This window comes from Nicotiana sylvestris, chromosome 11, assembly GCF_000393655.2.
Source record: "Nicotiana sylvestris chromosome 11, ASM39365v2, whole genome shotgun sequence".
Lineage (NCBI taxonomy): Eukaryota > Viridiplantae > Streptophyta > Magnoliopsida > Solanales > Solanaceae > Nicotiana > Nicotiana sylvestris.
Window position 1 is genome coordinate 53,737,013 of NC_091067.1, and position 72,089 is coordinate 53,809,101.

The 72,089-nt window shown below is 38.3% G+C and overlaps 2 protein-coding genes across 2 annotated transcripts in view; both read left to right on the top strand.

Annotated features, from left to right (window-relative positions):
- Positions 1-5,718, top strand: part of LOC104245598 (polyprotein of EF-Ts, chloroplastic) — an 8,582-nt gene extending 2,864 nt beyond the window's left edge. The window contains exons 3-5 of the mRNA XM_009801216.2: positions 371-553; positions 3,610-4,315; positions 4,767-5,718. Of these exons, the coding sequence (XP_009799518.1) occupies positions 371-553; positions 3,610-4,315; positions 4,767-5,412 (1,535 nt within the window). The 3' untranslated portion in view covers positions 5,413-5,718. The remainder of the gene's footprint in view (positions 1-370; positions 554-3,609; positions 4,316-4,766) is intronic.
- Positions 5,719-42,999: 37,281 nt separating this feature from the next.
- LOC138881046 (uncharacterized) lies at positions 43,000-43,395 on the top strand. Its single transcript, XM_070161246.1, has one exon. The coding sequence runs from the start codon at positions 43,000-43,002 to the stop codon at positions 43,393-43,395; it is 396 nt and encodes a 131-aa protein (XP_070017347.1).
- The last annotated feature ends 28,694 nt before the right edge of the window (positions 43,396-72,089 follow it).

A 72,089-nucleotide genomic window follows, 5' to 3' on the forward strand; every position in this document is an offset into this window, starting at 1 on the left:
TAAGGTGTTGATGCATGATATACGTACACTTTACATATTATCTGCTTTACATATTATCTGTGGAAAAGATGGATGGTAAGCAAAGGCACTTCTAGTATAGTTCATGTTGAAAGTTTGGTATATTATTCTTCTGTTGCTTCATCCTATTGCATCTTTGTCAGTCCTTATAGTCTCCAGTTTTATGTATAGAGTTCTTTCTTTTGACCAACACATGTTCTTTTAGGTTTGATTGACATATTGAGAGAGAATCATCTTCTTGCTTTGGGCAAATCTTGAAATTTACTTAAGGACATAATGTTGTGTTATGTGAGAAAGATAAATTAATGAGGTGTCACCAAGAAACTAGCTGACAATCCAATTTTGCATACAGTAAGTCAGGAAGGTGCTGAAGTTGTGGAGAGTAAAGTTGAAAATACTCCTTCCATAGAGGACCAATCAACTGATACAGCTGCTCAGAAGGAAGAGGTGGCTACCGCTGCTGAGCAAGATAGAAATGTTGCGAACTCAAGTGAGCAAAATGGGACTGCTTCATCAAATGAAGCCGCAGCAAAAGGTTTTGCCTTCATTTTCCCTTTCTTTTCTGGAATATAGCTGCCATTAACATGTTAAAGCGGAAATAAGAATCTCTAGAGTAAAATTTGTGGATCTAGTTGCCAAACATTTGTTTAGTAGGTATGATGTGAAAATTTCAGCACCGAGTGCTGTAATAATTGTGCAACAAAGATTTAGAAGCTTGTTGCATCCGGAAGGGGTGGACGTGTACCTACTACTTGGAGAAAGACGTTGCATTAGAGGATAGTCATTTTTTACACATGTACACCTGACTGCATGCTAAATATGTGTCTTAAAATGTGAGCCAGAAAAACTCGCGTTCTGGTTATAAAGTGCAGCTACATTTAGTTGTTTCATTGTTCGTTAATTGAAGTGGTAAACATCATTTTTTTGCGAGCAAGATAGAAATGTTGCGAACTCAAGTGAGCAAAATGGGACTGCTTTATCAAATGAAGCCGCAGCAAAAGGTTTTGCCTTTATTTTCCCTTTCTTTTCTGGAATATAGCTGTCATTAACATGTTAAAGCGGAAATAAGAATCTCTAGAGTAAAATTTGTGGATCTAGTTGCCAAACATTTGTTTTAGTAGATATGATGTGCAAATTTCAACACTGAGTGCTGTAATGATTGTGCGACAAAGATTTAGAAGCTTTGCACATCTGCAAGGGGTGGCCGTTTACCTACTACTTGAAGAAAGACGTTGCATTAGAGGATATATTTTTTACACATGTACACCTACTGCATGCTCCAGCTACGTTTAGTTGTTTCTTTGATCATTAATTGAAGTGGTAAACATCAATTTTTTTCCATGGCATTCAGAGTTTGTGATGAAGGAGACTCCAAATTGAAGAGAACTTCTTCTCTCTACCTACGTTGTACTTATAAATCTCAAATCTATTGTAAGCATATATCTTTATTTGATCCCAAATAATTCGCCCCCAGGAATGGTAAAATTTGCTCGTTCTACTGCCTTCATCATTCGATTTGGGAGTATGAAAACATTAACGATGAGATTTGTGCTACAAACACAGTTCCTTGCTCATTGAATCTTTAGTCACAGTAGATTCTTTCTTCTTTTTCTTTTTTTGATAAGGTGAAGATTTTATTAATAACAGTATCAAGCTGATACTGTAAAAATACAATGATACTGCTGGCTTAAAAACATTAAAATCCTAAGCGGTCTAGCATGTCCAGCATATCATGAAAATTCATAACAACATCACCATCTTTCCAGTAGTACAAATAATGTAAACAACTGTATTTCACATATTGCAGCTGCTCCTTCTTGCCTTCAAAACACCTATTATTTCTTTCTTTCCATATCGTCCAAGCTATGCTAAGAGGAATATCTCTCCAAAACTTCTTTAAGGATGCTTCTGGACATGCAGGTTCCCAACACTCTAATATATTCCTGAATTTCTTAGGACTTGCCCAAAGGATGCCAAAGTTAGCCGTGAACATGGACCACACCTGCCAAGTAAATTCACAATGCAAAAAAGATGGTCCACGGATTCACAAGCTTTCTCACACAAGTCACACAAGTACCACCTGCTGCACATTATCCAACCCCTTCTCATCAAATTTTCTTGAGTCAGACATGCTTCATGTGCTACTAGCCAACCAAAACATGCTACTTTTGTTGGGACTGTAGTCTTCCAAACCATCTTCCAAGGCCACTTTTGTGCTTGCACCAGCTGGGTAGCATTTAGTATTTTGTAGAGTGAACTAACGGTAAAAAAACCTTTTTTACTAGCTTTCCAGAGTAGGCTGTCTTCTTTTTCTGGCGATAACACCACTGATTGCATCTTCTGAATAAATATATCAACCTCATGCATTTCTCTGTCGAAGAAATTCCTTCTGAACTGGAAGTCCCAACCTGTATCAGTAAATATATCAGCTAAGAGGATTTTTGGATTATTGGCCAATCTGTACAGGTTGGGAAATTGAATTTTCAGCAGACCAGAACCATCCCAATTATCTTCCCAAAGTCTGATTTTTTTCCCGTTGCCCACCCTCAAGCCAACATACATGTTAAATTTCTCCCATAGGTTACAAATCTGTCTCCAAACAGCTACCCCATACGGAGTTTTTACTTTTTTAGGTGCAAAGAAGCCCTCTTTTCCATATATCACCTCCACCACTGCTTTCCAGGGAGCTTTTATCCCATCGTTTAACCTCCATAGCCATTTCTTCTTTTTCTTTTTTCCTTATGGAATAAAAAAAGAATCTAGTATCACTAAAGATAACAGATTGCAGGCTTCACCCTTACAAGAGATCTAATCCATTATATAGCTTATCCAAACAACTACTACTTCCACTACTTCTACGTGCAATCCCAAGCTAGTCGGGTCAGAGGGAGGAGAGAGAGAGAGAGAGTGCTGTGTGTGTGTGTGTCTGTATACGTATAGGAGAAAAGAGGATTTAATTCAGTGGTTATACTCTTGAAACATTGTAAATTGTAATTCATTTACTGGGAACATTTATGAATAAAGGAACTAAGTGATAAAAATTGCTGCTAGAGATAAATCTTGAAGAGAATTTGAGTACTAATATCCAGAAAGTTCAGGTTGACTCTTTCCTTATTGTGTCACAAAAGGTCAAACTTGTGGAAAGTCTCGACTTATGAATATAAATTTTGACAATGAGGATGGGTGGTGTCTATATTTAATGTTACTAGTTGTTGAAATCTGAGTGGATCACTAGTTTGCCTTTGTAGGTGAAATCTGTGGTTTTCTAAAATTTAACCTATTCATTTCATCCCGACTCTACCCCTTTCAGTCCGTTTAAAATCTGTTAATGGGATTAGTTATGTTCAGATACTCTATTACGGTTGTAGGGCCATCCAACATCCTCTGCTTTCTTTGTCTCTTGACCTTCTTTTTGTTGGTCTAATTGACTTATTCCGCGAAGCTGTCTCTTTGTAATGTGAATTTGGATAAACTGAAATAAAGTAAAATTGTCATCCATCATAATTATTACATGGTACTGTTATAGCAAAATACTACTTCCAAATGCACGTCTGCTCCACTAAATTCTGCCCCTCTGTGGTATTGTGGCAGCTATTTCACCTGCTCTTGTGAAACAATTGCGTGAAGAGACAGGAGCTGGAATGATGGACTGCAAGAATGCTCTTTCAGAAACTGGAGGTGACATTGTTAAAGCGCAGGAGTATCTCAGGAAAAAGGGGTTGGCAAGTGCTGATAAGAAATCAAGTAGAGCTACAGCTGAAGGTAGAATTGGCTCATACATCCATGACAGCAGAATCGGTGTCCTGATAGAGGTCAACTGCGAGACAGATTTTGTATCGCGTGGTGACATTTTCAAGGAATTAGTTGATGACTTAGCCATGCAAGTGGCTGCATACCCCCAAGTGCAGTATCTTGTTCCAGAAGATGTTCCAGAGGAGATCATCAACAAGGAAAGAGAAATCGAGATGCAGAAGGAAGACCTTTTGTCAAAACCTGAGCAGATCAGATCCAAGATTGTTGATGGGCGGATAAATAAGAGGCTTGAAGAACTGGCCTTACTGGAGCAACCTTACATCAAGAATGATAAGTTGGTGGTAAAGGACTGGGTCAAGCAGACAATTGCAACGATTGGTGAAAACATCAAAGTGAAGAGATTTGTGAGATACAACCTGGGAGAAGGTCTTGAAAAGAAGAGCCAAGACTTCGCAGCAGAGGTGGCTGCTCAAACAGCAGCTAAACCTGTCGCCTCACCAGGAAAAGAGCAACCTGCTGTTGAAGCCAAGGAGACTACTGTTGAGTAAGTTTCTAATTTCTTGAGAATTACTTCTTACCAATTTATTACGTTTCTTCAAACTCTGAGCAACCAGAAATGTGTATGATTTCTTGACAACTCAGATTATAATTTCCCTTTCAGTTGGCTAATTGTTGTTACTCAACTTTTCATTATTATATGATAATTTCAGTTTTCTGCTATGTTTTTAGACTCAAAAAGTGCTTATGCTATGTTTTTAGACTCAAAAAGTGCTTATGCAGTCTTCTAAACCTAAGCACACATTTTACTTAATCTATTTCAAATAAAATCTGGTTCCAGCAGCATTATGGGAGAGGTAATCTGAAATAAATTATCAGAGTTTGTTTTTCTCATCTCACTCCACGTTGATATTTTATCCTAAACTGTTTTGAACCCCCAAAAACCGTATATTTTTTCTCTCTCATGATTAGTTTCTGTTTAATGGATGTTAATGCAGGCACCCAAAAGCAGCAGTTTCAGCCGCTTTGGTTAAACAGCTGCGAGAAGAAACTGGAGCTGGGATGATGGATTGCAAGAAAGCTCTCTCCGAAACTGGAGGGGATCTTGAAAAGGCACAAGAATACCTCCGAAAAAAGGGTCTTTCAACTGCTGATAAAAAGTCCAGCCGACTTGCTGCCGAGGGGAGGATTGGTTCATACATTCATGACTCCCGAATTGGTGTGCTAATAGAAGTTAATTGTGAAACCGACTTTGTGGGGAGAAGTGAAACCTTTAAGGAATTGGTCGATGATTTGGCAATGCAAGTTGCAGCCTGCCCTCAGGTGCAGTTTGTATCAATTGATGAGATTCCAGAAAGCGTTGCCAACAGGGAAAAGGAGTTGGAAATGCAGAGAGAAGATCTTAAGAACAAGCCTGAAAATATAAGGGAGAAGATTGTTGAGGGCAGGGTCTCGAAGAGGCTTGGAGAGCTTGTTCTTTTGGAGCAGCCTTTCATAAAAGATGACAGTGTTTTGGTGAAGGATTTGGTAAAGCAAACTGTTGCCGCCCTTGGAGAGAACATAAAAGTTAGGAGGTTTGTCCGATTTACTCTAGGCGAGGAAGCCAAGGAAGAAGGAATAATTGAAGAGACAGCTGCTGTATGAAGTTAACGCTAACTTGGGATACTGGATATAAGCAAGCAGAAGATGCATAGGAAGACTTTCCACTTCTGGAGATGGAGCAAGTTTACATCAGTTGAGCTATTTTTGTATCCGAGTATAATGTAGTCATACTTGATGTGCTGTGAGGCGATTAGTTTCATTTTTTTCCTCCTTTTTCCTTTTTCTTTTATATTTACTGGTTATGTAACTGTTATATTATCATCAGAAACTAGGACTTTCGGAAGCCATTTTGAAGCAAGATGTCAAAGGAGAACCATTAGAGGCAATTTTAGTGAGTTAATTTTTTCAGCATTAATCTGTCACGTTTGCCTGCTTGATGTGTGCAGCTGAAAGCCAGTTTTTCCATTCATATGCCGCTCTAATTTATACAAATAGTATACTTTTGTGCTGATATTTGGATTTTGTGCCTGCTTTTGACATTTGTGCAAATATGGTCCAAGTTTAATGAAAATATTGGGACTAATATACTCTCAGGTTACACCAACTGCATGAACGAGAACTTTTGCAAGCCGCCACTCAGCCACTTCAACATGACGATGATGAAGCCTTTGACTAGAAGGGATAAGCTTTGAGCGGATCAGTTTCACTGTTGCACCTCTCTATATTCCTAGTTCTTAAATTTTGTATATTCTGTATTAGGCTTTTAGTCTTTGACGTTTGAGGATTTGTTTGTTGCTTCCTAGTGTTATAGATGGAGTACTAGTTATGCTTGCCACGAGGCTGTAGTTTCATAGGCAGTCATGCCAAACGGTAGGATAATGCACAAACTCTATCTGATTGTCATGATTTCAAAGTTTTACTTATGATGCTTTCTTTTTTTGAAGATTTCAAAGCTACAAAATGAAAAATACATTTCAAAATTATGGCATGCAAGTCATGATAAATCGATAGGACTTCATGCTATATCCAACATAGCTATCTTGTTGGATAACTCAAAAATAACTCTACGGTATGTCACACCCCAATCCTCGGGAGGCGTGGTCGGCACCCGGTGCTATACTCGACCTGAGCGTACCACTCTATAACTGCAAACTCTGGAGGGGTAACCCTCAACTTAGGCTGACGAGACCTACTTGCAAGCTGACAATACCAATCAAGGCCGACGATGCCATATTCTGAATCATCTGAAACTAGCATCTATCTCATCCGAGGGGTAGACATATGCAAAATCTCATATACATGACTGTGCAGGCCGACGAAGCTGCCATGAACGTCTACTACTAGTAATACCAAACTGAACATGCACACAGGGCTGGAAAGGCCACAATAGTGATATACAAAATATACATGACTCGTCTACATGCCTCTAGAGATAACTAAACTATATCATGGTCGGGATATGGCCTAGACCTACCCATCAAATCTGTATAAATAAAATGGACTCCAAAGTCTAGACCTGGTAACTCCGGGGGAGTGGAGCTTACCAATCAAGCGATGTTCGGCTGTCTACTAGGAAGGTCTATCCGGCTGTCTATCAGGACCTGCAGGCATGAAATGCACTGCCCCCAGCAAAAAGGACGTCAGTACAAAATAATGTATCGAGTATGTAAGGCAATAGAATAACTGAAAGCTAAAACTGAACTGATAATATAATAACTGAAAGTAACTAGGAGTCAAAGATGATATGAAGATATGCTTACCTACTAATACATTGCCCGACCCTATAAGGCTCAGTACTAGGCTGTAGTAAGCTCTCTCATAGGCGCTCGGCCATACTAGGCTCGGTATCTCGGCCATTCTGGGCTCTCTCATGAGCTCTCGACCACAGTAGGCTCGGTATATAACTTATCATCTGATCAAAGGTTAGCCAACAGGGGCCTGCTGCCACGACCAAAAATCCAGCTAGTCTGATGGAACCTAACCCAAGCCACTAGGTAAGCCAAATGATAGACAACACAACTCAAATAGGATAACAGGAATCAATAAATAAAATAACTGAGCTTTCTATTCAAAATCCCAAGGATTGGTAGTACAAGTCATGAGCTTCTAGGACTAAGAATTTACAAAGCTGGTACGAAATAAATACGTCATCTGTTCGAAATATATATAAACAGATTTATAATACTAAAGATATCAAGAGTAAGAGACAGCTATAATCGGGACGTAGGTACAACTTCAATGGAGTTCCCACCATACTGTAACGACCCGCCTGTCATTTTGAGATTAATAGCATTGATCCCCTATTTACTGCTTTTCCCGTATCTTTTTAAGCTTATGTGACTTGCCGGGAGGTTTTGTTTATGGTTTCGGAGTTATTTGGGACACTTAGTCCCTAAAATGGAAGCTTAAGTTCTAGGATTTTGACTGTAGTTGGAACTGTGTGAAGACGATTCCAGAATAGAGTTTCGTCGGTTCCGTTAGCTCCGTTAGGTTATTTTGAAGTTAGGAGCGTGTCCGAATTGCGAATTGGAGGTCTGTAGCTGAATTAGACCTGAAATGGAGAAAGTTGAATTTTGGGAAGTTTGACAGGAAGTGGACTTTTTGATATCGGGGTTGGATTCCAATTTTGAAAGTTGGAATAGGTCCATAATGTCAATTATGGCTTGTGTGCAAAATTTAGGATCAATTGGACGTGATTTGATAGGTTCGGCATCGGTTGTAGAAGTTTGAAGTTTCAAAGTTCATTAAGTTTGGATTGGAGTGTGATTCGTATTTTTGTTGTTGTTTGATGTGATTTGAGGGCTCGACTAAGTTCGTAAGTTTTGGGACTTGTCGGTATATTTGGTTAAGGTCCCGGGGGCCTCGGGTGGTTAACAGACTAGTTTTGGACTTGATGGAATTGCAGAAAAATCTGGTGTCAAGTTGCTGGTTTCCTTCTTCGCGCTCACGAGGGAAGTTCCACGTTCGCGAAAGGGGAGCTTGTGGCAGGAGAGGATTGTTGCTTCGCTTTTGCGGAGTCGGAGCAACATTCGCGAAGGTCTGTTCAGTGGTGCATCACGAACGCGTGAAGAGTTTCGTGTTCGCGTAGAGGAAGTAGAGCAGCTGGGACCCCAAGGCATTTGTTCTAAACATTCGCGTAGTAGGCGTCGCGTTCGCGAAGAGGTGGGTCAGTCATGCATCGCATTCGCGTGAGGTCCTCACGTTCACGTAGAAGTTTTTTGGTTAGTAGCTATTTGTGCTAAGCGAACACGAGTGTGAGGCCACATTCGCGAAGAAGGAATTACATGGACAGCAGTTTATATTTCAAAAACGAGGGTTTTGCCATTTTTATCAAAACTTGAGATAGAGAGCTCGGATTTGGATCAAATTTTGAAGGATTTTCAGAGGCATCGATTGGGTAATGATTCTTCACTTGTTTTTGGTTATATCCTATTAATCTATCATTAATTTCATCTTCTAATTTAAGATTTGGGTTCAGAAATTTGGAAAAAAGTGAAAGAAGTTCTTCAACCAAACTTTTGGGTTTTGATTGAGATTTTGGTATCGGATTTGAGTAATTTTGGTTCGAGTGAACTCGTGGTTGAATGGATTTCGTATTTTGTGATTTGTACTCGATTCCGAGACATGGGTCCGAGTCGACTTTTGGGGCGATTTTTGAAATTATTGTTAAAGTCTTGATTTCATTAATTAGATTAGCTTATTATAGTTGTATTTATAGTATGTAATTATTTTTGGCTAGATTTAGGCCATTCGAAGTTGGAAAATCGAGGAAAATGTGTTCTTGTTGATTGATTGAGCTTGGCTCGAGGTAAGCGGCTTACCTAACCTTGTGTGGGGGAAATCCCCTTAGGAATTGGTACTGTTGTGACACTTCTATGATATTTGAGTGCGTGTACGCGAGGTAACGAGTGCGTACACGAGCTAATTGTTGCGAAACCCGATTTTACATTGAGTAGTAACCTGTTCTGTCTTTAATGAGTTATCCCCGCATGTGTAGTTATCCTGTTAGCTTAATATCGCATGTCTATGTGCCTTAAATGCCTATTTGTAATTTGTGCAGCATGCTTAGTTCATTTTACTATTTTTCCTTGACTCGTATTTAGTCTTAAATTGTAGGATTTCTTGCTATTAATTGTTGTTGCTACTGATTTTGAGTTGTGTATTTACTTTTGGAACTACGATGTGGTACCTCAAGATATCCCCCTGCATATTTACTTTTGGGACTACGAGGTGGCACCTCGGGAGATTCCCTTGTATATTTACTTTTGCGACTACGAGGCGGTATCTCGGGAGTGCCCCTGTTGTTTACCTCTATGTGTTGTGTTGTTAATTCTCTGTGAATTCTTTTTTTTTGTTAAATTCTCAGTCTTTCATCATGTTGTTATATCTTCTGTCTTATTGTTATATCCCAGTAGTGACCGGACCTGACCTCGTCACTACTCTACCAAGGTTAGGCTCGGTACTTACTGGGTACCGTTGTGGTGTACTCATGCTACTCTTCTGCACATGTTTTGTGTGCAGATCTAGGTACCTCCTACCAGCCTCGCTATTAGTTGTGTACTTGCTTCTGCTCTAGAGACTTCAAGGTATATCTGTCAGCATCCGCAGAGCTCGGAGTCCCCTCTATCCCTTTTATGTTATCCCTCCTTTATTTCTTCTAGTCACTGATGTATAGAAACAGTTAGACAAATTCTTAGAGCTTGTGACTTATGATTATCAGGTTTTGGGAATATTGTTTATACTCGAATGCTGGTTTATTTGTACAGGTCAAGCAGCATTTTATCGGTTTTATTGTTATGAATTGAAGTTAGTTGTTAAATTCTGCTTTTATTTCCGTTATTTTGCAAATTGTTAGGCTTACCTAGTCCTAGAGACTAGGTGCCGTCACGACATCTTACGGAGAGAGATTTCGGTCGTGACACTTATACAACAACATCAGCTTCAAAATATGCACACAAAGTGCAGAAGTATTGTATGAGTACAACCGGCCCCATGTAGTCAATAAGTAACAAACCTAACCTATGAGCTCGGAAGAAGGTTAGTGTCTAACACCAATAGCCAATATTAACTCATAATAATATAATGGAGGCAGTAAAAGTAATTGCTCAAAAGATATTATGCTCAACTCGTTCACAATTATGAAAAAGTAGAGATGCTTTCCAGGTATAACAGTCAAGTCCAAATATTACAACTAAAAATAAACTAAACATGAGTTTATCAATAGAACCGTATTTCCAATTCACAACGCCATATAAGAATTTCTGTTTACCAATTAGCATGAGAAAAGTACGTCTCTATGCCTATATGTCAATATATATGTCAAGTTATCAATTACCATATACCGTCTAGCATGAAGAATATACATCTCTATGCCTACATGTCAAATCATGAATGTCACAGAACTGTCTATCATGAAGAAGATGCATTCTATGCTTACCTGCCAAGTATGCATGTCAAATGGATGATTTCACTATGATTTTCCCACGTACTATCACCCTTAACATACTCAAGGTGTCTGTCTCAATTGCCGACTTCATTATACACACATACAATCACTCAGCATTGTATGGGTGCCTAGCTCATAGGCCCTCACCAAAGCACGTATAAATATCATTGTGCCTGCGCTCACTGCTGGTATGTCAGACTCCAAAGGGGTGGATCCTGCACAAGCGCTAATATAAAGCCAATAAAGCCTACTGTGGCGTGCAGCCCGATCCACAATAATAAATAATAGTAAAGCTAATATGGCCTGCTGCGACGTGTAGCCCGATCCACAATAATCACTCATAACACGGCTCTTAGGCCCACTTCAGTCATCAATCTCTCAAGTCTTAAGGGCTCACAAATCTTGTACCACTCAACCCTAATAATGATAACATGTGATGTAACAATGAATGATGAACAGAGACTGAGATGTGATATGCAAATGATGAACCATGACTGAGTATATGTAATTGCAGTTAAAGCAGATAACTCAAAACAAAAGAAATAACCTCATTAGGTCTCAACTGAATAAGCACATAACCTAAACATGATTTTTAACATGAATCACAGCTCAATTACTTTAGCAAGTAAAGATTTTACGGATAAAACAAGATAATATGAACACAAGTTCGATCATAGTCTAATAATCAACTTGAATCATGTTTACCTTGGTGCACGCCCACAGGCTCGTCACCTAGCATGTGCGTCACCCCAATACATCTCTTATAACATAGTGCCCTGGGTTAAATATCCTCAAATCCAAGTTTAGTTAAGTTACTTACCTCGAACAAGCCAAATCCAATACCAAGCAAGCCAAAAAACACTCTAGAAACGCAATTACACACAAATCAACCTCAAACGGCTCGAAACTAGTCAAAAGCAACCCAAAAATAGCAAATAACACTTAAAGAAACAATACCAAATGATAAACGTCGAATCTTTACTCATTATTCAAAGTCAACCAAAAAGTCAAACACGAGCTCGCACCTCGAAACCCGACAAAATTCACAAAATCCGACAACCCATTCAATTACGAATCCAACCATATAAATTTCAGTCAAATCCAACTCCTAATCGATATTCAAAACTCAAAAATTTACTTTAGGAAAGATTAGACAAAAACCACAAATTTCTCTATTGAAATCTTCAATTAAATGCCAACAGAATATGGAATCATGGATTATAATCAAAACCGAGTAGAAAATATTTACATCAATCCATATGGTGAAAATTACCTCCAGAATTGCACAAATTCGAGCTCTATAGCTTAAAATATGATAAAATGTGCGAAACCTTTGAATTAGAGTACTTATAATTACTGAACAACAATACCCATCGCAATCAAAGGATTTCATTCGCGATCGCGAAGAACAAACGCTACTGCCACCCAAAATCTCTACGCGTTCGTGATATTGGTCACGCGAACTTAATGACCACAGACACCAAGGCTTCTCGAACACGATAAGACTTAAGCGAATGACATTAACAATCCACCAGCCCCCAACTCTCCTTTGCGACTCTATGTGAACGCGGTATTACAATGCGACCACGATGATCAATCCTAACAAAGCTTTGCAAATGTGACCACAAGTCCGCAAACATGATGAAGAAATTACCCAGCTCCAAATTTTTGATCGCGAGCCTAGCTCCGCGATCACGATGCTTTGCAGAAACACAAAAAATCAGCAATACAAAAACAATCCGAAATAATCCGAATCACATCCGAAACTAACCCAAGCCCCTTGGGACACCGTACGAATATACCAACAAATTCCAAAACATAACACGTACCTACTCGAGTCCTTAAATCACACATAACAGTATCAAAATTATAAATTGCACCTCAAATCAAATGTTATGAACTTTCAACTTCTAAAACTCGTGTCGAACCATATCAAATCAACTCAGAATGACCTCAAATTTTGCATACAATTTCCAAATGACATAACGAAGCTATTTCAATTCCCAGAACTATAATGTGGACCGGATAACATCAAGGTCAACGCCCGGTTAAACTTATGAACATTCCAAATCTTGAAATTTCCAACTTTCGCCAAATAGTGCCGAAACCTTCTAGAAAAATCCAAACGCAAATCCAGGCATACGTCCAAGTCCAAAGTCACCATCCAAACCTAACAGAACCATCATAACTCCGATCCGAGGTCAAATACACAAAAGTCAAACTTGGTCAACTCTTCCAACTTAAAGCTTCCTAGTTGAGAATCATCCTTCCAAATTAATCCCGAATCACCTGAAAACCAAACTCGATGATTCAGACAAGTCATAATACATCATATGAAGCTACTCAAGACTTCAAACAGCTGAATGGAAAAGTAAATTCTTAAAAATGATCGGTTGGGCCGTTATATTCTCTCCCACTTAAACATACATTCGTCCTCAAATGTGTGAAAAGCCGCACCAAAGCCATCAAATCTATGTGTAAACACACCTTGTGTTATGCCCTGCAATATTATGTCGATATTACGTCCTACAGTATTATATTACGGCGATATTACCCTCTGTAGTAATATATTACGATGGTGTTACGTCTTGCAGTAATACATTATGATGATGTTACGCTTCGCAGTATTAAGTTACGACTGGATTGCACCCAGCAGTATTACATTACGATGATGTTACACTTCGCAGTAATAAGTTACGACAATGTTGCGCCCTGCAATATTTTACGTTGAATTTGTCGTAAGGTAATTGACATCAGTCCAAGGAAAAGATTATTTGGAGATTATAATGATTGTAAGTGATGAATAAATTTGTGAAGGTGAGAGGGGAAGCAAGTCGAAGAAAATAAATTTCGTTGAAATTTGGTATTTTGGGATAAAATACGGCTCGAGCTAAAATACTCGATATTTATGGACTAGTACCATACAAGGTACCACATGACCATAATAGTAAGGTGTATAAAGTATGTGAAAAGTGAGTAATATTTTAAGTGAGTGGGAATAATTCTTTATTGCATGGGTAATCGGTTAATTATTGGGTAATGGGAGATTACCTAGTTAATTAAGGAATTATTGGATAATTAATTAAACACTTTTGGATAAGTATTAAAATCAAAGGTGACAACAAATTAAACCCAAATTGATGTCTCATTAGTTATTAGGATATGTGCCATTAAGGGGTCTTTGGTCAACCTATCAAGATAACACATGGAAAGTTCACTTTGCCATTAAACACGTACAAGGAATTAAAGTTAGTCATCTTTACAAATTAGGTTCAATTGATATCAAATTCAGTTTGGAGGAGATTTTGGAAGCTCACATGAGACTTCATGTTACAATAAGAAACAAATATCTTAGATTAGAAAAGAAATTCATACCAAATTACACTGCGTAATAACAACGGGATTTTTCTATTCTAAGAAAAAATGGTGCAATCCTTCTCAAGAATATTATACAGATTTGTCCCTACTCCAGGTATGTTAAGGCTATCCCTTCTTTCTTTTGGCATGATCCATACAATATGAACGAAACGTGCAAATTCACAAACTCCATAAGTGACACTACTCATAGAAGTAATAGAAATATCTATGTTCTTTAATTCCCATGTGTCATAATATTTTATCATCTGTTCATGGGTCTCAGAAAAATACGAAAGTTGAAAAGATGTTACTTTAGGATATTGCTCAAGAGGCAAAATGGTCTTATGACATTCCGAATGATTTTACTGATGTACTTTTCATGCATTGCATTCATGTGCATTGACCCATGACCAGATGGCGTTATATACGCGTATATATGTAAATATATGTATATTGGATATGGGAAAAGGTTATGGCATTATATACGCACCACCACCTGATCAGCTGGTATATGATGATGATGTTGCCCACAGTGACTGAAATATGATTCAAACGGCGTTATATACACATATATATGTATGTACTCAAACGGCCTTATATACGCGTATATATATATATATATATATATATATATATATATATGGGATATGGGAAAGGTTATGACGTTATATACGCACCACCACCTGATCAGCTGGTATACGATGATGATTTTGCCCACAATGGCCGGTATGATACAATGGAATGCCCTCAGAGGCTGATGATATTATGAAACATGTACCTATGCACGACATGACATTCATACGCACATGCATGACGCTAAAAGTAATTTATGATTTGCAAAGTTATTCAGACTTGCAGTTTGAGTCATGTACTCTATACTTCTTCCATGTCTCTGATGTACTTACTTATGTGCCTTACATACTCGGTACATTATTCGTACTGATATCTCTTTTGCCTGGGGACGCTGCGTTTCATGCCCGCAGGTCCCGATAGACAGGTCGAGAGCCCTCCAAGTAGGCTATCAGCTCAGCGGAAGATGTTGGTGCGCTCTATTTGCTTCAGAGTTTCTTGTTTGGTTAGTATGATTTAGACGTGTATTGTTTGGTATGGCGGGACTCTGTCCTGACCTTTATGACATTTATGTATTCTTAGAGGCTTGTAGACATATGTCCTGTACGTGAAAGATTGTACGGCCTTGTCGGCCTATGTTTTGGAATTTATAAAGGATCATGTTGGCCTATTAGGCATATATGTCACATGTATATGATGATGTATTAAGAAGATACGTTAAGTTGGTACTCGGTTGAGTAAGGTACCGGGTGCCCATCCCGGCCTATCAGTTTGGGTCGTTACACCTTGCACATACCCGGGGGTGATACCACATCATCTCAATCCATATAAGCCCGACAACACAACATAAATGAAGATCCTTACTTCAACGTTAGTCAGTAAACCTTAGAACCCAATTTTCAACATCCGAAATTTATTACATAACCTGAATCACGCATCTAAACACTGTATAAGTCTGAAAAAGCTATATCAAGCCATAACTATAATCCAAGGTGTAATCATATGATATACCACATAACTCCCATACTCGCAGCATAATTTTCAATCACAGTAGCTGCTCAAAAACAAATCCGGTACTGGTAATAAACTTCATGTCAAATAAAACCTCGTTCAAAACCTCTGTACACTGCTGATGATGAAAGAAACACGTAGAAACTCATAACCACTCATCAGACCAACAAGTGATGGAGCTCTCTCTCGTCTAACAAGAACTAAAGCCAAATTCTAAGCCAACTTCCAATATTATTCTTCCAAACATACCATAATCAAATCCGATAGAACCCACTATAGGTCCAATGACCTCATCTCATCAAACACAACTTTCTGAAAGTTCCTAATAGACCTGTGCCTAACCAATTATCCCACCAGAAACTTGATGTGCCAAAATGAAGCCTCCACAGAATGTGAGGTTCAACTTCCTTTATGTTGATCATAATCTTTTTCCAGGTCTGATAGTTTCTAGAGTTCCCTGGATGTGACCTCTTACAGTACTTATCCCTCAAAAACACACTCCACAGGGATTGTTTAGTTCTAAAGGACCACCATTGTTTGAATTTCATAGACTTGCACATATCAGCTATTGTTCTAAAGCCAGTACATCCTTCCTAAAGAGGATAGGACATTTTTTTCCTATGAAGCCCAATGATATTTGTTTATATCTTTGTCCATACCCCAGAAGAAGTTAGCTGCCATTCTTTCAATTTGTTTCTTGACAACTTTAGGAGGAGACACAGTTGAGAGGAGATAAATGGGTAGAGATTGCAACATATGTTTGATTAGGGAAGCTTTTCCTCCATAGGATAACATTTTACCATGCCACCCTCTGATTCTACTAACAACCATGAAAATTAAGTCATTGAAGTGCATGATTCTCTTCTTGCCAATGTAGAGGGTACATCCAAGGTAAGTGATTGGGGATTCCCTTATGGTAAAACCTGTAATCTGTTGAATTTTGTTGATATTATACTGGAACACACATGATGGGGTCATGAAATGGCTCTTGGCCTTGTTAATTTTCTGCCCTGAGGTGTTTTCATAATCCTCCAAGATCTTATTATTTTCAATAATGACACCCTGCTCCCTGATGTGAAGATGATCACATCATCAGCAAAGCTCAGGTGGCTGACTTGTGGACCCCTCTTCTCCATATAGAACCCATTGAAAAATTGGTCATGAGTGAGTTTGTTGAGCATATGTGAAAGTAGGTTTGCCCCAATGATGAAGAGAGATGGAGACAGCGAGTCTTAAACGACTCGAAACTAGCCAAAAATAACTCAAAATAGTAAATAATGCCTGAAGAAATAATACCAAATGATAAAAGTCGAATCTTTAGTCGTTTATTCAAAGTCAACCAAAAAGTCAAATCCGGGCTCGCACCTCAAAACCCGAAAACACTCACAAAATCCAACAACCATTCAATTATGAGTCCAACCATAAAAATTTCACTCAAATCCGACTCCGAATTGATGTTCAAAACTCAAAAATTTACTTTGGGAAAGATTAGACAAAACTCCCAATTTCTCTTTTGAAATCATCAGTCAAATGCCAATCGAAGATGGAATCACAGAATATAATCAAATTCAAGTAAACACTTACCTCAATTTATGTGGTGAAAATCGCCCAAATCCGAACTCCATAGCACAAAATATGATAAAATGTGCGAAACCTTCGAAATAGAGTACTTATAATCACTTAACAACAATACCCATCGCTATCGCATGATTTCCTTCGCGATAGAGAAGAACAAATGCTACTACAACCGAAAAACTCTAAGAGAACGTGATGATCGCAGACACCAAGGAATCACGAACGCAATAAGACTTACGCGAACGCCATTAAGGATCCACTAGCCCCCCAGCTCTCCTTTGTGTATATATGCGAATGCGGTAATATAATGCGATCGCGATGATCAATCCTCTCAAAGCTATGCGAACGCGATGAAAAAATTACCTAGCTCTAGATTTCCACTACGAGATCGCAAGCCTAGATCTGCAATTGTGATGCTTTGCAGACACACCAGAAATCAACAATACAAAAACCATCCAAAAGGATCTGAACCATGTCCGAAACTCACCCGAGCCTCTTGGGACCCCGTCTGAACATACCAAAAAAATTCCAAAACATAACACGTACCTAATCAAGGCCTCAAATCATATATAACAACATCAAAATCATGAATTGCACCTCAAATAAAACTTTATGAACTTTCAAATTCCAAAATTGGTGTCATACCATATCAAATCAACGTAGAATGACCTCAAATTCTGCACACCAGTTACAAATCACATAACGAAGCTATTGCAATTCCTAGAACCACAATCTGGACCCGATGACATCAAGGTCAACTCCTGGTCAATCTTATGAACATTTCAAACCTTGAAGTTTTCAACTTTCGCCAAATAGTGCCGAAAACTTGTAGAAAAATCCAAATGCAAATCTGGTCATACGTCCAAGTCCAAAGTCGCCATTCGGACCTAATAGAATAATCATAACTCCGATCCTAGGTCAAATACATAAAAGTCAATCTTGCTCAACTCTTCTAACTTAAATCTTCCTAGTTGAGAATTATTCTTCCAAATCAATCCCCAATCACCTAAAACCCAGAATCGACGATTCACACAAGTCATAATACATCATATGAATCTAATCAAGACCTCAAATAGCTGAACGGAAATGTAAATTCTGAAAACGACCAGTTAGGTCGTTACATTCTCTCCCAATTATCCTCAAACATGCCAAAAGTTGCTCTAAAGCCATCAAATCGCTGCGTAAACTCAGCTTGCACATATACGAGGGTGATCCCATTGCACCCCAATCCATATAAGCCTGACAACACAACATAACTGAAGATCCTTACTTTAACCTTAGCCCGTAAAACTTACAACCCAATTTCCAACATCCGAAATTCATTACATAACTCAAATTTCGCATCTACATACTATATAAGTCTAAATAAGATGTACCAAGCTATAACCATAACACAAGGTGTAATCATATGATATACCACATAACTCGCATATTCGCAACAATAATTTCCAACCACAGCAGCTGCTAAAAATAAACACTGTACCGATAATAAACCTCATATCAAATAAAACCTCGTTCAAAACCTTCGTACACTGATAATGATGAAAGAAACACGCAGAAAGTCATAACCACTCATCATATCAACAAGTCATGGAGCTCTCTCTTGTCCGACAAGAACCAACACCAATTTCTAAGCCGACTTTCAGTATTATTCTTCAAAACACACTGTAATCAAATTCGATAGCACCCATTATAGGTCCAATGACCTCATCTCATCAAACACAACTTTCTGAAAGTTGCCAATGGACCTGTGCCTAACCAATTATCCCACCAAAACTAGATGTGCCAGAATGAAGCTTCCACCAAATGTGAGGTTCAATTTCCTTTCTATTGATCATCATCTTTTTCCATGTTTGAAATTGTCCAGAGTTCCATTTCTTGGATACTAGATGTGACCTCTTATAGTACTTAGCCCTAAAAAACTCACTCCATAGGGATTGTTTAGTTCTAAAGGACGACCATTGCTTGGATTCCATAGACTTGCACACATTAGCTATTGTTCTAAAGCCATTACTTCCTACCTCAAGAGGATGGGACGTTATTTCCCATGAAACCCAATGATATTTGTTTCTATCTTTGTCCATACCCCAAAAGAAGTTAGCTACCAGTTTTTCAATTTGTTTCATGATAGCTTTAGGAGGAGACACAACTGAGAGGACATGAATGGGTTGAGATTGCAACACATGTTTGATTAGGGTAGCCTTTCCTCCATAGAATAACATTCTACCATGCCATCCTTTAATTATGCTAACAACATTGGAATTAAGTCATTAAAGTGTATGATTCTCTTCCTGCCAATGTAGAGTGGACATCCAAGGTAAGTGATTGGAGATTTCCTTCTGGTAAAACTTGTAATCTATTGAATTCTGTTGACATTATACTGGAGCACACACGATGGGTCATGAAGTGGCTCTTTGCCTAGTTGATTTTCTACCCTGAGGTGTTTTCATAATCCTCCATGATCTACATTATTCTCAATAATGACACCTTGCTCCCTGATACAAAGATGATCACATCATCAGCAAAGCTTAGGTGGTTGACTTGTGGAACCCTCTTCTCCATATAAAACCCATTGAAAAAGTGGTCATGAGTGAGATTGTTGAGCATATGGGAAAGTAGTTCTGCCCTAATGATGAAGAGAGATAGAGATAGTGGGTCTCCCTACTTTAGGCCCTTAATAGACTTGAAAAAACCATGCATGGAACCATTAATAACCACAAAATACCAGTTGTTTGACATGATTCTCCGGATCATGTATATGATTAGTTCATGAAAACCCATTCTCCTAAGCATAATGCAAGTAAATACGCAAGAAACTCTACCATAAGCTTTTGCCATATATAGCTTAATGACCACATTACCTCCAACATTTGGCTTCTTAATTCCTTGGACAATCTCTTGAGCAAGCATAATGTTCTCTAAAATGCTTCTCCATTTGACAAATCCAGATTGATTTGTTGAGATGATGTGTGTCAATATGGGTGCAATTCCGATATCAATCAGTTTAGATATGATTTTGTTGATGAAGTTTCTTAGGCTTATGGGCCTAAATTCTGTCAAAGAGTTAGGAAATTCCACCTTGGGTAATTGAACTAGGCATGCATTGGTCGTATATCTGGGAATCTCACTTCCTCCAAAAAAATGCAAGAATCACCTTTAGCAAGTCATATTTGATCACTTCCCAACATGATTGAAAGAATTTACCATTCATCCCATCTGGGCTAGCAGCACTGGTTGGAATCATGGAAAAAACAACTTTTTAAGTTCTTCCATGCTAGGATCTTTGGAGAGTTTAGCATTGTCTTCATTGTTGATCATGGTTGGAATACAATTGAGAAGGTCCTCTCTAATATGGCCTCCAAGTTCAGTAAATAGTTTTTCAAATTAGTCACAAAAAGCTTCCCCAATACCTTCTTCAAAATAGTCACCTTCTTTGAACCATTTTAGTTGTGCCTTCTGTTTTAGTACCCCCTCTTCAAGTTTCAAGTGGTTAATGTACTGAGATTGAAGTTCATGAAGAGTCATCCTATCAGTTGGATCATTGGTAGTAGCCTATTTTTCTTCTGCAAATTTAACCTTCTGTTCAGATTCTTTTGGTTTCTGAAAAATATCTCCATATTGCTGTCTAGACCATTTAATTAAAGCACTATATAAGGCTTTAAGTTTTTGGTGAAAGACCTACATTAGACTTCCTATAACCTGCATGCTCCATACCTCTTGAACCAGTGGCATGAAGCTTTCATTCTTCACCCAACAATTGATAAACCTGAAGTATTTCTTGGCATTATCTTATCTCACATGCATTTTCATTAGGAGAGGGGAATGGTTAGAACTTGCTAAAGCCAAATGTATAATAGTAGTAGTAGGGAAGGAGGTTAGCCAGTGGTTATTAACAAGTCCCCTGTCCAGTCTCTTCCACACTGTAGCACCAGGTCCTCTTCCATTAGACCATATGTATCTTTGTCCATAAAAACCCAAATTAGTTAGATAACATTCTTAAATCATGCTGATGAAATCAATACTCTTCTTCATCCCGTGTGGTATTCCTCCAATCTTCTCCCCCATAGAAGTAATGACATCAAAATCTCCTATCACACACCAAGGCACAGTGCATGGAGCAGATTTTAATTTCAAGGTCTACCATAAAGGAATTCTCAGAGCATGTTTGCATGTTGCATATATCACAAAGATTTTAAAGGTGTCTCTAGCTTCAACATGCTTCAGCTCAATTGTCATCTACTGTTCATCTTGGTCCAAAAGAGTACCAGTGAATTCTTGATCCCAGAAGATTCAGATTTTGTTGTTACTATTGGAAACAACCTGGTGCATTGATAGTTGTATTCTGAAGGAATGGTTGAATTGTTTGGATTTTGAAGGAATGGTTCTAAGATAGCAATGATGGATAATTTGTGGATTTGTTTTAGTGTTTCAAGTCTCTCAATGACCCTATACGTTCTGATACCTCTGATATTCCAAGTTATTGTACTGATCATTTAAAGGTGATAGGGGATTTGGATTTTTATGGGACATAACTGCTGGAGGCAGCTCTACTTCTGGTCAGTATGGGTGATGTTCTCATGCTTAGTGATCTAGTTTGGGAGGATAAGACATTGTCTTGTTCAATTTTTCCATACACAGCTATAACCAGGAACTTACAATGTTGCTCTTCATCTGTCCCTTTATCCTCATCATCAGAGTATCTGTCCATTTCATCTTCAAATTGTGAGGGTTTACACTCATGCTCTTCCTTGTAAGATGTTTCTTTTGGAATGGTGTTGTTAGAGGGAGCATCGTGTGAACCTTTAGTAGGAATGTCACCTTTGTTGGATAGTAAGGTTTGAGAAGGAGATATGTTGGCATTCTGACAGGCTACAACTGGTCCTGAGTGCCCTGTATGATGTTTGGTATCCTCAGGCCCTTCCTGTGTCTATTAATCAATGCTGATTCCTGCATTCTTGTTTCTCATAACTTTTCTTCTTCTTTTTTGACTAGGTTTGTTCTTGGATTTAGGGATTTGGATTTGTATATCACAAGCATCATGGCCTTTCCCTTTGATCAATCTCCTCAAAGCCTGATCCTCTTCTATATAGTAGATCACTTCACAATATTCCTCTTCACTAGTAACCTCTGAAGCAACTACATTCCCATGTGTAAGAGTATTGACAGCATGGTTTAAAGAGTCAATCCTATGGCCATTCACATATTCTAAAGGACACTCATGCAAAGTATGAAGAATTCCATCCCCCTTTGGTTCCCCATCTTGCAAGGTTAGAGGGCTCTCCAGTCCATTATTCCTTCCTCCAATTACTTCCTCAGCAGAAATATCAAGGGGTTAGGGAGAACTACTGCAATTTTGAGTATTAGAAGTATCTCCTTTCTCCGGAGAACCTGGAGGGTCTTTCAAAGTTGTACTATTTGTACCTAATGTTTGGCTCACTTTATCCTTTTGGTGTTTAGTAGCCTCATTTGCCTATAATTGTTCTGGAATCCTTTTTTGGTATGACAGGTTGGTGCTGTTTTTTATTTTGCTATTGTTGCCTTTTGAAGTGTTTCCTCTTTTGGTGTTGCCATTCATTATTTGAAGGGGTTACCCCTACCTTTTGCTTCTCTTGACTCTTTTGGTAAATATCAACTCTAGTGCTTTTATCTTGCTTCTCCTTCTAATTGCTCTAATTATGTGATGATGGTGGTTGCCCCACAAAGAGAGGCCTTGGTTGGTTTTCCCGATTTCCCTCAGACATAGCATTCTCTTTCTTCTCTTGTGTTCTTCATCCTTTATTTTGACTGGGTATGCATGTGAGTTATGATCCATGTGTCTACAATATAGATAGTACTCTAGGATGTTCTTATACTGTACTTTTAACCATTACCCATCCTCGTTTTCATCTTCATCAAATCCTAACCATACATTATGTGGTCTTGGCTTGGTCAAATCAATTTGCATCTTTATCTTGGCTACACTTTCTTTAGTCTTTTGAAATGAAGCCAAACCCAAATGAAGAGATTTTCCTATTAGAGATAGGAGGACAATCAATATCTCCATGTAGTAAAAATGCCATGGTAGTTCTGGAATCACCACCCATATAGGAACAATGGGTGAGTCTTCAGCTAGGCCAAAAGTGAGTGTTCATGCTTCCAAATTCATCATTTGACCTTGGATATACATGAATTGTCTAGTCTATACAGTAACATGATCATATTCATTATCCAGATCAATGCAAATAGTTCTTGCAGTAAAATGAGCAATCTTAACACCCCCATTAAGTTCTGTTTGTGACACAAAGCTTCTCCTAATAGTCTCCATTTTGGGTATGGTGTTTGAGAACTTTCCCACCATTGTGAATTGCATATTGTAGATAATTTGACCATATAATCATTTTGATTAAAAATGATTGCTGGTTGACCTTGTTTTGTAGTGATTTTAGGAGGGGAAAACTCAATTGGTTCATGTTCAGCTTCACGCCTTGTCCTCAGTTTGGTAACATGTGAGTGTTTGATTGTGGGTGGAGGTGCTACATGTAAGCTGGATAGTTGTTTTAGTTTGGCATTGGTATCATTTGATTGCTTATTAGTGGTGGTATTAGTGGGTATTTGCTTAGGGACAAGTTGCGATGTAGGAGTTTTAGTATGAGATGGTTTGTGAAAGTTTGATGAGATCTTAGGAATAGTGCTTTTGGTGATTACTGGCTAATATTTAAGAGGTGGTTGGTCTGTATGGCTCAGCTGGGTTCTTCCTTCCAAACTCTGCTGAACAACATGAGGGATCTCCTGATTGATTTTGATCAGGTCTTCTGAATTAGGTGCATTATCACTAGCAGTAGGATCAATATTGGTATCAATTGGATGACCATGCTTAGATTTTAGTCGTTCATCTTGGATGGTAGACACAACTAAAGTTGAGGGAAATGATACCTGAGATTGCTGTGATTGTTTGGAGATGGTAGGGTCAATTTTCTTTGATGCATTCTTCACCACCTATTGGCTTAAATTGGTTTGCTCAATTGGAGAACCATACTCTACCAATTGAAGTTCACTTTCCTCCTTTGTAGTTTTAGATGAATTGTCAGTGGTATTACCTCGAGTCTCTGGTTCTTGTAATCCTGCAGCTATGGTCTTTTGGATTGCTATGACAACTGATGTTACACCCCATGTTTTTGTACGTGGAAGTACGCCATAAGTAAATTGATGTAAGCTCGGAAATTAGATGTTATATTCTGCATTTTCGTACGTTAAATTTTCGTCGTAAGTTAATCGACGTAAGTTCGGGAATGAGATTTTTTTTGGGATTATAAGTATTACACTATTTCAAACAAGTGATAAGTTATTTCGTAAAGGTAAGTGAGTAAGAGAATTGAAGAAAATGAGTTCCGTCGAAGTTTGACAATTTGGGATAAAATATGGTCCAAGCTATAATACCCCGTATTCATGGACTAGTGCCATACAATGTACCATATGAGCATGATAGTAAGGTGTATAAAGTGTGTTAAAAGTGAGTAGTATTTTAAGTAATTTGAGATAATTTCTAATTATGTGGATAATTGGATAATTATTAGTTAATGGGGGATTAACCAATTAATTAAGGAACTAAGTGGATAATTATGGGATAAGAATTAACTCCCTAACGTGGAAGCCAACAAAGCCAAAGAATTTGACTCTTAAGTTCACATATAGGTGGCCTAATTAGAGGCCTTTAGGAAAGGATTAGTCATCCTAGTGGGGCCCACACCTAAAGGGTTAAAGGTAACGTTTCTTATTCATAAAATCAATTCCTCTCATCTACTAAATGAAGAAGGAAAGCTTCAGCAAAGGTTATGGTTTGCAGTAGGAACATAGTTGCTTCAAACATTTCATACAAAGACCATTTAATAGTATAGCAATGTGGGATTTGCGATTCTAAGGGTGTATAGTGCAATTTTTCTCAAAATGTCATATGGATTTTTCCCTACTTTGATCCGCCGTTACATGTTGTCGCAATTGACGTGTGTTGGAAGGATTGTCAAGAGAATCGATACAGGTATGTTAAGGTTATACCTTCTTTCTTTTAGGCATGATCTATTCGACACAAATGAAACGAGAAAATGCACAACTTCCATAAATAACCCTATTCATAGAAGTATTAGAGGTGCCTATGTTATTGAATTCCCATATGTCTTATTATTACATCTTCTGTTCATGGGTCTCAAAAAAATATGTAAGATGAAAAAAAGTCTACTTCATGATATTACTCAAAGGCATATTGGTCTTATAACATTCCAAGAGATTTTATTGACGTAATTCTCACACATTGCATTTATTTATACATATATATTGACCCATGACCAGATGGAGTTATATACGAGTATATATGCACCACTACCTCATCAGCTAGTATACGTTAATGATTTTTCCCACAGTAGCCAAGATGATATGATGGGATGCCCTTAGGGGATTGATGATGTTATGAACACATGTACCTATGCACGACATGACATTCATATGCAAATGCATGACACTATAAGTATTTTATGATTTACAAAGTTATCCAGACTTACAGGTTGAGTCATTTACTCCATGATCTTTCGTGTCTTTTATATCCTTATTTATGTGCCTTACATACTCGGTACATTATTTGTATTGATGTCCCTTTGCTTGGGGATGCTGTATTTCATGCCCACAGATCCCGATAGACACGTTAAGAGTCCTCCAAGCAGGCTATCAGCTCAGCAAAAGATGTTGGTGCGCTCCATTGCTCCGGAGTTGCTTATTTGGTCAGTAAGATTAGTACATGTATTGATTTGGTACAGTGGGGTTAGTCCCGACCTTTATGATACTTATATACTCTTAGATGCTTGTAGACAGATGTCATGTATACGGATACTTATATGGCCTTGTCGGTCTTATAGGCCCGTATGTCACATATGTAAGTTTTTATATCAGGTTGGGTCGTTCTATGTCACGTATTTTGTATCATGCTTATGATGAGTAAATTGTAACACCCCGTAAATTTGAATCAGTTGTGGATGAATTAAATGAGTATTAATGTGGTGGTTATCAATTGGTTATGATAATAAGTATACAAGGCATATTATAAGTGATTTGGGGTCTAAGAAAAGACCTAAGTCTAAGCTAAGTTGGAAAATTACATGATAGACTAAAATTCTAAATGAGCACGCATAAGACTATACTTTGGACGAGAATATCTACATTTATACAAGGTTTTATGTGATGCACAACCTATAAAATGAAATATATTTGAGTCTAGTTTCTAACTCTTCAAACCGTTCATCATTTGGACACTTCTACCAGAAGTTATGACCAAATTACCAAAAGCAGCGCAGAATTTTACACTACCGCGCCGCCCCATGTGTAAATTAGCAGAGCACCTCCAAATTTCGTTTTTAAACACTTTTTTCATTACCACGCTGCTCCATGCGTCGCCCCATGCCCCGCGGCTGTGCAAATCTTCATTTTTTTGTCAACCCGACCCTATTTTGATATAAAACCTTCGGGGGTTATTTGCCCCACTTCATTTGGACGAATTTTAGGGTTTTCCTCTACCCTCTCAAGACCTCCAACCCCTCCCATCTTCAAGGTAAGTAATCCCCATTATCTTGGTGTGAATTCCATCATTTATACACTAGTATTGATGAAATCTACACATAAAATACTTAGATCTTCAAGGGATTTCTTCAAGAACTCAAATGAGGGTTTTGCAAGATTTCTTCCAAAAAGGTAATCCTACACCCTTATACTTTCATGTATGGATTTATTAAGTGAATATGAGTATGAATAAGTATTGGAACTTTTGGTATGGTGATTGGAAACCATAAGTTCCCAATTTGATTAAACAACTATTATAGAGATTGAAAAATGTTTATTTAATGGAACTTTATTAGTTAAAGGTGTTGTTCACCTTATGGGTGATAAAGAATAATATTAATTATAACCATTTGAGACTTTAGAATTTATCCAAGAGCAAGAGAATGATTTATTGGGTGTAGGAACACCATTAATAGGGATTATAAAGCTTTATACTCACCAAGTGTTTGATAAAATGCCTAAGTGACCAAAACATGGGTATTGTTGCTAATTTGGAATTCCTTTGAATTGTATTGATATAGATTAAAGTTGAAAGGGTTGGCGAATGTTGTATTATGATCAAGGGAAGGAATTTAAGGTATGTGAGGCTAACTCTCTATGTTTGGGAATATTAATGATTCTCCCTACACTACGTTTCTTTTACGATGTATCAATTGCCTCAGAAATATAGTTAAGCCTAGTTCCTTGAATAGTTGCAGAACTTCTATTCTTTGGCTTCGTAACTCGTTCATGACTTTCATTCTGAACATTGTGAGCTCAATTCGTATTCAATATAGACTTGGGTTTGATGCCCCCGAGTCTTAGTATAGATTACTCAGTATGCCATATACAGTTAAAATTTCAGTATTCATAATCAGTTCAAGAACACATGTCTCAGTCTAGTCCCATTCAATATTCCAGTATTATGTAACCCAGTATGATCCAGTATTCCAGTATCATGTAACTCAATGTGATTCAGTATTTCACTATCATGTATTGCAGTATGATTCTCAGTTCCTGATTTTAAATCCCTGAATGTTGAACACTTTTATTTGGGCCTGAGGCCGCAGTTTATGCTTTATGCATTTTGGACCTGAGGTCGCAGTTATGTATACGTATACTTGGGACCGAGGCCGCAGTTTGTGCATATATATATATATATATATATATATATTTTGGGCCTGAGGCCGCAGGTTAATATTCAGATAAACAGGTTATTCATCATTCAGAAGAGGGAGTATTCATATCATTACTTCCTTTTAGTTCAATTATTAGTTACCGTTCAGTTATCAACTATCATATCAGTTATCAGTTCAATTACCAGTTATCAGTTTAGTTATCAGTTATCAGTTATCATTTCAGTTTCAGTTTGAATAGTTATCATTTCAGTAATCAATTATAAATTCTCAATTATCAGCTTAGTTTCAGTTTCAGCATTTATAATTCTTTCTTTCAGTTGCTTTACATACCATTACAATTCAAATGTACTGATGTCCCTTTTTCCCGGGGCCTGCATCTCACAATGCAGGCAATGAATTACAGGTTGATAATTCCAAGCTCTAGGATTCTCGTACTAGCTATTTGGTGATCCCAGTTCTTTCGGGGCATTATCATTACCTTACAGTCTTCTATATTTTTTTTACAGTCAGTGTTTTCAGTACTTCGTTAGAGGCTTCATAGACTAGAGTAACAGTTAGACAGAGTCTCAGACTTTTTTTATTAAGCTATGTCGGCTACAAATATGTTTCATAATTGTATTAGTATTTCCGCACTTTGATTTATATCATCCAGACTTTTAGTATATCAACATGTGTTAGTTTATCTTCCGCATTCAGTATGTTATGATACCACATGTTGATTCATCCAGCCAGTTGGTTCGCTCGATCACATGTAGTGAGGCACCGAGTGCCGTGTTACGTCCAGGCCCAGGTTCGGGGCATGACAAAGCTTGGTATCAGAGCACCAGGTTCAAGTGTCCTAGGGAGTCTATGAAGCCGTGTCTAGTGGAGTTTCCTTTATATGTGTGTGCTGTCCTCTCATATAAATGGTTAACTACCAATACATCCAGGATTGTCTGATTTATTTCCACTCTAGATTGTGCCATGAAGCTTATAGCAAAAGGTAACTTATTCTTCCTATCGAATTCCAAACGTATTGGATGCCCAAATGATGCGCAGGAGAAACCTAAAGTCCTAGAGAGGATAATTGCCCATTGAGGTATAATTATGGAGTACAGGTTGGTAAATACGAGACTCTAGAGGATGTAAAAAGTGGGTTGCAATGGATATTGTTACAGATTAGAGCATAACCTTATGAGAAAGTAAAAAAGCAGTTCTCATGTCTTATGGTTATCAGTTACCTCAGTTACCAGTTATATAGTCTTTCAGTTAGCAGGTTTATGGTTATTCAGTATGCTAGTTGTTGTTATTTAGTTACCAGACCTCCATTTTTTAGTGTATCAAAATTTCTAGAGACCTGGGAGTATACGGTGATGCCTACGGGTGCTAAAAGAAAATGTAAGTAACAGTGATTATAGCAAAATCTTCTCATGTTTTAGGTATTAAGACCCAAGACTCACCGTATGGTGCATGAAGTGATTATCATATGTGTATGGCAGTGTATTCGCATGTCAGACCTCACGGTGTAACAGGTTAAGAATTCAACCGCAACAGGCATAGAATTGATCACTATTGTTTTGGGTAGAAAAGAGCCTAAGGGAAATATAGCTAAGAATAATATGATGTACGACATGAGAACCAAGAGCAGGCGACATTGAATTTTAAGGAATGATTTTAAGTTGTTTAGATTTATTCAAATCAAAACTAGAAAGTACCATGTGAGCGAATTTGTATACGAAGTGGCTATTATTGTGAGATAAAATAAATGACAGTTCCCCTTCACATGATGTGACTATGTGTTAGGACGGAGGTTTATAGTCTGTAGTGAATTTGAAGTGTATAGAAAGTTTGGGGTTAGATATTCCAATTTTGTTTAAGACAGATGAAATTTCCCTAAGTGTGATCCATGTGCATAGTTCAAAAGAATGATAGGGTACGACAAAAGAATATGGTCAGATAATGAGGGAAGTTAGAATAAACCTTATGATTCACTTTAGTTATTCAAAGCAGAGCAAGAAAACATGATGCTAGCAGGTGGTTAGTAAAAGAATAGTAAATAAGTTTTGACTTAATATAGTGAATTAGCAATTTCAGCAGAGCTAGAAGAGGTAAGATTTGATTCACTTAGTCAGGTTAACTCCAGTGAGTGGATGACAATTTGAAATATCGAATATATGTTAGAACCCATGAAGTTTAAGTAAACCCGAAGTACAGTGACAGTGGAAAAAAATAGCTAGTAGTGAAAGAGCAAGCGATAGAAGAATAGACTTTAGGAACTATCGAAATATGGTTTCTCCAAGATTGATAGTGTGAGTAGAGTTAAATTATTAAGATGGTGTATGATAGTTGTGGATACATTAACTTTCCTATATGTGAATAATTTAGTTTTTCTAGCTCAGAAGTAAGTTGGAAGATGAGTCATCATTGACGTAGAGTGCAAGGAATTGCAGAAAATAAGGAAAGTTATCGGATCCCAACAAAAAGAGAAGGATCCGCAATTATAAGATCTTTGGTCTAAGGGGTGATGTGAAATGTTTCAATAAGTCCAGTTAGAGATTTGAAACCCGAATAGTTAGCATGGATATGAAAAAGAAAATCAGTTCGGTAATGAGGGAAAATTGTATAATTACCACAAGGAATATGTCTAGCATGTGTAAGAAACACAAAGTGAGTAGAATGACCACCGAGCTTAGTTATTGATAATAAAGTGATCACAGATAAGCTATAAAATCATGCCTAGTTATGTGTTACGAGGGCAGTGCCATTGCACGAGACTCTAATATTCTGAGTAGTGGTCAGTGACTTAGCTCACAACAATACTATAAGTGTTTTCAGGAAGTGCTTAAGAAAATAATCAAGTGTGGGAAGTGTAATTCATGATTGAGGTAGATAAGAGAACTATGGTGTAATAAGTTCACCGCTTAGCCAAGTAAAGAGTTTGGCTTTCGGATTCTGAAGATGATGGTACTTTGAGGTACCAAGGAAGATTGTGTATTCCAGACATAGATGGACTTAAAGAGGGAAGATCATGTTAGAAGCCCATAATTCCTGGTATTCTTTCCATCCAGGTTCCCCAAATATGCATCATCACCAAGGAGATTTATTGGTTGAACGACATGAAAAAGAACGTCGTAGACTTTGTGGCCGATTGTCCGAATTGCTAGCAAGTGAAAGTCGAGCAGTAGAAAGTCTAGTGTTTTCAGCACAGAATACACATACTTTTGAGTGGAGATGGTAAATATGGAAATTTATATCGGGATTATCTTGATCATTTTAAAATCATGATTTGATTGGATGATCGTAAATCGACTTACCAAGTCAACACACTTTTTGCTAGAAAAAAAAACTACAAATTCAGTAGAAGATTATACCAAGTTGTACATTCAGGAAATTGTCTGATATATGGGACTCTATTATCTGTCATTTAGGATTGTGGTGCTCAGTTAAAATGAACTTTTAGAAGTCCTTTCAGAAAGGATTAGGCACAAGTTTTTCGTCCTTAGAAAGATGGCCAGGCAGAGCGCATTATTCAAATAGTTGAGGATATGTCCTTGATGTTAAAAGTAATTGGGATGATCACATACCTCTCATTGACCTTGCTAATAATAACACCTACCCTTCTAGTAGCAAGATAGCACTGTGAGAGACTCTGTATGGGCGAAGGTGTAGATCGCCAGTTGGTTGGTTCAAAGTTGGTGAAGAGGAATTGTTGGGACCAAATTTAGTCTATCAGGAAATGGAGAATGTTAAGTTGATTCAAGAGCATTTGAAAAAAACTCAGAGCCGCCAAAAGTCCTATTCGAACATGAAACATAGAGACCTAGAGTTTCAAGTTGATGATTGGGTATTTCTAAAAGTTTCGCCTATGAATGGTGTTATAAGATTTGGGAAGAAAGGAAAGCTCAATCCCAGATACATCAGCCCATATAGGATCCTATGAAGGATCAGGTAAGTAGCTTATGAGTTAGAATTTACACCATAATTAGTGGTTGTACACCAGTATTTCATGTGTCATGTTATAACATTCAAGTTCCCAGTATTCAAATCTCATGTCACGACATTTGTGTTTCCGGTATTCAGATCTCATGATTAGAACATTCAAGTCAGCTCAGTACTTAGATACTCATGTCAGTCTAGTACTCCGATATTCATGCCAGCTTAGTACTCAAATATTGATGTGAGTTCAGTGATCACGTCAGTTCAGTACTTGGTTATTTGTGCCAATTCAATATTCGTATAGCCATGTTAGTTCAGAATTTACGTATCCATAATAGACAAGTGCTTATATATATGTATCATGTTATACGTATTATTATGCCCTTTGGAGCTAGTGTTATGCTCGGTTAGCTAGTAGGTATTTTGAAGAAATGCCGAAGGTATCTAACCTTCTCATTCTGACCTTAAATTACAATCTCCATGTATTTCAATATTTAGACAGTTTAGTAGCCATTCAGTCTAGTACCTATTCAGTTCAGTATCTCATCAATTCAGTAATCGTGTATTCATTCAGTTTAGCATGCAAGTGTTAATGAAAGTTCATGTTCCCACCAGACCCATTTAAGGTCTGGAGTTAGCCGAAGATGCAGCCAGGACAATGATTCGAGGACAAATGATCCCAAGGGGGAGATAATGTAACACCCCGTAAATTTGAATCAGTTGTGGATGAATTAAATGAGTATTAATGTGATGGTTATCAATTGGTTATGATAATAAGTATACGAGGCATATCATAAGTGATTTGGGGTCTAAGGAAAGACCTAAGTCTAAGCCAAGTTAGAAAATTACATGATAAACTAAATTTTTAAATGAGCACGCATAAGACTATACTTTGGACGAGAATATCTACATTTATATAAGGATTTATGTGATGCACAACATATAAAATGAAATATCTTTGAGTCTAGCTTCTAAATCTTCAAACCATTCGTCATTTGGACACTTCTACCAGACGTTATGACCAAATTACCAAAAGCAGCGCAGAATTTTACACTACCGCGCCGCCCCATGCGCCGCCCCATGTGGCGCAGCTGTGTAAATTAACAGAGCACCTCCAAATTTCGTTTCTAAACTCATTTTTCAGTACCACGCCGCCCCAAGCATCACCCCATGCACCGCGGCTGTGCAAATCTTTGTTTTTTTTGTCAACCCGACCCTATTTTGATATAAAACCTTCGGGGGTTATTTGCCCCACTTCATTTGGACGAATTTTAGGGTTTTACTCTACCCTATCAAGACCTCCAACCCATCCCATCATCAAGGTAAGTAATCCCCATTATCTTGGTGTGAATTCCATCATTTATACACTAGTATTGATGAAATCTACATATAAAATACTTAGATCTTCAAGGGATTTCTTCAAGAACTCAAAGGAGGGTTTTGCAAGATTTCTTCCAAAAAGGTAATCCTACACCCTTATACTTTTATGTATGGATTTATTAAGGTAATATGAGTATGAATAAGTATTGGAAATCTTGGTATGGTGATTGGAAACCATAAGTTCCCAATTTGATTAAACAACTATTATAGAGATTGAAAGATATTTATTTAATGGAACTTTATTAGTTAAGGGTGTTGTTTACCTTATGGGTGATAAAGAATAATATTGATTATAACCATTTGAGAATTTAGAATTTATCCAAGAGCAAGAGAATGAGTTATTAGGTATAGGAACACCATTAATACGGATTATGAAGCTTTATACTCACTAAGTGTTTGATAAAATGCCTAAGTGACCATAACATGGGTATTGTTGCTAATTTGGAATCCCTTTGAATTGTATTGATATAGATTAAACTTGAAAGGGTTGGCGAATGTTGTATTATGCTCAAGGGATGGAAGTTAAGGTATGTGAGGCTAACTCTCTATGTTTGGGAATATTAATGATTCTCCCTATACGACGTTTCTTTTACGACGTATCAATTGCCTCAGAAATATAGTTAAGCCTAGTTCCTTGAATAGTTGTAGAACTTCTATTCTCTGGCTTCGTAACTCGTTCATGGCTTTCATTTTGAACATTGTGAGCTCAGTTTGTATTCAATATAGACTTGGGTTTGATGCCCCCGAGTCTTAGTATAGATTACTCAGTATGCCATATACAGTTAAAATTTCAGTATTCATAATCAGTTCAAGAACACATGTCTCAGTCTAGTCCCATTCAGTATTCCAGTATTATGTAACCCAGTATGATCCAGTATTCCAGTATCATGTAACTCAATATGATTCGGTATTTCACTATTATGTATTCTAGTATGATTCTCAGTTCCTGATTTTAAATCCCTGAATGCTGAACACTTGTATTTGTCCTTGAGGCCACAGTTTATGCTTTATGCATTTTTGGGCCTGAGGCCGCAGTTTATGCTTTATGCATTTTGGACCTGAGGTCGTAGTTATGTATACGTATACTTGGGCCCGAGGCCGCAGTTTTTGCATATATATATATATATATATATATATATCGGGCCTGAGGCCGCAGTTTAATATTCAGATAAACAGGTTGTTCATCATTCAGAAGAGGGAGTATTCATATACTTACTTCCTTTTAGTTCAATTATTAGTTACCGTTCAGTTATCAGTTCAATTACCAGTTATCAGTTCAGTTATCAATGATCAGTTATCAGTTATCATTTTAGTTTCAGTTTGAATAGTTATCAATTATAAATTCTCAGTTATCAGCTTAGTTTCAGTTTCAGCATTTATAATTCTTTCTTTCAGTTGCTTTACATACCATTACAATTCAAATTTACTGACGTACCTTTTGCACGGGGCCTGCATCTCCCAATGCAGGCAATGAATTACAGGTTGATAATTCCAAGAGCTAGGATTCTCGTACCAGCTATTTGGAGATCCCAGTTCTTTCGGCGAATTATCATTACCTTACAGTCTTCAGTATTTTTTTTACAGTCAGTGTTTTCAGTACTTCATTAGAGGCTTCATAGACTAGAGTAATAGTTAGACAGAGTCTTAGACTTTTTATATTAAGCTATGTTGGCTACAAATATGTTTCAGAATTGTATTAGTATTTCCGCACTTTGATTTATATCATCCAGACTTTCAGTATATCAGCATGTGTTAGTTTATCTTCCGTATTCAGTATGTTATGATACCACATGTTGATTCATCTAGCCAGTTGGTTCATTCGGTCATATGTAGTCAGGCACCGAGTGTCGTGTTACGTCTAGGCCCAGGTTCGGGGCGTGACATAAATGTAAGGCCACTAGTAGATCATGTGTGTACCAAGACGTGTGAGCTTCTGGAAAGGTAACCCTAAGGCATGAATATATATCCGCCCATATGGTAAAAACAATGAGAGAATTAGAAGGTAGTTACAAGTTTCAACAAGTAAAAGAAGCAAGATGAAGAAGGGTATGAGGTACTTAGCTATTAAAGGTTATCATTACTTACAATTCAGGAAGAGAGATATAAGCATTCTGAGTTACCTTCAACAGTAATAGAGGTATGTACAATTGGCCACACCGATCTCAGTTATGCCATATGAGAGCTAACAGAAGTAGTACAAGAGAAGGACGGATATTAGGATTCGGCTAGGGTTAGAGTGACCCAAAATAGTGGATGGATTGTTTGCATTAGTTGACATTTCCGAAGGATATGCAAATGTGCTAATAGATCTCTTTGTGAGACACCTAAATGGTGCACTCAAAAATAGTACAACTAGATATGAGTACTACAAAGATAGGCACTGGAAGCCTGGAAAGGATACATATTACCTTAGTGTGGCTCCCGTCCCTAGTAGGAAGAAAATGTTAGGCAATCCAAAGAGCTAGTGGATGGAGCAAAGGGGAGCTAAAATCAAAAGAATGTCTTGTTGAAGTTTTCAGAATAAAGTGATAGGCATAAATGTTAGCAGGGAAATAAGAAGTGAGTTAATGAAGCATGAGTAAGATGTGATACATGGATGACAACGGTAGAAAAAAAAGGAAAATGATGACAATATTACAGAGTCTATAGTCAAAGGAAGGAAAAGACGAGAGGTGACAGTCCTTCAGACAACAAAAGAGTACAGGCCATAAAGTCATATCCTCATTTCAAGAACTAAGTTTGCGATTCCAACGCGACTACCAGAAGGAAAAGTTATACCCAAAGTAATAACAATCAGTATTGACTGGTGAACAAGATAGACTAAACATGAACTAGGGACTGAGTAATTTGATAATAGTCGGCATCATGAAAATTTCAGAGATTGCGTTCTAGCGATAATAGAAACTATGTGTGCCAATACACTAGGTGTCACCCTTGTAAGTAAGGAATTTTGTTATCCTTGGTACAGAAGGATTACCGCAAGGCGGGTAAGAGTCATCGATGGTATGAAAAGATGCCAAAGATGAAGAGGTAAAACATCTATAGGTAGATTGCTATAGTAGGAGGAATATGAAGTGATGTGGCATTAAGTCAGAATTAAGTGATTCTAGTAACTATGGAATGGTAAAGGAAGAATGCGATAAAAATGAGAAAGGGATGATATTGCACTCATTCAAATCCTATAGATATGCTACGATTCCAGAACATTATGCAAACACGACATCAAGGAGAGGAAGTAAGGGTTCTTGCCCGAGATGTTATTAATAGATAAGGAGCTAGTGCAGGATGTAAGTTAAGACAAATGAAATTACCCAAGAAAGATTACGCTGAATATTGATATGAGAATGGACCACCGAGTAGTTAGTAGTTAATTCAGGAAGGGCCTAGTTATTGTTAGACAAGAGGATACAGACAAATCAACAGATCATGCAAAATAAACATAGTAAAACCTAATATAGTGAATTCAGCCTCGTAGTTATGACATCGTGATCCTTGAGATATATTCATATAGGAGTTGGGGAATTTAAAAGGGTACCATATGAGTATTATGGAAATAAAAGAGAATGCCACTAGGAAGATAGTCGAAATATCAGTTCAGAAGAAACCCTACAAGCACAAAGGCATGGAGGTAAGTAACTACGAATAATTATAGGCGAGGAAGGATATCAATAATTCCGTCGAGTATACGATGTAATAAGCTCACAACTTTACAAGAGTCAGAGGATCCTCCCTAAGTACTACAATGAAAGTCTAGCTGAGGAAATAAGAAAGAAGGCTTCAACCTAAGCATAGTAACTTGAAGAAGGAATGGTCATGTAAATACAATATCACAACAACAATGTATGGATTCCATAAGAAGGTGGCAACTATCGTGGCTAATGAACAGGAAGTAAAATCAAAAGTGATATTCGAGATCATATGAGCTGCACAAAAATTCCGGCATGCATGGGAACTAAGATAAGCTAAGTATGCATAAAACAAGGGGCAGAAAGACCAGGAAAAGTAATTGCTTACGATTAAAGAAAGTGGAGAAGGAACGAAAGAAATTATTCGATCAATGATCCAGAGTTAGTTATTTTATGAACGCACTTAAGATTTCGGAGTATTATCCATGCAGCATGTCATAGACAAAGGGTTGAATTATGGTATCACGGATATTCCATAGCGTCCATGAAAGGCAAAAGTAATAACTAATACCATGAGCTGCATATCGAAAGATAGCTTAAGCTTACATAAAGATTGATCAGAGGGAAGAGGAAACTAAAGAGTTACATCAACTAAGTAAATCAAGAGTCTAATTATTGAACCAAAAAAATTATAGAAATCGTGATTGAGAACATTGTAGAATCACTCTTAATATTAGAGGTATAAGAGAGGCAGTACAATAGCCATATTCTATAACGACTCTATGATAAAACCAGTTAGAAGAGTACCAGCCTCATAAGAAGTCAGTATGAAGCTCCCATCGGATTGTGTATGCACCAGAGGCGCAAGTATTACAATAGAGCTTCAAGCTGTGGATGTGAATTATACCTATGTGGAAGGAGGTCATGAGAGAGATAGAAGAAGTGATATGAGATTTAAGAAATGGCAAGTGAGAAGGTGACGAAAATGGATAAGTCCTCAGGATCAATCCCATGAAAACAAGAACAGCTGATGGTTTCTCTAAGTTATACAAAGCTCAGTATAGGATGAACTAAAAGAAGTCTAAGACTAGTAGCATTTAGAAGAGATGGAATGGTGCCATGGTAGTAGAATGAGGGTGTAATGGTGATAGATGAAGGATGACGTTTGGGCCTTCAATTGAGTAATGATTTCATTAGTACATGATTAAAATACCCACGTAAGGTAAATCACATTGGGGTGCTATGAAATATGGTTATGGAAATTATCGTATCGCCCCCAGGTTCGGGGCGTGACTAATAATCACTTCAAATATTCCTCGATGTAACATGGGCCCTAGTGATTACGTAGGAAGTTTCAAGTTATCAGTGGTAAATTGTAGATCACTATTGAGGTGAATCAACAATGGATGGGCAAAATTCACAAAGTATGAGATGAGATTAGGCCATCAGTCTTAAGATGAACAGTAATAAAGAAGCGTTAAAGGACTCAGATTTATACCTATAGGATAAGCAACGAAAGTAACCTGGAGTTTGGTAGCAGACCTCATTAATGATAAATCAAAGTAAGAGTTATGGTATAGTATGAACTACCTACGTGCAGTAAAGTCATACAAATGGATAAATGGATCTATGAAATAAGGTATAACAATATTCGTGAGTTCAACAAAGTACTGAGCGAAGAACTTCAATATACCCATAGATGCCTAGAGGTACATCTTATCAAGATCTATATATGTTTACAAAGTGAGGCCTAGAGATTGGCTAAAGGCTATAGGAGAAAGGAGAGAAGAGTCGCATAGGCGCACTTACAAAGTCAGAGTCGTACGACTGCATGATAAAAAGGTAGCAATAGTTACAAGATTAGAAGGATTCTGACCACAAGTATGGGTGTGAGAAAGAGGCCTAAAGGGGGGAATGACCTGGCCTTTGGAATTATTCGCAAAACAGTTGCATAGGTAGCAAGGAGAGTACTAAAGTATTCGGAAGATATAAGTTATGAAAATGATAAGTGCATTAGTCAACATTAGAGGACGATGTCCCAATGGGGGGAAAGATGTTACACCCCATGTTTTCGTACGTGGAAGTACGCCATAAGTAAATTTATGTAAGCTTGGAAATGAGATGTTACATTCCGCATTTTGGTACGTTAAAGTTTTGTCATAAGTTAATTGACGTAAGTTCGGGAATGAGATTTATTTTGGGATTATAAGTATTATGCTATTTCAAATAAGTGATAAGTTAATTCGTGAAGGTGAGACGGAAAGCGAATTGAAGAAAGTGAGTTCTGTCAAAGTTTGGCAATTTGGGGATAAAATACGGTCCAAGCTATAATACCCCGTATTCATGGACTAGTGCCATACAAGGTACCACATGACCATAATTGTAAGGTTTATAAAGTGTGTTAAAAGTGACTACTATTTTAAGTAATTTGAGATAATTCCTAATTATGTGGATAATTGGGTAATTATTGGTTAATGGGGGATTAACCAATTAATTAAAGAACTAGGTAAATAATTATGGGATAAGAATTAACTCCCTAACGTGGCAGCCAACAAAGCCAAAGAATTTGACTCTTAAGTTCACATATATAGGTGGCCTAATTAGAGGCCTTTAGGAAAGGATTAGTCATCCTAGTGGGCCCACACCTAAAGGGTTAAAGGTAACCTTTCTAATTCACAAAATCAATTCCTCTCATCTACTAAATGAAGAAGGAAAGCTTCAGCAAAGGTTATGGTCTGCAATAGCAACATAGTTTCTTCAAACATTTCATATGAAGACCATTCAATACTATAGCAGCGTGGGATTGGCAATTCTAAGGGAGTACGATGCAATCTTTCTCAAAATATCTTACGGATTTTTCCCTACTTAGATCCACCATTACTTGTTGTCGCAATTGACGTGTGTTGGAAAAATTGTCAAGGGAACCAACTCAGGTATGTTAAGGCTATCCCTTCTTCCTTTTTGGCATGATCTATACGACACAAACGAAACGAGCAAATGCACAAAATTTCATAAATGACTCTATTCATAGAAGTATTAGAGGTGCCTATGTTCTTGAATTCATATGTGTCTCATTATTACATCTTCTGTTCATGGGTCTCAAAAAATATGTAAGATGAAAAAAGTCTACTTCATGATATTACTCAAAGGCATAATGGACTTACGACATTCCAAGAGATTTTATTGACGTACTTCTCATTATTGAATTTATTTATACATGTACATTGACCCATGACCATATGGCATTATATATGCGTATATATGTATATATGTATATGGGATATGGGAAAAGGTTACAGTGTTATATACGCACCACCACCTGTGCAGCTGGTATACATTGATGATTTTGCCCACAGTGGCCGAAATGATATGATGGGATGCACTTAGAGGCTTAATGATGTTATGAACAGATGTAACTATGCACGGCATGAAATTCATGCACATATGCATGACACTATAAGTATTTCATGATTTACAAAGTTATTTAGACTTACAGGAGGAATTCTTTATTCCATGTTTCATCTATGTCTCTTACATATTGATCTTCATGCCTTACATACTCGATGCATTATTTGTACTGACATCCATTTGCCTGGGGACACTGCGTTTCATGCCCGTAGGTCCTGATAGATAGATTGAGAGTCCTCCAAGAAGGCTATCAGCTCAGCAGAAGGCGTTGGTACGCTCCATTGCTCCGAAGTTGCTTATTTGGTCAGTATGGTTAGTACATGGATTTATTTGTACGGTGGGTTCAGTCCTCACCTTTATGATACTTATGTATTCTTAGAGGCTTGTAGACAGATGTTATATATACGGATACTTGTATGGCCTTGTCAGCCTATGTTTTTAGTTTACAAATGATCATGTTGGCCTTATAGGCCCGTATGTCACGTATGTAAGTTTTTTATATCAGGTTGGGTCGTTCTATGTCATGTATTCTCTCATGTTTATTCTAGTTATCTCACGACAACCTCTCTGTCTCATTTACCAATAATAGTATGATATGAGAGATACATTACATTGGCACTCAATTGAATAAGGTACCAGGTGCCCCTCGCGGCCCATCAGTTTGGGTCGTGACAACTAACTCCATGACTTGGTTATCTGACAATTTGGTACCAATTTTCTCACCTGGTGGATTCGACTGACATTGGTCTTGGCCAATTTGGGCTTCTTTGATACCATGCGCGACCCAAAGGTGGTCGTTGGAATTTGTCTTCACCTCGACTTCTAGGGTTCGTGTGGTGGACAAATCTGAAATTTTGTGTTGCGATTGTCTGTGAGTGTTAGATAAACCTCCTTGACCTGGAACCACTATATTTGGCCCAGCAACAAGTTGAGATTTTGCATCTAAACCTAGTTGATTAATTAAGGGGGCATCTAGTTAGGGTTTATGCGCGGAAACATGTTTCTTTTGAGTCTTGTCCGGTGGTTTTCCACCACTGGATGGTGGAGTATTATACATACTAGATTAGAATTACTGTTCACCAGTGACCTCTGTACAGAGAGAAAATTTTGGGGGTGGTGGAGTCCTATTTCGCGCCACTCAGTTTTCAGAGATGTTTTTTTGTTCACCAGACCCTCGGGGATGCCGGGAGCACAGAGTTCGAGCAGCTGCGTCAGGGAACCATGATGGTGTCAAATATACTATCAAGTTATGTGAGTTATCCCATCATGGACCTGCTTTAGTTTCTACAGTCGGAAAGCAAGTCTGTAGATTTATTGAGTGCCTTAGTGATGGTATTAGATTCAACATGGCTCAAGAGTTGGAGACTGATACTCCATTTTAGTAGGTTGTGGAGATTGCCAGAAGGTTAGAGCGCATTCGGGATGAGGAGAGGGAGGATAAGGAGGCCAAGAGGTCTCGAGGTTCTAGAGGATTCAGTGGATTCTACTCTTCAGCTTTGACCCATCACAGAGGAAGCCCGGGCAATCGGCAAGTTCAGTCTGCACTTCAGACTTCTCGTGGTTGTTGGCCAACGTAAAGGAGTGTTTTGAAGATTGACAAAGGAACTTAGACATAGATCAGGTCCATCTTAGTGAAGCACAGATATGGTCAACTCAAGCATGTGAGATGCATGTGAAGGAGATAAACCTAACTTACCAGAAGTGATATCTCCTAATCCTGATCGAAAAGGTTGCATATTGGATAAGGATAAAGACTCCTTACTCAAGGAGAACACGGTTTAAGAGAAGGATAGAGTTAGACGTTGAGATCAACTAGAACTCTTCCACCAAAGAAGAGTAGCATAAGATTTCTGGTTAATCTCTATTCACTAACTCCATAAATATTAGTGTTGTTCTCTTTTACAGGTAGTGCACATAAGCAGAAGTTAAACGTGAATTGAGAGCAAAATAACAAGGCAATTTTGCAAGCAATTTGTGTGTTATTCAAGCGTGCAAACCTAAAGTTACTTGAACCAGATAGAAAAACCAATTCCAAGTGTCTGTCTTTTATTTCTAGTTTAATTGTAGTAGGTATTTTTTATACTGTACCTTTCAGCTTATCTAGAAGAAATTGTATTAGGTACTCAGAGTTTTCAAGTTAGAGTTAACTTGAAGTTGTCGCAACAGTTGAGACTGTGTGCTACAATGGGACTAGAGTTAATCCTAGGTTTACAAAAGAGTTTTTGTAAATGCGGTTTTTGGCTCAGTGATTTTAGTGGAGAGTTTGGGAGAATCCTACTAGAAAGTAGGTCGTGGTTTTTTCACCTTTTTGAGCAAGGTGTTTTCCACATAAAATCTCTGTTTTCTTTAATTTCGGTACTTATTATTCTGCAACAGTAGTAGTTGGAACACATAGAAGAACCAGGTCCTTCTATAATCAGGTTAAGCAAAAAATTGGACACCACACAAATCATCCCTCCTCTTGTGTGGTATTGAAGTATAAAACATCAATTGGTATCAGAGCAGGTTATCCTTGAAGAGGCTAACACCTTAGGAATAGATCAAGATGAGTGCACCACCTGAAAACTAGGAAGGACAATCCACTGCTAGGCTTCCACTCTTCAATGGCCAGTACTACTCCTGGTGGAAAAACAGGATGTGAGATCATATCATCGGAGAGGATTATGAACTGTGGGACATTGTTATTGATGGTCCCTTGGCTATTATGAAGAAGAATGCTGAAGGAGTGGTTGTGTCAAAGACTAGAGCTGACTGCAATGCCGAGGACTTGAATAAGTGGGAAAAGAATACTACGGCCAAGAAATGGCTTGTGTGTGGAATTGGTCCAGACGAGTACAGTAGAATTCAAAGCTATACTACTTCTAAGGAAATTTGGGACACTTTGCAAGTGACTCACGAAGGAACTCCTCAAGTGAAGAGATCAAGAGGAACACTGCTATATTCTCAATATGCGAATTTCACCATGAAGGAAGGAAAAATCATCCAAGAGATATATACAAGGTTCACAACACTGACAAATGAACTTAAGTCTCTTGGAAGGATTATCCTTGAAGAAGACAAGGTTGAGAAAATTCTGACAAGGATTTTGCCAGTTACATAGGAAAGCAAAATCACTGCTATTCAGGAATCAAAGAAAATTTCCACTCTCAAGTTGGACGAGTTAATTGGAAATCTCACTGCCTATGAACTTAGAAGGCAAACCATGAAGATGGATGCACCCAAGAAAGAAAGAAGCCTAGCTCTTAGAATCGCTGAAGGTGCAGATCTAGAGGAGAATGAAATGGCTATGATCACGAGGGATTTCAAGAAGTATCTAATGAAAGGAAAAGGTTCTTCAAGAGGTACAACTTATAAAAAACCAATGGTCCCTGAGAAACAGACCAACGAGGGCTGTTACAAATGTGGTAAGACTGACCATATGATCAAAAACTGTCCTTAATAGGAAATTGAATGGAACAAAGAAAGGGCTGAACAAAGAAACAGGAAGAAGGAATAAGTTCATCCTAAGAAGAACAAAGGATCAACAAAGGCTATGGTTGCTGCTTGGGGAGAAAGCTCAGATGAGGATTCAGAAGATGAATATGGAGATGAACAAACACTTATGGCCATTGGAGAATGAGATGATGAACTAGAGGTAAGTGTGATTCATCTTAAAGACAAGATTAAATTTTTGTCTAAAGAAAGGTTATCTGCGTTACTGCTAGATTTCATTGATGAATCTGAGGTCATAAACAATGAAAAGGAACAGTTGTCTAAGGAATGTGTAATCTTGAAAGCTAAGTGCAAAAATCTGAAACTCAGGGCTAGTGAAAATTATAGTAAAAATGCTTAGTTGAAGAACCAGGTTCTTGAACTTGACACCACTGTGTTAGAGCTCAGATCTAAAAAATTAAAACTAAAATTAGGAACAGGTAAAAAGAAAGCTGATCACATACATCTCACCTTAAAGAAAATCTAGGAAAAATGAAGGATGAGTTTTACAAAAAGGATGAGCAGATATGAGTCCTAAAAGAAGATCTAGGCAAGGTTAGCATGAACTAGACAGAACTTACAAATGGAATAAGTACTCTGATGAACTATCATGGCTACAAGAACACCAGAGTAGCAATAAGAGAGGACTTGGCTATGGGACCCCTGCACCTAAGTGGGATCCCAAAAGAAAGTACATCACACTTCCTGAGAACAAAATCTGCACACACTGTGGTAAGACTGATCACTACAAAAGTGAATGTACTACAAAAGAAAAGTCTAGTCAAAAGAACAAAATTTTCGTTCAAGGGAAGAATAGGCTGCCAGGATAGGCTAAAAAGATTTAATTCACCCTTTGGCCTATAGAAAGGGACCCATACTAGTTTGGGTTCCTAAGACTAACTCTTGATTTCCTTTTGCAGATCCAAGTGAAGGGGAGCAGTGAAATATGGTACATGGATAGTGGCTGCTCAAAGCATATGACTAGAAGCAAGAATCAGTTCCTTTCACTTGAGGACCTAAAAGGAGGTAATGTTTACTTTGGAAATGGTAAGAAAGGTGAGATAATTGGGGTTGAAAAGGTAGGTAAGATATACTCACATTTCATTGAGAATGTCTACTTGATAGATGGCTTGAAATATAGCCTAATCAGTGTATCACAACTGTGTGACAGAGGTAACTTGGTAGCATTTACTTCTACCAAATGTTTTGTGATAAATCTTATCATTGACAAGATTGTTTTGCAGGGAAAAAGAGTAAATAATATATACATTTTAGATTTGTCCACTCTTTCAGAAAATGAAATCATCTGCTTAAGTGTGTTGGACGATGATCCCCTCCTTTGGCACAAAAAACGTTGTCATGCAAGTCTAAGTCAACTCAACAAATTATTCTCCAAGGACCTGGTGATAGGGTTGCCTAACATCAAGTTTAAGGAAGACAAAGTTTGTGGGACTTGTGCAAGGGGGAAGCAAGTAAGATCCTCTTTCAAAAGCAAGAAAATGGTAACACGACCAGGTCGATGGAACTGGTTCATATGGATCTCTGTGGTCCAATGAGAACATTAAGTAGAGGTGGTAAAAATATGTGATGATGCTTGTTGATGATTACTCTAGGTCTACTTGGACATTGTTTTTAACATCTAAGGATGAAACATTTGACATGTTTACTTCCTTTGTTAGAAAAACTCATAAACAACTAGGTAATCAACTTGCATCAATTTGGTCTAATCATGGAACTGAATTTGAAAATGCTAAGTTTGCTGAATTTTGTGATGAGCATGGTATAGATCACAATTGTTTTGCCACTAAGACTCCACAACAAAATGGAGTAGTTGAAAGAAAGAATATAACACTTGAAGATATGGATAGTACTATGTTTGTTTCTAGTAAACTGCCACATACCTTTGGGACAGAAGCTGTAAACACTATATGATACATCATTAATAGGTGCATGACTAGACCTCTTGTAGAGAAGACTCCCTATGAGTTACTTAAAGGTAGAAAATCAAATATATCCCATCTTAGGACATTTGGATGCAAGTGCTTTGTGCACAACAATGGAAAAGACTCCCTAGGTAAGTTTGATCTCAGAAGTGATGAGGGAGTATTCTTGGGATATTCTTCACATAGCAAGGATAATAAAGTGTACAACAAAAGAACTATGTATGTATAAGAAAGTGTACATGTAGTCTTTGATGAAACTAACATTCTTTTTGAGAGATAGGAATATGAAGATGAAGCTATTGGGCTGATAAAAGGTTTAAATGAAGTCACAACCCAAGTTGAAGCTGCACCAGAAGAAGGAACAGGTAATGGAAAAAGTTTTTCCATCCAGGGCAACCTGACAGGGGGAACTGAACAAAATAAGAACTGAATCTAATTCCCAAATGGAATTTGTCCATGAGCCTGTTCCCCAGCAACAGAACATAGGAAAAACATCAAACAGAAACCAGTTGGTTGTGAAACCTTACAAGTATAATTACTGATTCAACTTCTGAAATTAAAACTAGATCTCAATTAAAGAATTTGTGTGCTTTTGATGCTTTCCTATCTCTTATTGAATCTAAAAATGTTATTGAAGCTTTGCAGGATGCAAACTGGGTAAATGCAATGCAAGATGAACTCAATCAGTTTGAAAGGAGTCAAGTTTGGCATATGGTTCCAAGACCCAAGGACAGATCAGTAATTGGCACAAAATGGGTCTTCAGAAACACACTTGATGAAGATGGAACTATTACAAGGAACAAGGCAAGGTTGGTGGTTCAAGGTTATAGCTAGTAGGAAGGCATATACTATGATGAGACCTTTGCTCTAGTTGCAAGGTTGGAAGCAATAAGACTCCTCATAGCCTTTGTTGCATACATGGAATTTACTCTTCACCAGATGGACATCAAGAGTGCCTTCCTAAATTGCTACTTAAAGGAAGAAGTGTTTGTAAAACAACCTCCAGGGTTTGAAAGGAAGGAGTGTCCGGATCATGTATACAAACTAGACAAGGCACTCTATGGACTCAAGCAGGCTCCTAGAGTATGGTATGAACGACTATCCAAATCCTACTTGAACATGGCTACAAGAGATTGATATCACTCTATTCTTGAGGGAAAAAGGTAAGGATCTTCTTGTAGTACAAATATATGTTGATGACATAATTTTTGGGTCAACCACTGAAAAATTAAGTAAGGAATTTGCTAAACTTATGGGGAGTGAATTTGAAATGAGTATGATGGGTGAGCTTAATTTCTTCTTAGGCTTACAAATTAAACAAAAGTCAAATTGAACCATGATCCATCAGTAGAAATATGCAAAAGAGTTGATTAAAAAGTTTAAAAAGGATGAATCAAAGGAAATAGACACTCCTATTGCAACAACAACAAAATTGGACAGGTTTATTTGTTGATCAGAAGTTGTATAGGGGTATGATTGGTTCACTTTTGTATCTTACTGCTAGCAGACCTGGCATTGTTTTCAGTGTAGGGCTTTGTGCTCGATTTCAAGAAAATCCAAAGAAATCCCACTTGACTGCTGTCAAGAGAATATTGAGATACTTGAAAGGCACTACTGACCTTTGTCTTTGGTATCCAAAAGGTAGTAACTTTAACCTAGTGGGATATGCTAATACGGACTATGCAGGTTTCCTTGTGGATTGGAAGAGCACCTCAGGTACGACACACTTCCTTGGTTCATGTCTTATGTCATGGGCTACTAAAAAGCAAAAATTAGTGGCCTTATCCACTACTGAAGCTGAGTATGTTGCTGCCGCTTCCTGTTGTGCTCAACTGCTGTGGATCAAATAGTAGTTGATGGATTTTGGTATTAAAGTTGGTTGCATCCCTATTTTCTGTGGTAATACTAGTGCTATTAGTATGACTAAGAACCCGGTTCATCATAAGAGAACTAAGCACATAAATGTTAGACACCATTTTTGAGGGACAACTATGAGAAATGGCTGATTACTATAGAATTTTGTGCTACTGATAACAGATTGATGACATCTTCACAAAAGCACTGAGTAGAGAGCACTTTGAAAGGCACATGTTAGAATTAGGGATTATTAAGATCACCTAATGGGACCAGTTCAGAATGCAATGAAAAAAAAAAAATTAATTTTATTTTGGTTAGAAAACTTGGAAAGTATGTAAATATCTAGATTAATCTTTGCTCAGTCTCATACTATAACTAGTATACTCATGTGCCATGTGTTAATATGACTCACTGATCTTTAACAAATTTTCTCTATTTTGTAAAATCGAGGCATGATCAAGAGGATTCTTAGTGAAGAACCTGGTTATCAGTGCTGGTTCATCTGAATAGCAAGGTATGATTTCTACACTCTGCACAATTTGAAATATTAATATTTAAATCATGAGTAGAGTCCTACCCAAGTCCAAAATCTCAAAAGCATATCCAATTGATTTTGAACTAGTTCCGTCTAAAACTAGAATCCTCACCGTGTTAAAACACCTAGATCTTAGTGAAGCCTAACCGCCTATTCAAACTGAAATTTCAGGGTGATTAGACTCCTATTTGACTACTAAAAGTTGCCTTTGTGCCTTAATTACACCTTCTCCTTTAAATTCATCATCATCACCACTGCCACTCCCCCAAAATTTCCATAACCATAAAAATTTTTCTCTCTTCTCTTCTCTTCGCTTCCAAAATTCTGCACACCCATCTCCTTTCTCCCTGAATCTAGAGAAAATGACTATCCCCCAAGATAACCCAGACACTCCTCTACCACCTACACCCTCTGATTTCTCCACTACTCCTAAACCCAGCACAACCCTCCAACCTAGGAGAAGGCGTGCGAAGATACTTGCTCGCAAAACTGTGGCTACAAGTGCTCTTTTAAAGAAACTAAATGCCAAATTAAAGGCTAGTCAAGCCCAAGATTCTGAAAATTTTGATGATTCTTTCAAGTCTGCTAGTGAGGGGGAAGGAAATGGGTCTTCTGATTCTGAGAAAGCGCAAAATCTCCCTTCTGAGGTACGTTCTATTCTAGTTGAAAATTTGGACAATCGTTTTGTTTTGGTTGGGTCTGTTATGAATGTGGAAATGCTTAAGTCAAGAAGGATAGGAGGTAAAAATAAAAGTGAAAAAGAAAAGGGGAGTGTGGTTGTGAGCAGTGATGTAAGTAGAAAAGGGAAAGAAGTGGTTGATTATTCACCCACCCCTGAAGTGGTTAAACTGGCAATCTGTGGAGCTGAGCCAGAAAAAGTGGTAGAGAGTAGCAAGAAGTCAGGGGGAAGTGGTTCGGGGGAGGCTGCTGAAGGGCTGGTCAATATCAGTTCACATGCAGATGAACCCGGTTCATCTATTGAGGAGACCCTAGCAGACCTTCTGAAGAAAGTGGGTGCAGGCTATAACCCCAAGAAAAGGAGAACCCTAATAGCAAAAGCTCCCAGCACTACAAAAACTACCAATAAAAGGAAGGCTACTTCTCCAACAACTGCTGAGATTCCTCTACCAAAAGGAAGGGCCACAAAGAGTAAGTTGAAGCAGAGTGAGGATGAGTTACAAAAGGCTATGGCAGAAAGCAAGAAGAAACAAATGGATAAAGGGAAAGCTAAAGTTGCAGAGCCTGTTGAGGCTGTTGATATAGATGTGATGGACCTGGTCCATCAAGATGAACATGTGACTATGGATGTGGAGATTCATACCCCTATGCCAAAGAAAACCAAGACTTCATCAAAGAAGTCCTCATCTGTTTCCAAGGCTGCTGAACCTTCTTCTTTGGATAAAAGAACAAGGTCTGCTGTGAAAGCCAAGCAAGTTAAGATTACTGAGGAAGAAGATTGGAGTGGTGAAGAAGAGGGTGAATCTGACTATGAACAAGAAAAGCTGGCCAAGTTTGGTAAACAAAAAATCTTGAAGGGTAGACTTTTGAATGATTTGGGGGAACCAGGGATGGTTCAACTGGTTGATGCTCTAGCTGTTCAGGGCTGGAAGGACATGGTCCTTTATTTGGATGAACGACTGGCAAGAAATAAGGTTATTGAGTTCATGGCCAATGTAGAGGTCAAGGATGGCAGAGTTACTAGTCAGGTGAAAAGGGTTCAAGTGACGTTTGATGCAAAAGAGCTTGATGAAATCCTTGACATTCCTTCTGAAGGGTATGATGACAACACGAGGCAAAGATGGCCAAGTCTCGACTCCCTTCCTACTGCATTTTCCATTACTAGGAAATTCTGTAATGTCACAGAAGTGAATGAGGCCAAGGTTGTGCATAACAGTGAAATGAACCCATGCCACAAAGTCTTGTTTGAAGTTGTCTTCAAGTGTTTGTTGCCTAGGCAGGAAATAAGACACATTGCTAACTACATGGATTTGGTTTTGATGGAGTATCTTGAAAGTAGAAGGCAGATCAACTGGCCTGCATTTATTATCAAGATACTTGACAGGGTTATCAATGGCTCCAAGGCCCATGCCACTCCTTATGGGTTTATTCTCACTACTGTTCTTGCTCGTTGTAAGGTGCCACTGAAGAAGTGGGAAATGGCCACAAGCAAAGACCATTTTAGAATCAATACGCTGATTGCTTATGATTATGAGGCCAATGCCATTCCCAATGAACCTGGTTCATCTAAAAATACACCTATCAATAGCAATGTTAGAGCTCTATTACAGGAGAGTGGGGCAAAGGATGTTGAAATAGCTAGGCTGAAGACTCGTTTGGCAGAGATTGAATCTGAGAGAGATGCTCTCAAAATTGAGCTCACAAAGGAAAAGGAGAAGAATGATGGCCTTCTTCAAGATATGTTGCACCTTCTCTAAGCCAAAACCCAACCCTCTAGTTCTTCCAAGGCTTCATTTCTTTAGCCTTTATTTCTTGAACCTTGTCTAGACCTCTCAGTGACCCAGATTAGGGATTTTTCTTATTTTGCTCATGTTTTGGCTGTTTTTGTTTCTTTTTGTGGATTGCAGCAGAATCATATTCTCTATCAATGAAGTTTGTTATTTTTGCTCTTGTTGAATATTTATATTTCCTTGATAGTTTGAATATGTTTGGTTGATTACTAATGATTAATCCATGATTGCACTTTTAGCTTCCACAATGTCCATGAGTAATTTTTAAAATTCTAGGAATCACACTGTGTTTATGCAACTTTTCGATGATGCCAAAAGGGGGAAGAGATATTGTGCTTTACATTCTAAATAAGTGATGATTATAACCTAATGAACCTGGTCTTTGATGATAAGTGAAAAATTTCTAACTTTGTATTGATGAAAACTGAGTTCTAACAGGGTCTAAATGAGTGAAAAGCACATAGTTTGTCATCATCAAAAAGGGAGAATTTCTTGGCCCACGTAAAGGAGATTTTTGAAGATTGACAAAGGAACTCAGACATGGACCAGGTCCATCTTAGTGAAGCATAAATATGGTCAACTCAAGCATGTGAAGGAGATAAACCTAACTTACTAGAAGTAATATCTCCTAATCCTGATTGAAAATGTTGCATATTGGATAAGGAGAAAGACTCCTTACTCAAAGAGAACACGATTTAAGAGAAGGATATAGTTAGAGGTTGAGATCAACCAGAAATCCTCCACCAAGGAAGAGTAGCATCAGATTTCTAGTTAATCTCTATTTACTAACTCCATAAATATCAGTGTTGTTCTCTTTTACAGGTAACACACCTAAGCAAAAGTTAAACGTGAATTGAGAGCAAAATAGCAAGAAAATTTTGCAAGCAATTTATGTGTGATTCAAGCGTGCAAACCTGAAGCTACTTGAACCAGATAGAAGAACCAGTTCCAAGTATCAGTCTTTTATTTCTTGTTCAATTGTAGTACGTGTTTTCATATTATACCTTTCAGCTTATCTAGAAGAAATTGTATTAAGTACTCAGAGTTTTTAAGTTAGAGTTAACTTGAAGTTGTCGCAACAGTTGAGGTTGTGCGCTACAATAAGATTAGAGTTAATCCCAGGTTTACAAAATAGTTTTTGTAAATGCAGTTTTTGGTTCAGTGATATTAGTAGAGAGTTTGGAAAAATCCTACTGGAAAGTAGGTCGTGATTTTTTCACCTTTTGAGCCAGGTGTTTTCCACATAAAATCTTTGTGTTCTTTAATTTCTATACTTATTATTCTGCAACAGTAGTAGTTGGAACACATTGAAGAACCAAGACCTTCTATAATTAGGTTAAGCGAAAAATTGGACACCACACAAATCACTCCCCCCCTCTTGTATGGTATTGAAGTATAATACATTAGTGGTACTCCTATTAGTGAGGGACCTCAGGGTAATCATATGGAGCAGTCATCTTTTAGTACACCATCTATATGGGGTTTCTATAATGGTTATTTCAGTTACCCAGCACAGACTAAGTACCAGCAGCCACACTCGTAGAGGGGTTGTTATGAGTGTGGCGATACTAGGCACATCATGAGATATTATCCCAAACTTAGGAGAGGTGGATTCCATCATAACACTCAGGCTGTAAGACCCATTCTAGTTGCTACCCCACCTGCATAGCCAACTAGGGGTGGAGGACATATAGGTAGAGGACCAGCCTGTTGATATGCTTTCCATGGAAGGATTGAGGCTGCTCCACCAGGTGGTGTAGTTACAGGTATGGTTCCGATTTGTCGTAGAGGAGCATTTGTTTTATTTTGATTCAGTCTTGCTTATCGGAGTGAGTCCTTCTATTTTTCTTCATATATGGGTGAGTTTCATGATTCTTGTACTCTACTTATGTGTTTACCCTTGGAAGATTCTATAATGGTAGCCTGGTCTATCATTTTGTTCTGTTCACTATTGAGAGTCGTAAGGCCAGAATAAATTTTTCTATTACTCATTACGGTGGGTTTTGATGTGATTTCTAGATGGTTTGGTTATGATTGTGATTTATATGCTCTACTGGTATGGGAAGTTCGTTACGTGTTGTGATTTTGTTTCGCAGAATTGAGTTAGTGGAAGGTTTCAGTTGGTATGAAGTGTATTCTACTTGTGATTTAGAGTTGAGGATGGGATCCTCGCGTTTTTGTGTGGTTTGATATGTTTGAACTGGGGTTACATGCCGCGGTGGAGTTATATTAGGTTGAGATCCTTGTGATTAGTTCATATTTTTTTATTCTCCCTTGTGGAATGGATTCATGGTATGGTACTGATAGGGAGTTGTGCATGTCGGACTTGTTTGATAGTTCTCTCATGTGTTTCTCATTGCATATTCAATTATATTCGCACTGTGTTTATTGGGTTTAGCTTGCGAGGTATGTGCACAGGTGTCATTGGGTGTGACTTGTTGATTTGGGTGAGTGGTGATGAGATCTTCATGTTTCTTGCATCATTGTCAGTGTTGTGAAGGTTTGGAATAAGGTTCTAGTCGATATGAGGCTATTTACAGGTATCGGGTTTGGTAATGGATATTTGTAGCAGTCAAAGTTGTTATTACGGGCATATGGGTGATGTATTACGTTGGGTGGTGATACCTTGTGGGTGTATGCGTAAGCTGTGATAGTTGGTTGAGGTTGATACGATGTGTTTATGCGGTAATCAGGTCTTTAGGAAATGATCGGATGGTGAAATTTTTTGTTCTAAGGCTTATCAATGTGGGTGGAAGGAACAATCTTCAGTTGAGAGGGAGTAGTCGGGCTTACGTGGATTGGGGTGACGTGGGATCACCCACGAGTATATGTATGCTGAGTTCATTCAATGATTTCGTGGCTTCGGACCGATTCTTAGCACGTTTGAGGGCAAACGTTTGCTTAAAAGGGGAGAATGTAACGACCCAATCGGTCATTTTGAGAATTAGCATCCCGTTCGGTGGCTGAAGGTCTCGAGTAGCTTTGTAATATGTATTGTGACTTGCTTGTGTAGTCGGGTTCATTTTTTGAATGATTCAAAATTAATTTGGAAGGATGATTCTTGTCTTAGAAGCTTAAGCTGTAAAAGTTGACCGGAGTTGGGCTTTTATGTAGATGACTCTGGAATGATGTTTTGATAATTCCAATAGCTTCATATGGTTATTTTAGACTTAGGCGTATGTCCTTATTTGGATTTGGAGGTCCATAGGTTGATTCAATACATTTTGGCGAAAGTTGAAAATTTGAAGGTCAGAATGTTCATAAGTTTGACCGGGAGTTGACTTGTTATCGAGTTCGGATTGTTGTTCCAAGAGTTAGAATAGGTTTGATATGTCATTTGAATGCAAAATTTAGATTTATTCTGGATTGGTTATGCTTGAATCAGGCATTTGGTTCGAAGTTTGAAGTTTATGAACTTAAGAGATTGATCTTGATCGACGATTCGTGGTTTAGATGTTATTATGTGTGATTTGAGGCCTCGAGTAGGTCCGTAATATATTTTGGAACTTGTTGGTATGTTCGGACGGGATTCCGAGGGGCTCGGGTGAGTTTCGGGGTGGTTTCGGTCCATTTTTAGTGGCCTGTTTTTGGCGACATGGGTGTGCATCGCGATCACAGACTTTGGGTCCTTCTTCGTGATCGCAGCCTTTTTGTGATCGCGTAGAAGAAATTTCTGTTGTCACAAGACTGGCTTTGGAAGCTTATATCTAGCAATATATAAGGAATTAGAAGATGATCCAAAAATTAAAGTTGTAACTCATTGTGTCTAGTTTTAAGAAAGTCAAGCTGTTTGTCATTTGAAATTTTGTACAAGATACTAGAGGCTGCCTGGAAGAGTTGGGCAAGCTTGTTGGAATTTGTTCACCGCGACCGCGGGAACATGGCTGCGATCGTAAAAGGTTAAAACTGGGTTGGAATATTTTTTGAATTGCGATCGGATGTTGGAGACCGCGATCATGAAGAAGGACCACCCTTGTCAGTGCATTAAAACATCAAATTTCGAGATTTTGAGTTCATTTTCATCACTTTTTGAGTTCTTGGAGAACAAGTAAGGAGATAAACACCCAAATCTTGAGGGCACGTAATTTAATCTTTATTTTGATTATATATTTTGTTTTTCCATGGATTATTACACCTAAATTAAGGATTTGAAAAGAAGAAATTGGGGGATTTTTTTAAACTTTCTTAAAGTGAATAATTGTGTTTTGAATATCGATTCAGAGTCGGATTTGAGTGAAATTAATATGGTTAGCTTCGTAATTAAATGGACTGTCGTATTTTATGTGTTTTATCGGGTTCTGAGGTGCAGGATCGGGTTTTACTATTTGGTTGACTTTGAGTTAATTTGTAAAGACTCGGCCTTCATCATTTGGAATTCTTTCCTTAGGCATTTTTTGATGTTTTTGAGTTAATTTGACTAGATTCGAGCTGCCCAGAGGTTGTTTCAAACAAAAGGGTCATTTTAGAGTATTGATTTAGCTTCTTTGAGATAAGTATCTTGCCTAACTTTGTGTGGGAGAACTACCCCTTAGGATTTGAGTTGTTTGTGCTATTTGTATTATGTGAAACCCGTGTATGCGAAGTGACAAGTGCGTACTCGGACTTATATATGGCAATTGACTGGTTTAGACTCTTAGGTTTCTTTCGTGTATTTATTTGAAATTGTTAGCACATGTTATATATTTTATTTATTATGTTTACTCTCACATGCTTGATTTAAAGTTGTTATTACATGTCATATCCTTTACTTGTCAAGTTTACTCTTATATGCTTTATTTGGAGTTGTTATGTCTTTTATTGTAATGTGACCTCCTTTATAATTGAGTTACTCTTAACTGAAATTGTTGTTACATCATATCCATTCCTTGTCGGGTTATTCTCATGCATTTAGACGTAGTTGCTAACTCATGCCATCTCTTTCATTGTGTAATGACCCGATTGGTTGTTTTGTGTAATTGCACCCCTTTACACTTTTATTGCTTCACACATATGTGTTATGATTTTATGACTTGCAAGGCCGGTTAGTTTCATTTCGGGGAGCTTTTGGGTTGATTTGGACCTTTGATTCTTGACTTAGAGGTTTAAATTAGAAAATATTGACCAAACTTTGAATTTTGTGAAAATGACCCAGAGCTGTGTTTTTATGGCTCCAATAGCTTTGTATCATGATTTCGGACTTGGGCATATGCCTGAAATAGATTTTGGATGTTCGTAGGTTGATTTATGTTTATTCATGTATTTTAGTGTTCATTCGTAGTTTTAGATGTTATTTTTATGTTTTTATCGCTCGAGCAAGTTTGTATGACATTTTTAGACTTGTGTGGATGTTTGGTTTGGAGCCCCAAGGGCTCGCATGAGTTTCGAACATGTTCCGGAGTGTTTTGGACAGAAGTTGGCAAAAATATGGTGTCTGGTGCTCTAGTGTCGCAATTGCGAACACCAAGGCCACATTTACGAAGGTGACAGAGGGTGGAAGTTGTCACAATTGCGACTTCTCCTTCGCAACTGCGAAGGCAGCATGATTTGCGAACAAAAGTTCGCTTTTGCGACTAAGGCTAGTTCGCAATTGCGAAGCCTTTCATCGCAAATGCGAGATTTTATTGTAAGGCGCCGTGGAAATTTCTATTCAAAAACCAAAATCTCGTGATGCCAAGATAGGATCATGTGTTAGAAATTCATACGGACCCTTTGGATTAATCGCTGCATTAAAAAGTTAAGAATTATGTTTTCCGGAAAAGTGCGTTTCTGCGGTCCATTATGCGGTCGCATAATAGGTATGCGGATCGCATAGTCGCCGCAAATCCAGTCAGTGCGTTGGTTAATTTGAGGCCAACTATGAGGCCAATTATGCGATCACATAATCAATATGCGGGCTGCATAGCCATCGCATAATCCCCTTGAAATTTTTGTGAAGGGCAGTTCTGTGGTGCACTATCCGACCGTAGAACAGGTATGTAGACCGCATTTTTGTTGCATACCCAGACTGTTTGTCCAGATTTTGGGAACATTTTTGCGGTCCAATTTACGGGCCACATGTCAATTATGCGAACGCATATGCGATCGCAAAACATGTCGGGGCTCCTATTTTCTAACTTTTATAACCCGACCTCATCCCATTAAAAATACCCCATTAGACCATTTTCCTGTTATTTCACGGCATATAGAGTGAGAGAGGAAGTTCTAGAAAGAGAGGGAGTGATCTTCATCAAGTCCCCACTCCATCCTTGCCCCAAATCCTTGAAGATTGTCAAGTGAAATTGCTAAGTCTTCACCCTAAGAGGTAAGAGCTTGTACCCTCATCTATAATTTCGAAATTTCCATTAAAATAAGTGATTAGCAAGGGGGTTCATGGGTATAAGGGCTGATAATCTTGCATGCATAAAAGATAATGGGGTATGGGGTGGTTGTGAACCAAAAGAGATAACAATTGTGGTATAGGATGATGAAAATCTCTCACAAAAGTATCCTAAAATCGCTGTGCACACTTAGTGCTTGATAATTTACTTAAATGAGTTGGAATCGCATTCATACCTCTAATTCTTCGTTCAACTTGTAATTTTCATAAAATAGATTGAAGTTGCTAGGAAATTACGGAATTTATTGTAAGGGTTTAAGGAAAGCTCTACTGAGGTATGTATGGCTAAAACCCCATCTTTTAGAAATTGAGCTTCATTGGTGTTTGTGTAAATACAGTAAGATTAAAGTTGAATTGTGGTATTGATTGTTGTTTCACATGAATTTGGGGTTGCGGCCTTATATGCATGAAAGATCTATCTCAATATGATCAATGTGATATTCTTGATAACTTGAAAGGGTACAAGGAATATGAATCATGTATTCAGTTGCTTAGACCTTAAGGTGAGATTGAAGCTGCATATATTGTGCCATCTGTGTGAAGACTCATCTATGCTTACAATTTTATTTGCCCGTGTGTGCACATATTATCCTAAACTACAAATCGAACATTAAAAGTAGAAATGATGTGATAATTGTGGCCCCAAGTGCCTATGAAATGATATATGTGAAAACGAGATTGAAATGAGATGATTGATGGAAAAGGAAAATGTCTTGGTAAGGTGGCCTAGCTGATTGGGCCGAGAACGGACGCTATGCCGCACACATGGTGGTATTGTATTTGTGATTGAAGTTTATGTCTCAAATGAGGCAACCTAGCCGATCGGGTCAAGATCGGACTCCGCTCAAGATACCAGTGGTATTATGGACAATGATGAACATTATGAAATGCCCCAAAACTAAAAGCTATGGGAAAATGATGTGAAAATTGTATGATTCTTTTATTTGATAATGTTGTGATCCTTTAAAGTGTTTGAGTTATACTTGTGATTTCCTTATTCTTGTATGAAAGTTCTTTCTAACTATATGGTGTTTAGTTATACATACTAGTACTATTCCATGGTACTAACGTCCCTTTGCTGGGGGCGCTATATTTTTAAATGAATGTAGGTGGCACCATTGCGGATAGTGCCGATCACACGTAGCGGAGTACCTTCTTCTCAAAGTCTTGGTGATACCCTTTCTCCTTCAAGGGGCTATGTTGTATATCTTTTGATATAGAGATCCACTTTTGAGGTATAGCCGGGGCCTTGTTGCCGACGTTGTTATCATTGTCTTTTGTATCTTTAGAGGCTCCGTAGACGTATGTGTGGGTTATGTACGGGTGTTGGATGGGTATATGAACTATGTTGTAATTCTAAATCTTGTTTTTCTAAAGTGAAATTGTATTGAATCTTGGGAACTTAACTACGGTTTAAGGTTGTGATGTAAAATGAACTAACAATGTTGAATGTGCAATCTTTCCTATTGTTTAAATAAACGAAAGAATGGTTTCCTTAATCATATCGAGTTGGGTAAAAAGTGTTCGATAAGGTTTGCTCAGTTAGGTTCACTCGATTGAGCGCCGGTCACGCCTCCCGAGGTTTGGGCGTGACATTTATGAGGCTGTCAGGGTTCACAAATGCGAGCCCTGGTCCGCAATTGCGAACCCTGTGTCACAAATGTGACATCTGCAGTTGGTTAAAGGGTTGGGAGACGGGATTTTTGAACTCATTCTGTCATTTTTGAACCCTAGACTAGGTAGAAGGCGATTTGGAGAGGATATTTTCACCTACAAACCTAGGGCAAGTTATTCTAATCCATTTCTAATCATATTCCATCAACATATCTTAGAGTTTAACATCAAAATCATGTGAATCAAAGTGAAAACTTATGAAACTTTGTCAAGTTTTTGAAAAATAAGAAATTGAGTTTAAGAGTCGATTTGGACTTGGATTTTGAAACTACTCACATATATGAACTCGTGGAGCCATGGGTAGGGAATCTACCATTGGTCTCGGGTTTTGACCGGGCGGGCCTCGATTGACTTTTGTTGACTTTTGGGAAAAGTGTAAAGATCTTAGCCTTATCTATTGCAATTGAATTCACTAGCATTGTTTGATGATATTAAGTCATTTTTGGTTATATTTGAGCTGTGTGGAGGCAGATTTGAAGGGAAAAGCTATTTCTGAGTGTTGAATTAGCCTAGTTGAGGTAAGTGTCTTGCCTAATTTTTTGTGGGGAAACTACCCCTTAGCATTAGTATTGTTTGTTTCAATTGTGCTAAGTGAAATCTGTATACGCAAGGTGACTAGTGAGTACACAGGTTGTACGTGGTATTTGACCGGTTTAGGCTACTTAGACTATTTCCATGCTTTAATTAAAATGACATATCATGTTCTAAATTTTCCTAGTCAATCCATCCTTACTTGTGCTAGTCTATCCTTATATGCCTTAAATGATTTCGTGAACACTTGTTTTATCTCCTAGTTGCTAAATTGCTCTCATGCTTTAGTTGGACTTGTTGCCTCTTTATTGTCACATTCTAACTCTTCATTGTTGAATATCATTATTTGATGTCATTAAATATGCTATATCTTTCGTTGTTGACTATCATTAATTAAAGTTATTATTCATGTTACCTCTTTCATTGTTGATTACCATTATTTGAAGTTATTGTTCATGTTATCTCTATTGTTGATTTCCATTATTTGAAGTCATTGCTACACGTTATCTCTTACACTATGAGTTATTCTTATTTAATATCATGGTTATACATTCTCTCTCATTGTTGCGTTATTGGTGTCAAAGTTGTGAATGTTATCATATTGAGGCAAAATTTATTGTTGAAACATCCGTCTTAAGCAATTAACAATCATTGTTATTGTTGATATTCTTGTACCTGTCGCGGTAGAGTCGTGGGCTATTGTTGTGGAAACATTGATATTGTGTATTTTTGGCAAATTGTGATAAATGGGCACTTGTGGTGTGAGTGGTTATTGTTATGTTATATTGACGCGCATGCGGCAGTATAAGGCATGGGGTTAATGTACATGCGGTGGCATAGGGTGGGATTTATGCGCGTTTTGCTTGTAGGGGGAACTACGTGAAGCTACACAGCATCATAAGGTGGGATAAAGTGCGTGCAACAATTTCGGGAAAACTGTTTTCAAAACCTATTTCAAAATGTAAGGCTCACGCAGCGGTATAAGGAAAGATTGTGATTGAAATTGAGAAATGTGAATACCAGGCGGTAACTCAAATGTGATTCTTGACTATACAAGGTGGTACCTCGGTTGTGATTTTATTATACATGAGGCGGTACCTTGTTGTGATTCTTGCTGTTTATTTCATATTGCAAAGAGTTTTTGTCGGAACATTTCTTGTTATTTCACTCTTTATTGTTTTAGCAGTTGTTGTCCGTATATGATCATTGTAGTTCTCTTTAGTTGCTTTTTTATGCTATTTCCATGTTTGATTTCCAATATTAGTTCATGTTATTATCTTGTTCATATTAGTTATTTCTTCACTTTCCATTATTTATCCTTATTACATTTCCATACTGCCTATTTATATTCTAGTAGGTGTCTTGACCTGGTCTCATCACTACTCTACTGAGGTTATGCTTGATACTTACCAGGTACTATTGTGGCGTACTCATTCTACGCTTTTGCACATTTTTATGCAGATCCAAGTATGTCTACCTGTTCCAGACTATAGAGTTGATTGAGTTGCTGCTTGCGAGACTTCAAGGTATACCTGCTCTATGTCCGTAGGCCTCAGAGTCATCTTCCCTTTTATTATGCTTACTTTTGTAGTTCTTCAGACAGTGATGTAGTACTTATCCTAGTTTAACTCTATAGAGCTTATGACTCAATTCCATCGGTTTTGGGGAGCGTATTGTTGAGATTATGTTTTGTAGCGGAAGGTTATATCAGTTATTCAGTTTTGTTTTAGCATGTTGATAATGTTTTCTTCCAAGTTATTATTATTTGTTAGGCTTACCTAGTCATAGAGACTAGCTTCCATCAAGACATCCTACGGAGAAAAATTTTGAGTCGTGACAAGTTGGTATTAGATCTCTAAGTTCATACGTGTTACGAGTCGTAAGCAGGTTTAGTAGAGTCTTGCGGATTGGTACAGAGACGTCTATACTTATCTTTGAGAGGCTATAGAACTGTTAGGAAAATTCACTTCTTTGATTCCTTATTGTGCGAATTGGTTGACTTCAAAAACTGAATCTTTGACTTCTATTATATCACTGATAGTGAGGACACGCACTGTTGGATCCAATGATCAGAAATCTGCACCCCTTACTAGAGCCGCGAGAGGCCGGGGCCGGGGCAGAGGCCAGGGAGGGGCACGTGGTGCAGCCAAAACACTTGCCCGATTTGTGACAGAGGAGCCACCAGTAGCTCCAGTTGGTGGACAGGCATCCGAGGGGCTAGTTGCGACCCCAGCACTCTAGGAGACCCTCACACAATTCTTGAACATGTTCAGTACCTTAGCTCAAGAGGGGTTGATTCCACTTGCACCAGCCACATTTCAGGCTGGGGGAGGAGCATAGACTCCCATGGCCTGTACCCAAGATAAGCAGGTCCACATTGATCAGGTCCTAGAGGTTATACCGGTACAACTTGTTGCTCTAGTTCAGCCCGTGGTTAGGGCAACAATATCTGAGGAGGAGTAGCTTAGGCTCGAGAGGTTCAAAGAGTACCACCCTTCTTCTTTAAATGGTTTGGATTTAGAGTATGCACATGATTTTCTTGAGGAGTGTCACCGTATTCTTTGCACTATAGGTATTGTAGAGATGAGTGGGGTTGCTTTTACTACCTTTTATCTGTCTGGAGAAGCATATCATTGGTGGCGAGTGTACGAGTAGGGTAGCCCCGCCGAGGCAACTTCACTTACATGGACTCGATTTTCAGAGTTATTCTTGAGAGAGTTTATCCCTCAGACCCTTCAGGATGCTTGGCGCACGGAGTGCTCTAGGGTACTATGACAGGGTCAGAGTATGCTGTCCAATTCAATGATTTGTCCAGACATGCACATGCCTTGGTTTCTAAGGTTAGAGAGCGAGTTCGTCGCGAGGGGCTCAACTATGGTATTAAATTCAACATGGCTAGAGAGATAGAGACAGATACTCTATATCAACAGGTGGTTGAGATCGCACAAAGGTTGGAGGGTATGCGGGGTCGTGAGAGATATGATAGGGAGGCCAAGAGGCCTCGTGGTATGGGAGCATTTAGTGGTGGTCACACTGCAGCTATAACCCATCATGGTAGAGGCTATGTGAGTCGTCTAGTTCACTCAGCACTTCCAGCTTCTAGCGGTGCTCCGATTGTTTTGAGGTTTCAGGTTGCACACTTTACTCAACCACTTTCTAGGGCACCTTCTGCACGGGGTGCCTTCAGCAGTCTGTCCAGCTGACCAGTCCCATCCACCATGCCCATTGATAGCTTGTTTTGCATGTGGTGATAACCATCATATGGTCAGAGACTGCTCTAGAATCAAGAGGCGTGCACCTCCACAGACTACATAGGATCCATAGATTTAGTTAGGTCCACAAACTTCTCAGGCCATGATTGCTTAACCAGTTGTTGCTCCACCCACACAGCCAGCTAGGGGTAGGGGATGGGCAGGTAGAGGTCGCCCTAGAGGAGGAGGCTAGGCCATATTCTATGCTTTTTTGGGTAGGACGGAGGCAGTTGCTTCAGACTCATTACAAGTATGGTTCTATTTTACCATGGGGATACATCAGTCTTATTTGATCTGGAATCCACTTATCCATATGTGTCATATTACTTTGCTCCGTATTTGGATATATCTCATGATTCTTTGAGATTTCCTATTTATGTGTCCAAGACTATGGGAGATTCTATTATTGTGGATCGTGTGTATCAGTCATGTTTAGTTGTTATTGGTGGTTTTGAGACCAAAGTTGATATGTTGTTACTTAGTATGGTAGAATTTGATGTTATCTTGGGTATGGACTAGTTGTCACCCTATCATGCTATTCTAGATTGTCATGCAAAGACTGTGACACTGGCTATGTCTGGTTTACCATGGTTAGAGTGGAGGGGTGCATAAGATTATGTTCCTAGCATGGTTGTGTCATTTCTAAAGGCTTAGCGGATGGTTAAGAAGGGGTGTGATACTTATCTAGCCTTTGTGAGATATCAGTACTAACACTCCTATCGTTGAGTCAGTTCCGATAGTGATAGACTTCCCAGATGTATTTCCAGCTGATTTTTCGGGCATGTCGCCCGATAGAGATATCAATTTTGGTACTAACTTGTTTCCAGGTACTCAGCCCATTTCTATTCCACTATATCATATGGCCCCAGCGGAGCTGAAGGAGTTAAAGGAGCAGTTGCAAGAGTTTCTTAATAAGGGTTTCATTCGGCCTAGTGTATCATCGTGGGGTGCTCCAGTCTTGTTTGTAAAGAAGAAGGATGGTTCTATGTGTATGTGTATTCATTATCGGCAGTTTAACAAGGTCACACTGAAGGACATGTATCCATTGCCACGCATTGATGACTTATTTGATCAGCTATAGGGTGCCAGAGTGTTCTCAAAGATTGATTTGTGGTCAAGTTATCATCAGCTGAAGATTGGGATCCGAATATTCCAAAAACTACCTTTAGGACTCAGTATAGTCACTACGAGTTCCTCGTGATCTCATTTGGGCTAACCAACATCACAACAGCATTTATGCTCTTGATGAATAGTGTATTCCAACCTTATCTTGACACATTCGTCGTTGTATTTATTAACGATATTTTGGTGTACTTCCGTAGTCGGGAAGATCATGATCAACACTTGAGGATCATTCCCCAAACCTTAAGAGAGAAGAAGTTGATATATGCAAAATTCTAAAAGTGTGAATTCTGGCTTGATTCAGTTGCGTTTTTGGGTCATGTGGTGTCAAGTGAGGGGATCAAGGTATATCCGAAGAAGATTGAAGAAGTGCAGAGTTGGCCTAGACCGTCTTTAGCTACTGAGATCCGGAGTTCCCTTGGTTTAGTTGGGTAATATCATCGTTTCGTAGAGGGTTTCTTATTTATAGATGCACCTATGACCAGATTGACCCAGAAGGGTGCTCGTTACAGATGGTCCGAGGAGTGTAAGGCGAGCTTTCAAAAGCTCAAGACTGCTTTGACTACAACCCAAGTGTTGGTGTTGCCTACGGACTCGGGGTCTTATACTGTGTATTGTGATGCATCATGTGTTGTCCTTGGTGTGGTGTTAATGCAAGACGGTAGGGTGATTTCTTACTCGTCTCCATAGTTGAAGACCCATGAGAAGAATTATCCATTCCACGAATTGGAGTTGGCAACCATTGTTCATGCATTGAAGATCTGGCGACACTATTTGTACGGTGATCATTGTGAGGTCTTTACTGACCGTCGGAGTCTACAACATCTGTTCAAATAGAAAGATCTTATCTTGGGGCAGCGGAGGTGGTTAGAGTTACTTAAAGACTATGATATCACCATTCTATATCACTCTGGGAAGGCCAATGTGGTGGACGATGTCTTGAGTCAAAAGGCTAAAAGTTTGGGTAGTTTAGCATATCTACTGACAGCGGAAAGGCCATTAGCAATGGAAGTTCAGGCCTTAGCCAACCAGTTTGTTATATTGGATTTTTGGAGCCTAGTCTAGTTCTTGCCTGCATGGTTTCTCGGTCTTCTCTATATGACCGTATAAGAGAGCGTCAGTATGATGACCCCCATTTGTTTGTCCTCAAGGACACGATTTAGCACGGCGATTCCAAGTAGGTTACTATCGTAGATGACGGTGTATTGCTGATGTAGGGTCCGATTATATGTGCCCAATATGGATGGTTTGCCATGAGATGATTCTTTAGGAGGCCTACAGTTCATGGTACTCCATTCATCCATGTGCCACTAAGATGTATTAGGACTTGAGGCAGCACTATTGGTGGAGAAGGATGAAGAAGGACATAGTGGAATATGTAGCTCGGTGCCTAAATTGTCAGTAGGTAAAGTATGAGCATCATTGGCTAGGTGGTTTGCTTTAACTACTTGAGAATCCTAAGTGGAAATGAGCCCACAAACTCAGAAGAAGTTTGACGCGGTATGGGTGACTATGGACAGGTTGACCAAGTCGGCTCATTTTATTCCGGTAGCGACTACCTATTATTTATAGTAGCTGTCTTAGGTTTATATCCGTGAGATTGTCCGACATCATGGCATACCAGTATCCATCATCTTTGATTGGGGTACACAGTTCACATCGCATTTCTGGAGAGCTATATAACGTGAATTAGGCACACAAATTGAGTTCAGTACAACATTCCACCCTCAGACGAACGGATAGTCCGAGCGAAATATTCAAATAGAGGATATTCTTCACGCCAATGTTATGGATTTTAGGGGCGCTTGGGATCAGTTCTTGCCACTTGCGGAGTTTGCCTACAACAACAACTACCTGTTAAGTATTCAGATGGCTCCTTATGAGGTCTTACATGGGTGACGGTGTTGTTCTCTAGTTGGGTAGTTTGAGCCGGGAGAGGCTAAGTAATTTAGGCACAGATTTGGTTCGAGATGACTTGGAGAAGGTCAAGATGATCTAGAATCGGTTTCGTACAACCCAATCTTGATAGAAGAGTTGTGCGGATCTGAAGGTTCCCGATGTTGCATTCATGGTTGGAGAGCGAGTCTTGCTCCGGGTTTCACATATGATGGATGTGATGATGTTCGGGAAGAAGGGAAAGTTGAGTCCTAGGTATATTAGAGCTTTTGAGATCCTTGAGATGATTGGAGAGGTGGCCTACGAGCTTTTTTTACCACCTAGTTTATCTACGGTTCATCTGTTATTCCATGTTTCTATGCTTCGGAAGTACTATGGTGATCCGTTTCATGTTCTAGACTTCAGCACAGTCCAATTGGACGAGGATTTGACTTATTTTGAGAAGCATGTGGCTATCTTGGGCCGACAGGTCTGGAAGTTCAGATCAAAAAATATTTCTTCAATAAAGGTTTAATGGAGGGGTCATCTGATCGAGAAGGAAACCTAGGAGACCAAGAACAAAATGCAAAAAATGTCCTTATGCTCATTCGAGGATGAACGTTTATTTTAAGAGGGGGAGAATGTAACGACCCGATCGGTCATTTTGTGTAATTGAACTTCATTACCCCTTTTATTTCTTCACATGTATGTTATGATTTTATGACTTGCGGGGTCAGTTTATTTCATTCCGGGTAGCTTTCAGGTTGATTTGGACCCTTGATTCTTGACTTATAGGTTTAAATTAGAAAATATTGAACAAACTTTGACTTTTGTGAAAAAGACCCCGGGACTATATTTATGGCTCCGATAGCTTCTTAAATGATTTCGGACTTGGGCGTATGCCTGAAATTGATTTTGAGAATCCGTAGGTTGATTTATGTTGATTTCCCAAAATTTGGCAATTTGAAGTTGGAAAGTTTGACTGTAGGTTGACTTTTAGCTATCGAGCACGAAGTTTGATTTCTGGGTCTTGGAATAGGTCTGTTATAGCATTTAGAACTTGTCTGCAAAATTTGGTATCGTTTGGAGTCGATTTGATAGGATTGGGATGCTTATTTGTAATTCTAGAAGTTCTTAAAAATTTCTTTGCAATTCATGTATTTTAGAGTTCAATTCGTAGTTTTAGATATTAGTTTTATGGTTTGATCGTGCGAGCGAGTTCGTATGATATTTTTAGACTTGTCTGGATATTTAGTTTAGAGCCCCGTAGGCTTGAGTAAGTATCAGACGCTTAGCTGGAGTGTTGTTAGAGTTTAAGTTGATGAGTTTTTTGCACATGTGCCTCTAATCTCGTATTTGCAAGTTTTTAGATCGCAGTTGCGATATTAGGTTAAGTTTGCTAGGTTCGCATTTGCGATAGGTACTTAGGGGAGAGCTGGTTCGCATTTAAAATCTTCATGGTCGCATTTGCGTAGGTCCAAGGTTCACGATTGCGAACTTTTTATCGCAGTTGTGGTGAAAGCAGAAATGGAAGTTCTTCGATTTTGCGAGTGATTCTTCGCATTTGCGGGGTTCTCAATTGCGAACACTAGGTCACATTTGCTACTGGAAAAATAGCTCAGGGACGGCATTTTTGAACTCATTCTCTCATTTTTGAATCCTAGACTCGGTAGGAGGCAATTTGGAGAGGGAATTTTCACCTACAGACCTTGGGTAAGTGATTCTAATCTATTTCTAATCACATTCCATCAACATATCTTAGATTTTAACATCAAAATCATGTGAATCAAACCTTAGATTTTGGGACTTGGAATAAGTCCGTTATGGTATTTAAAACTTGCATGCAAATTTGGCATCGTTTAGAGTTGATTTAATAGGATTCAGACGTTTAGTTAACTTTAGAAATTCTTGAACATTACTTTGAAATTCATGCATTTTAGTGTTCGATTCATAGATTTAGATGTTATTTTTATGTTTTGATCATGCGAGCGAGTTCGTATGATATTTTTAGACTTGTGTGGATGATTGATTTTGAGCACCCGGGGCTCAGATGAATTTCGAGCACGTTCCGGAGTGTTTTGGAATAAATTTTGCAAAAATATGGTGTCTGGTGCTCTAGTGTCACAATTGCAAACACCAGGGTCACATTTTCGATGGTGACATTTGTCGTAGTTGCGAATTCACCTTCGCAATTGCGAATGTAGCAGGATTTTAGTGTTTTTCGTCTTTGCGAAAAAAAATCGCTTTTGTGACTAAGGCCAGTTCGCAATTGCGAAGCCTTTCCTTGCAAATGCAAGATTTCATGAGACTTTCAAGGTTTGCAAATGGGAGCCCTAGTCCGCAATTGAGAGGGTTCGCATTGCGAACCCTGTGTTGCAAATGGGACATCTGCAACTGGTTAAAGGGCTGGGAGACGGGAATTTTGAACCCATTCTCTCATTTTTTAACCCTAGAATCGGTAGAAGGCGATTTGGAGAGGGAATTTTCACCTACAAACCTTTGGTAAGTGATTCTAATCCATTTCTAATCATATTCCATCAACATATCTTAGATTTTGAAATCAAAATCATGTGAATCAAAGTAAAAATTTGTGAAACTTTGTCAAGTTTTTAATAAATAAGAAATTGAGTTTTGAGAGTCAATTTAGACACGGATTTTGAAACTAATCACATATATGAACTCTTGGAGTCATGGGCAGACGTAATATACCATTGGACCAATGTTTTGACCGGGTGAGCCCCAGTTGACTTTTGTTGATTTTTTTTAAAAAGTGTAAGGATCTTAGCTTTGCCTATTGCAATTGAATTCCCTAGCATTGTTTGATTACATTGAGCCGATTTTGGTTAGATTTGAGCTGTGTGAATGCAGATTTTAAGGGAAAAGCTATTTTCGAGTGTTGAATTGGCCTAGTTGAGGTACGTGTCTTGCCTAACATCGTGTGGGAGAACTACCCCTTAGGATTGGTATTGTTTGATCCAATTGTTCAAAAGTGAAATCTGTGTACGCAAGGTAACGAGTGGGTACACAGGTTGTACGTGGTATTTGACCAGTTTAAGCTACTTAGACTATTTTCCATCCCTTAATTGAACATCATATCATGTTCTAAATTCTCCTAGTCAATCTATTCTTACTTGTGTTAGTCTATCCTTACATGCCTTTAATGATTTCGTTAACATTTGTTCTACCTCCTAATTGATAAATTGCTCTCATGCTTTAGTTGAACTTGTTGCCTATATTATTGTCACGTGCTAAATATTCATTGATGATTATCATTATTTGAAGTCATTATATATGCTATCTCTTTCATTGTTGACTATCATTAGTTGAAATTATTGTTCATGTTACCTCTTTCATTGTTGATTACCATTATTTGAAGTTATTGTTCATGTTATCTCTTTCATTGTTAATTTTCATTATTTGAAGTTATTGATACACTCTTCCATTGTGATCTATTTTTATTTAACATTGTGGTTATACATTGTTTCTCATTGTTGCGTTATTGGTGTTAAAGATGTGAAAGTCATTATCACGTTGAGGTGAAATTGTTGTTGTTGAAACATCCCTCTTGAGTATTTTACATTCATTATTGTTGTGGGTATTCTTGTACCCGTTGCGGTAGAGTCGTTGTAACGACTCTACTAGTCATTTTGAGCATTTGCACTTCGCTCGGTTGTTTGAGGCCATGAGTAGCTCTATATGATGTATTATGACTTATGTGGATCGTCGGTTTTGATTTTCAGGTTAATCAGAATTGATTAGGAAGAATGATTCTCGGCTAGATACTTTAAATTTGAAAGTATTGACCAAGTTTGACTTTTTAGAATTTGACATCGGATTGGATTTCTGATGGTTCTGTTAGCTCTGTTTTGCAATTTTGGACTTGGGAGCGCGTCCAGATTGTGATTTGGAGGTCCGTAGTAGAATTTGGCTTGAAATGGTAACAATTGGTATTTTGAAAAGTTTGACCGGGAGTGGACTTTTTAATATCGGGGTTGTATTCTGGTTTCAGAAATTTGAGCAGCTCCGTAATGTCAAATGTGACTTGTGTGCAAAATTTGAGTTCAATCAGACGTGATTTGATAGGTTTCGGCATCGGCTGTGGAAGTTGAAGTTTCAAAAGTTCAATGATTTCGAATTAAGGTTTGATTCATCGTTTTGATGTTGTTATGTGTGTTTTGAGGCCTCGAGTGGGTCCGTCTTATGTTATGGGACTTTTTGGTATAGTTTGATGGGGCCCCGAGTGGCTCGGGTGAGTTTCGGACGAGGTTCAGATCATTTCCATTTCATGTTGCATTGCTGAAGATTTTCGGGTTCTGGTATGACCGCACCTGCGAAGTGTTGAGCGCAGGTGCAGAGCCGCAAAAGCAGTAGTGACATCGCAGAAGCGAGAAAAGGAGCTGGGCCTGAGGATCACAGGTGCGGGTGTGGACACACCTGCGCAACCGTAGAAGCGTTTCAAGTGTGCAGAAGTGCAATCGCAGAAGCTGCTTATGGACCGCAGGTGCGAGGTTTTGCTGAGTCAGGTTGTTTCGCAGAAGCAAGGATTTACCGTAAAAGTGGTGGTCGCAGATGCGACAATTTGACCGCAAATGCAGTATAGCTGGGCAGAGTTATAAAAATCGAGGGTTTTGGTCTTTATTCATATTTTGAGATGTGGACTCGGATTGAGGCAATTTTTGGCAGAAATTTTCATTACAAGGATTAGGGTAAGTGTTCTCTACTCGGGTTTGGTTATATTTCACGAATCTATCTTCACTTTTGGCAATTGGTTGATGAATTTTAAAGAGGAATTGGGGTTTTAGCCTAAAGTTTCATAATATGAATTTTTGAGTTTTAAACATTGATTTGGAGTCGGAATTAAGTGAAATTAGTATGGTTGGATTCGTAATTTAATGGGTTGTCAGATTTTGTAAGTTTTGTCGGGTTTCAAGGTGTGGGCCCCGATTGGGCTTTTGGACTGATTTCGGGCTTTGACTCAAGATTTGATCTTTTACGATCGGAATTGGTTCCTTTAGCATTGTTTGATGTATTTGAATTGTTGTTGGTTAGTTTCGAGCCGTTTGGAGGTCGGAACGCGCGAGATGGCATCTTTGGAGTATCACGTAGCTTGCTCAGTATTAGTATTGGCTCATTGGAGGTAAGTAACTCGTCTAAACTTAGTGCTGAGGGTATGAAACCCTGCAATACGTGTTAGGTGATTGGTATTGAGGTGACGCACATGCTAGGTGACGGGTATGTGGGCATGAACAATGTGAATCGGGACTCTGTTGCTTCCATGGCACTGTATAGTGGCCCTAGTTTGTGGATATTGATGGGACCCATAATGGTCGTTTCTTGTTGCCATCTTACTGATTCTATTGATATTTTGTACTTAGTCATATTCATGCATTCATATCATATCTCAGTCTTAGTTATTGTTATTGATCCTTCATATTATAATTGTCGAGCTAGATTCATGATATTATGAGCCGTGAGTGAGACTGGAGAGATTGATGAGTGAGTGAGGCTAAGGGCTTGAACGAGAGTAACATTTTGGGATCGGGCTGCACGCCGCAGCGATATATTGATTATAATTATGCAAATGGATTGGGTTGCACACAACAACAAGCCTTAGGGATACTTATATATGTATTATGGATCGGGTTACATGCTGCAACGAGATTGGATCGGCTGCACGCCGCAGCGATATAGCGCTTGGGCTGAAGGAGACCCTTCAGAGTCTGCACACCCCTAGTGAGCGCAGTCGACTATATATATGTGGAGCGAGTTGCACACTGTAGTGGTTATTGTACAACATTGAGTGTTTGAGTGTGCTGAGAATTGAGCATAGTTAGAGAGGATGTGAGGCAGTGAGATTGAGTACCCTGAGAGTGTGAGAACATGATTTGGCTCTGAGGTATATGGAATTTGCATGCACATATGACATACAGGCATAGAGATGCATCTTTCCTCATACTATACAATATCATGTCATTCATGATTTTTTACACACATTGATAAACGAGCGTAGAGAGGTATTGTTTTCACTTGTTACCTGGAAATAAAATGAAATATGTTACTTATTGTTGAAAGGATTTTTGGGAAAAATTATAGTTTTTCAAACTTACCCGTATTTTGGCATTTTTGATAAAAGATCTGAGTTTTCACTGAGATACTTGAAAAACATGTCTATTTTCTAGAACTTTGAACGAGTTGAGCATCTTACTTCTAATATACCTCTTTTATTACTTGTATTATGTTGTTGTGAACTGTTGTGGAATATTGGTATTAGACCCGACCTTGTTTAGCTCATTACTACTTTCAACCTAAGGTTAGGTTTGTTACTTACTCAGTACATGGGGTCGACTGTACTGATACTACACTTCTGCACATTGCGTGCAGATGTTGGCTGCTGAGGTTGCTATGTTCGATGAGAGCTGGATTTGAAGATGTATCTGTGTTCCTGTTGTAGCTGTCGCTTGTTCATGTTAACCGTAGAATTTATAAAACTTTGTTTATGTAATTTTCAAACATAAGATATATTTACTTCATATCAGCTTTGTAAACTCTGTTCTTAGAACTCATGATTTGTACAACCAGTCCTGGGGAAATGTATAAAACTTCAGATAATTTTTTTGTTTAAATTGTTTTATTAATATGATTGAAATTGGATATTTATTAGTTGGCTTACCTAGCGGGTTAGGTTAGGTGCCATCACAATCAATGGATTTTG

Excerpts from the sequence above, each read along its gene's own strand:
- LOC138881046 (XM_070161246.1), top strand. The coding sequence starts at position 43,000 with ATGAAGAAGAATGCTGAAGGAGTGGTTGTGTCAAAGACTAGAGCTGAC.